This window comes from Thamnophis sirtalis, unplaced genomic scaffold, assembly GCF_051295495.1.
Source record: "Thamnophis sirtalis isolate CommonGarterSnake01/CBP01778 unplaced genomic scaffold, rThaSir2_p1.2 scaffold_4, whole genome shotgun sequence".
In the NCBI taxonomy this organism is placed as follows: Eukaryota; Metazoa; Chordata; class Lepidosauria; order Squamata; family Natricidae; genus Thamnophis; species Thamnophis sirtalis.
The window spans coordinates 84102905-84174993 of NW_028261384.1; the positions used below are offsets into that span (position 1 = coordinate 84102905).

Below are 72089 nucleotides of genomic sequence, written 5' to 3' on the forward strand. Positions count from 1 at the left end.
CACTAAGGCAAAAGCTTGTTCACCCCAAGGATAAAACACCCAGAAACAAATTGAGCAATGTGGTAAATGCAATACAATGCAGTGAGCCATGTGCAGATCTGTTCATTGGGGAAACAAACATCCACTTCACAGATGCGTTGCACAACATAGGAGAAAAAACCCATCAGGACTAGATTCAGCAGTCCATCTGCATTTAAAACACAAAGATTGCTCATTTGAAGACAGCAAAATCCACATTTTGGACAGAGAGGACTACTGGTTTGAAAGAAGGTCAGAGGTCATTCTATCAAAATTGAACAGCTGTCTCTCAACAGAGGGTGAGGGATAAATCTCCAAATGGCCTCAAAGATTCTCTAAAAGAATATAAATGACTAGCTATCTGAAAGGAATATAAATCCTTCCTTTCCCCACCATCTAGTCAGAGCTGAAGAAGCTTCTTGGATAAGAAGTGAAACATCTTCAAAGAAAAACAAGGAACTCCAATTGCCTCTTGAAAATGGGACATTTGGGACATTTTTCCTAAGTGCAGGACTTTATTTTTTTCACCACTGAATTACACCTTGCTCAAGTCCGAGCAAGATCATTCTGAATTGTAAGTCTATCTTCCAAAGTGTTAGCAATTGTCTCTAGCTGTCTGCAAATTTGATGGGCTCCAATTGAGGACTACACACTTAGCCACTTGTGAATTCATCTAGTGGTGGTATTGTCTATTCCACACTTTTTTATCTTATCGAGAAATAGGCTGTGGTTGACTCTGTGAAATACCTTACTGAATTTCACACGAACTATGTCTACAATTATTTCCTTGATCCACTAATCATTGTATTAAATAAAGCAGTAAGATTTGTTTGACATGACCTGCATTTAACAAACTCATGCTGGTTGTCAACTTGTTCATTTCTAGGTGCTCACAAATCCTTTGCTTTATGACTTTTTCTGGAGTTTCCTGGGTATTGGTGTCAAGTTGTTTGATCTGTAGATTCCAGTTTTGTTCCTATTTCCAATGTTACTTTTTTTCAAGATTGGAACCCTTTCATCTCTTTTCCAATCCTCTGGGAGGAGCTCTGAAATATTACATTCAGTAGTTTCAGGATTATAACTTCCAATTTCTTCAGATCCCTGAGATGTAAACCACCAGGTCTCATCAATTTGAATTCATCGAATTCCTTACCTAGTTTGACCTGCACTTCTGTTCTGTCCCCCATACAGCATTTGATAGATAAGGTGATTTTTTTTCTTTTGCGTAAGGGCATATATTAAGAAGATATTAAGCAGTTCTTTGTTGCCTGTTACTTTCTTGCCATTTTCCCCTATTAGTGGACAAATCATTTCTTTGGTCACATTTACTTTGGCCATGTCATGCAGGAACATTTACTGGAGAAAGCAATGATGTTTGAAGAGTTAACTGTAAACGGAAACCAGGCCATCAAAGCATACAGTCACTGGGCACCATCAAACCTGACACAAATCAGAGCATAGAAAAACTCAAAGTAGTGCAAAGATGTGAGAGATGTGAGAGACCGGGCCCATAGGTTGCCAAGACTTGGACACAATGACTGGATAATATCATTTCCTTGATTTTCTTCTTGTTACTTATATATTAAACCTTTTTTATTGTCTATGGAGATTCTCAATCATCCAGGTCATGATTATCCAAAAGGTGCTTTTCAAAACGCAATTGAATTTTCTTCAAGAAAGTCCAGTTGCCTTTTGAAAAGCATCTTTGCCACAACCTTTTTCATTATTTTTGGCATTGATTGCAAGTTTTAGTTCATTCTTAGCCTTAAATTTTCCCAGGTCTATAACAGCAGATTTGGACTATTTATTGGTATTCTGTTTTAGTTATGTGCCCCTTTCCATTTTTTATAAAGTAAGTCTCTCAGTTTATTAGTGAGCTTTTTGTGCAGCCATGAAAGTTTTGTCTGGAATCTCTTTTTTCTCTGGAATATTTTATTTGGGCCTTTACTATCTTCTTTTTCAGAGTTTCCCAGGCATCTTGAACTATTTTTCCCTTTAGAATTTGCATCTACAGAATCCTACCTAATCTCTCTCAAGTTTGTTGAAATCAGTTCTTTAAAATCTAAAACACTACTCTGACTTTGTTCAGTTGTTGGTGCCTGCATTATGGTGAATTCTAGTATGGGCACTTTTCCCCAAAGTTCCTACAATTTCCACTCTCTTAACCATTTCATCCCAACTAGTTAGGATTAAGATTATAACTAACTCTCCAGTTCCCACCTTCTTTGGATGACAAAGTTGTTAGCTAGGCACATCAGAAATCTGTTTGATCTCCCACTTGTTGCTGAATTTGTTTTGTTTCCCAGTGCAGTCCCCACCCCTCCCCATCCCAGTGTTGTTGGTGCAGAGTTTGTTTCCCAGTGCAGTTAAAACTGGGAAACAAACTCTGCATTATTACAATTTTGTTTTCTGCACATCTTGGCTAGCTGATTAACAACAAGTTTGTCTATTTCCTCCACTTGGTTGGGTGGCTTGTAGAACACACCGTAGCAATGTCATTTTTAAATCCTTTAATATTCACCCAAATACTTTCAAGGCAACTTTCATCCTTAACATTGCTTATTTCTATAGAGGTGTAGCAATTCTTTATATATAATGCAACTCCTTTCTCTTTCTGAACTGAGTCTATTTCTTTTGAATAATTTATATCCTTCTATTAGTATATTCAGTCATGGGTTTCATTATAATAGCAGCAATATTGTACTTACCCTCACGGACTAGGACTGAAGTTCAGTTTGTTCCCCATACTCTAATCATTAGTGCATCCAAGCTCTTTATGGCTGACTATGACAAGTTTTGTTTTATCTGAGTGACCCTTTACCTGGACAATTAATTTTCCCAAGGGGCCACATGAGAAACTGGGATTATGTGGAAGTCTGCCACCATTGCCCCCCGATGATGCCCTGCCCCATCATCATTCCCACAAAGTAATGCTGCACTGCCACTCTGACTGGATGTGGCCCATAGGTCATGAAATGCCCAGGAATGTCCTATACCATGCCATCCTAAAGGACAAGCTAGTTTTTCAAGTAGTATTCCAGATCAATTTATGCTAATAGTACAAGGTCTTCAACTTATAATTGTAATGGAACCTGCCCACCATAGCCAACTAAATTGTTATGGTCATAAAAAGGATCACTTCTGTAACCAACCTGATTTTATGATCTTTTCATTAAGTGATCTTTATGATCATTGTTCACTATAGGGCAGTTTTGCTGAGTCCCTGACATATGGTCACACAACCATTGGGATTTGGAATTGGGTCGTAAGCCCTGGGGAGGGCTAAGCATCTAGTTGTGAATTATATCAGACTGAACTTTTTCGGCCTCAAATCAGTTCCTCAATTAAACACCTCTATATTTTCATTAGAGTTATTTAATCAGAATGCAACGAATTAAGGAAACTATCTACCAACAGATATGTATTGGAATTTGGGAATGACCAGCAGTTTAGACATTAATGGTTATGTTGCATTATTTTAAGGGGACATCACATTTACACTGTTATACAAGCTGTATTCTCACTACTTTACATTGTAGCCAAGTGTAATTTCTTCAGTGTTGTCACATGAAAAGATATACTTAAATATTTACAAAATGTGAGGGGGGTGTACTCAGTTCTGTGATACACTGTGTACATATACAAAAAAATAATAAAAATGGGAGAAGAAAATCAATAACCATTTCAACTGGCAATCTACTGAGCAATTGAAAGCAACATTCAAGATCCAACACTAGAGTCTCTGCATATGTGGTCTTCTCTTCTACCTATGGATAGCCACCAAATGGCCTCTGGAACATAGTTATTACAGACAACGAATGCAATACCAGGCAGCTCCTGTAATAAATTCTATTTAAAACTTAACACTTCTAAAATATAAAATTTTGAAATTCCATTGAACCAAAGAAAATTAACATGAACAATTCTGACAACATTCATGCCACATTTCTGGAAATAAAACTTCCTACATTTCAAGAGAAACTCACATAAAATATATATTTTTTAAAGTATGATTTTAATTTTGCGTAATGTTTTAAACTACTTTGTTTTTTAAAGAAACATCAGAATAGAATGTATAAACCATCAGAACGTACAAAACAGTCATGAAAAACATTTATACCCTAACTGCAAACAGTAGAACTAGAGGGCATCTGGGCAAAAAAGGGATTTCAAGAATTTTTCAGATTTTTAGGCAGATTTTGATCTTGAAGCTGATTCAAGAATTATGGGTTCAAGTTTACATTAGAGATTATTTTTCTGGAAATAAGATAATGTGGTTGTTTATATTAACGTACAAATCTTTCACATTTTCCGATTATATTAGCTCTCCCACATAATCATTAGACAGTAAAAGCAGAACCTACAGCAGAACTTATAAGCCATTTCCAGATTTTACTAGGCAAATTATATATTTATATATTTTAAGCAGAAGAAAACAGAGTGAAGAGAAACATCTTCAATATGGCCTTCCCTTGCTTGTTTTCTATTATGCAAAAATGTCCATATATTCCAAGCAGAAGTCCAGTAAAACTATAAAAACAAAAACTTAAGTACTTCTGTTTAACATTTGGCAGAATCTTGAGTTTTTTCAGAAATGCAAAAGAGATTAATCTTTTATATTTAGCCAGGCCCTTCATCTTTTCTCAACTTTGCATAAGCTTTATTACTGCAAAGCTTATTTACTGCAGGGCTTCACTCCTTCCATGCAGTAAGCTTACACCAATCAAATAATAAAATTATGCTGCTTTTTCTAAATTTGTCACTTCTGTTAGCCAGTTCCTTCTTTTTTTGTATTTATAATTCATTTGTTTCTAAGTTATCTGACATAGTGAAGACTAGTCTTCGCAACTCAAAAAGTTCCAAAGTTCTTACATGGAAATGAATTGTCCCATAAGCATACTTCCTAGTTGTCAAGATGTTCTGTAAAAAAAGCACAGAAGCATATATGAAGGCATTTGATAGCTCAGAATCATCACATGATAATCTCTGACATATATTAAGTTCTCAACATATATGACAGCAAGTAGAAGTATGAAGAAAGTCTTGGCTGATCTTCAAAAAAGCTAAGCTGGGCCTGACCGGTAGGAAACCCCTGGGCAAAATAGTAGCCCAAAAATTAAAAATAATAATAGCAAGCCTCATACTTGTCATATATCAGCCCCAGCCAGAAGATGGTAATGGCAAATTACCATCTTGTATTGTTGCCAAAAATACCCCCACATAGATCCAAAATTGATTTGAAAGAGACTCAAACTTTTATCCCCATTCAGATATTCTACATCTATGTCAACAATAAAAAGAAAATCTTTCAAGATCTCTGCAAGCAAAGTAAGCTTTAAGGCTTCTATTAGCATTGCATATTAGAATCCTTGTTTTGTTATATTAAGCTTGTGATTACAATAGTTTTAAGTTATGGGGGCCTGATTTATGGTAAATCTTTGTAATATTTTTAGCAATATACAAACTAAATAGGCTAACTTTACCATAAAGCTGCTGATTCATCCTTATTCATTGTTATCTTCAAAACATTTTGCACAATAAATATTTCTTTCTGCTTATCTGAAGACTTTTTATGTCTCACTGAGTTAAAATAAAATATTAAAACTGCTCAGAGCTATGAAAGCCTACTGCCCAAAGACAAAACTATAGGGGAGTTGAAATAAGCATGTAGTGTATTTTATAAGTATTACATTACATACTGTGATTTAAGAGGCTGGAAATCAAATAAACAAAATGAAATCAAGAATTCATGGACAATTTTATATTATAATCTTATTAAATCTTTTGTCTTAGATACAAAGGTGTTTTTTTTTTATTGAACAAACGTAAGGGAAACAAAAATACAGAGAACCCAGTTTTTGTGCAAGAAATTTAAAATACAATTTTGGGGGATGAGGAAATTTAAAGTGATAAAATGGTTGAGGAAAGTTAAGATCTTAAGATGTTAAGAACTTGAGGGGAAACAACTAGATAAGAGAAGAGAAAAAGGATAGGAGTGAGATAATTAAGATTAGTAACAGTCCCCACATTGCAAGTGAGAAATAAAAAGTTATGGGACTGAAAGGATAGAAAGTTACACCTAAGCAGAGTATTCAGACTTATCAATGGGACTTAAGCTAGTCATGAATTTACATATATTGATTTCAATATATCTACTTCAACTAAAATTAAATCTAACAAAAAAAAAATTCATACCTTTTCCTTTCAACTGTGTGAAGAGGATGACACATTCTTTATTCAAGAGATTACGTATATTGTATACATTCCCTACAATGAAGTAGTTTCCATTATAGAACAAATAATTTTTGTATTGACAAATACCATTCCACATGATCAAACACAACCACTGGCTGGTCCAACAGCAAAATTTTCATTTCTCTGTTGTGTCATACCATCTTTGATCTTCTGTAATGACATGTATCATCACTGACAAGGCCAAGAAAGGAAACACCTAAAGACCAATGAGCAGGCACATCCCCATGTACGTAAAGGCTACTTGTAAAGGCTACTTAGCACTTTTTGGGGTTGGCCACCACTCAGAAGCATATAGATCTACTGAATAGACCATCATTTTATATTTTTGGTGAATTGGGATATGCCTATCACTGAGCAATCCAATGATTTCTGCATTCTCCCTTGTGCGTTATGCTGCATTCTCCCTTGTGTGTATTGCTTCATTAATGCCACTATATTTTACAGATAGGATCCTAAGTAACAAGTTTATTTTCATCACTGCTGACTTGGATGGTGGAGGTGTTCAGGCTAGTTTCTAGATACTCAGTCCTGAGTTGCAAATCCAATTGACTAAGAAAGTCATTTCATATCTAGACATAGCATTGTAGGTCTTCCCTAATGCCAGTTGTGAGACGACATTGTCAGTGTAGAGAAAAACCCAAGGGGTACTGTGATACAAATTTTATGTGGTGGCATCCGTGACAAGAATGAACAGCAATTCTCATTCACATAGCATCTTTTTGCAACTCTTTAAAACAGTTGTGTTTTTTCTCAGCTACAAACTATGAATAAAAACCCTGCTTCATCCTAAATTGTTAGTGAAATTGGTCTTGAAGTACAATCAAATTACAATTTTTTTGCAAATTTTTTGTTTTGCATTTGGAACAAATTAATCTCAACTGTAATATTCTGATGTGTACTAACAAAACAATACTCGAAGCAATTTAAGATTATCTGTTAGACTGAAACTCAGAAAGTTTGAATGGTTTGACCTAAAGAACTTGTGATAAGAAACAACTGATGCATTATCCTACAAAACATTTACTGATTTAAAGAGATGCAAATATGGATTAATTACCTCCCATGTGAATCCAAACTATAGCAGACTCCTAAAATATTTTTTGGTATTTTTCTTGTAAATAAACAGACATATTGCCAATGGAACAAACTACATCAGTATCTACTCTAATGTCCTAAGGGTCAAAATAAAGGGGGGGGGGGTGGACAACCAAGCAGCTTTGTTTTTGTTCCCATTGCTTTATGTGATTAGAACACTCAAAACTTTTCCAAATGACAACTTTTAAGATGTGTTTTTCAGATAAAACACAGTCAATTCAAAACAATTCCAGGTAAGATTCCTTGTACATTTTAAAGAAATGACATGGCACTACATCTAATTCTAATCTGTTCCCATGCCATGTGTGAAAGACAGAGAATATACCGTATTTTTCGGAGTATAAGACGCACCAAGGTTTTGAAGAGGCAAATTTAAAAAAAACAGTAGGTAGGTAGATAGAGGGGGAGAGAGAGAAATACAGTAGGTAGGTAAGGAGAGATAGGTAGGTAGATAAAGGGATAGAGAGAAATACAGTAGGTAGGTAGGTAGAGAGAGAGGGTGTAGGTAGAGGGATAGAGAGAGAAATAGGAGAGAAATACAGTAGATAGGTAGGGAGAGAGAGAGAAATACAGTAGATAGGTAGGGAGAGAGAAATACAGTAAATAGGTAGGGAGAGAGAAATACATTAGATAGGTGGGGGAGGAGAGAGGAGAGAGAGGGGGGAGGGAGAGAGACAGAGAAATACAGTAGGTAGGTAAGCAGGGAGCGAGAGAGAGAGTAAATAGGTAGGTAGATGTTTCCAAGTGTATTTATCCATATACTGGAGAAGGAAATCACTGATAATCTGCAGTACCTAAGACTTGTTTCTGCTGGCACAGCACTTGATCGATCTAATTCTCATCAATCACTCTAACTAAAGAGCTTTCCAAAAGGAAAAAAAGGTTTTGCAGTCTGCAAACCTCCCAAAAACGGCCCGTTTTTCATGAAAACAGGCCTATTATTTTGCCAAAAAAAATTGCATGCATAGTCTTATGGAGGCTTATAGAGTGCTGCTGGGGGCTGGGCAAAAGGGCCTGCTTTTTTGCTCACTTCTGCCCTCCCCAGCCCCCAAGAGATGAAAGCCTCCATAAGGGTATGCATGGCCCTTTTTCTGAAGGGGCGGGGCTTCGGGAGGCAAAGAAAATGCTGTATTTGATGTATAAGATGCACTCAGATTTTCAGCCTTTTTTTTTTGACGGAAAAAAGGTGCGTCTTATACTCTGAAAAATATGGTATACATATGCTCTAGGAAGCAAGCATTCATCTTTCTTTTGGTTCAAGACCCAGAAGGAAAAAACAGTTACTTATTTGTGGTTTCTTATGAACAGAAGCCATCATTCTTAATCACACAAATATGCATAACACAAGTATTACAGGAAGTCTTTGACCTACAATATTCGAGTCCAAAATTTCCTAAATTTTACTTTTTTTGCCACAGCTGTTAGTAAATCACTCCAGTTGTTACGTTAGTCAGTTGTAAGTAAATCTGGCTTCCCTGTTGACATTGCTTGTCAAAAGGGCACAAAAGATGATCACATGATTCCAAGACACTGCAACTGTAATAAATACATGCCAGTTACCAAGTGTCAGAATTTTGATCATGTGACCATGAGGATTCTGTAATGAAAAACAGTCATACGTCACCTTTTTCAGTGCCATAACTCCAAACAGTCACTAAATGAATAATTGTAAGTCAAGGACTACCTGTATGATGCTACTACTGCTGCTAAAAAATAAAAGTATTTCCTTTTTATTAGATTTTTGCATTTCTTTTACCCTTTCTAATAGAAAAAATATCAGTACATTTACCTGGTGGAATAAAAAAATAGTTTCCAGCAGTCAAACGATAGCTTTGATCATCCAGCATTAGAAGAAGTTTGCCACAACTAATGTGAAAAATCTGAGAGAGGGGAAACCATAATTTTAATTGCAGATTTTATTTCCTGGAAACATGATGATAAATTATTTACTTTAATCTTAAAATCAACAAGACTCTTGAATCTTATGTTGTCTACATAAAAATAAGACCTACAACACTGCATTTTGGTTGTACTCCAGACCCAAGTTCTATTTGTCAGGTGCAGGAATAGGCTCACAGAATCCTCTACCTAATAATATTAAGAGATAGTAATGAATATCTGCTTTGGTGATTCACGTCATTTCATTAATTATTGAAACATTGTATCCAGGTGTTTTGCATTTCACTCCAGTTGCCCTGGAAATTAGGACTGCTAAATTCTATGTAATTGCCATCATAGTCCTAAATATTTCCATTCATTTTTAGAAAGAATCAAACAGCTATTCCTTAAAAAAATAACAAGAACAACCTATCACCAGAGTATAAAGGATATCAGAACAGATATATTTAGAAAGAATATAAAGGATATCAGAACAGATATATTTAGAAAGAAAATGTGCATCTCATGAGTCTGTGAATTGTCTTATAAAACAAAACTCAATATATTATATCTTTCTCAACAGCAGAACAGGGCCCATGTTTTCCGTAATTCCTGATAGGAAGAATAGTCGTTTATTTGGGGAATTATTAATTGATCTCAAGTTTAGATGATCAAATTTGCAACTGTGCACCCTAAACAAAGTAGAATTTGATAATGGCAGAAATCATTATTTCCTATCTGATCTATCTATTAACAGAGATGTTCTCTTGGAAGCAGAATTAAGACTGATGAAGATGTTCCTTCCACTATAGCAAATATAAGCCTTGCTTCTAACCAGAAGTGGAATTAGGAGCCCTGGTAGCACGGTGGTTAGAATGCAGTACTACAGGCTAACTTTGCCCACTGCCAGCAGTTCAATCCTGACCGGCTCAAGATTGACTCAGTTTCCATCTTTCAAACTGAAATTTGTATATTTGCCCTCTCAGTTGCATTCCAATAATTAATAGTGGAAAGCAAACCTAGGTTCCTAACAGCTTTATCAGAGATCATTATATTATAATAGAAAAAATATATTTTAAAGGAAGAAATAAACTGCCACTGTTTCAAGGTGGTAAATCTATAGGTAATGAATTATTAATACTAAACACTTACAAAGATGAAAAAGATACAAAGTCAATACACCATTCAATACAAATGTTAGTGACAATAAATTGCTCATATTCTTCTCCCCAATCATAGTCATTTGTTTTTCAATTTTTTAAATATAAATGAAATGGAGGAAAAAGTTATCTTTATTGTGTTCTAAGACCTCTCCTCTATGCAAATAATCTACACAGTGTGAGAGAGAAAACACAGAGAAGCAGACAAAGGCATTTTTATACAAAACAATGTCTTTTTTTGGTCCATGAAATGGAACAGAATGGGTGGCATGGCATGGCATGGCATAGCATAACATAGAACAAAATAGAGCAGAATGAACAGAATAGAAAGGGATCTTGGAGGTCTTATAGTCCAACCCCTGTCCTCAAGCAGGATATCGATACCATTCCAGACAAATAGCTGTCCAATATCTTCTTAAAAACCTCCAGTATTGAAGCATCCATAATTTCTGAAGTCAAGCCATTCTACTGATTGGTTGTTCTATCAGGAAATTTTTCTTTAGTTATAGGTTGGATCCCTCCTTGATTAGTTTCCATCCATTGTTTTTTGTCCTATTTCTGGGTGCTTTGGAGCAGGGGTCACCAACCTTTCAGACCTCAGGGTCCACTAAATTCATAATTTTAAATCCCGTGGACCACTAATACGAATTTTTTAAAAGATAAATAGCATTTAGTGCAATATAAAAATGCAAATAATTTTTCTGCAGACCATCAAAATTTTCTTGCGGACCACTAGTTGCTGACTGCTGCTTTGGAGAATAGCTGAATCCTTTTCTTTGTGGCAGCCCTTTAGATGTTGGAAGACTACTATCATGTCACCCTAATCCTTCTTTCATTAGATAGACATATCATTTCTGCAACCATTCATGTCTTCTAATAATCTTTATTGTTCTTTCTCTGCACATCTCAACATTATTTTATTTATTTGTAACGCCTTTATTATTGTTACAAATAACGTAAGGTGGTGAACCTATCTTACACACATTCCTCCTATTTTTTTCACAACAAATCTGTGAGGTGAGTTTGGCTGAGATATAGTACATAAGTTACAATTTATATTACAAGCTACTAAATATGAAAATTACATTTTTTCAAAGCATTTTAATTATCAACTGTTAATATCAACAAGACAAAATGTCCAATATTAATTATCTGTTAAAATGTTTGATACCTGTTTTTATTTATAATCTCAGTCAGAGAATATTTTACACATGAACATTTAAAATTAAGCTAAAATAATAGCTGAACTCAGGAAGCCTATATCATAAAAGGTATTTTCAGCCCAAACTGTGCATTTTATCAATACACCATAAACACATCTATTTTTTTTCTCTTGAGATTGTTTAAATCAGTGGTTCCCAAACTTTTTCAGTCCATCGCCCCCTTGGTGCTACAAACTGATCCTCAGTGCTCCCCACCCAGTGGTGGAATTCAATTTTTTTACTACTGGTTCTGTGGTTGTGGCTTGGTGGGTGTGGCTTGGTGGGCGTGGCTGGGGTCATGTGACTGGGCGCTTTGCACAACAGAAGGAAGATAGTAACAGTAAAATTCAAAACTGTAACAATTAATTGCACATTTATTCAAAATCCAATTTAAAAACCGTTTTAGTTAATGTTAGTTCAACAAAATTGTTGAACATGATCCAGTGATACCAGGTTTTCAGAGTCTGATAGTCAATTATCAAGAACCTTAGTAACTAGTAACTTAGTAAACTCAGTAAAATTTAGTAACTACTTCACTGTTCAGTAAATTCTTAATGTGATGGATGGGCTTGATGAAGCGATACCAGTTTCCCAATGTCTGGTTTTAAGTCACTTAACAGGAGTCTTAAACCACCACGTTCAGTAATCTGGAGTCAATTTCTTTGCTTGAAGAGAAGTTGGATGACCACACTGAAACCACGTTCCACCAAATATGATGTTGGAAATGCAACAAGGAGCTTCTTAACCATTGCCATAGTGCAGGATAGCGATCAGAATTTTTTTTCTGTAACCAAAATTCTTGGTACAATTTCTTATACTTTGGCTTCAGCTTAATGTCATTTTGCAGCTCTATGAGTTGTTCTTCCACTACCCCATCTTCCTTAGTATCTGAAAATGGATATATCACCCAATCTGGAATTTCCATCAAAAGAAGATCCTGATATAGCTAGAATAGAAGCAAAGGAAGACTCGCCGGGCAGAGATCTGTTGGGCTGTGTGGTTGAGATAAGCCAGGGAGCTAGGGAGCAGCAGCAGGCGAAGTACGAAAAGGAGTGGGAGGGGCAGGAGGTGAGGGGTGGAGCCAGTCAGTGGTGCATTTTACCGGTTCTCCGAACTGCCCATAATTTGTCCTACCGTTCAGGAGAACTGGTCAGAACCGGCTGAATTTCACCCGTGCCGGAAGTGCTCAGCTGACTGGTGGCCAACAGAGCCCAGGCAGAATTGCACCCTGCGAGGGGGCCACCTCCAGCACTCCTCTGCCACCTCCTTTGCCTCTTAGCGCCCCCCTGCTGCCCCCTTGCCTCTTAGCGCCCCCCTAAGTCATCCCAACGTCCACTTTGGAAACTACTGGTTTAAAGCATCCCTCCTGAATATAAGAAAGAAAACATATTCATGCATAAAGACACCAAACAAATTAAGAACATATAATTCTGCTGTGTCTACATGAAGGATCAAAATTATTAAACCACAGCAGTGGGGAAAAATAAGTGTTGTTAATATAAGATTGGAAGAAGAATAGTTAATCTCTACTCTGTAAGGAAGAATGATAATTGGCTAAAATACAAAGTAATTTTAAGTATTAATTTTGCAAATACAAATTAGAAAGAAAAGAAATAAAATACTTACTAATGTGTCTGTGTGGGAATACTGATATCCCTTTTCTTTTAATGGATTTAATATTAATTTTCCAGAAGCAAAGGAAGGTGTACTGAAGTATTTATAAATGGACAATATTTCATTACTAAAGCAAAATGCAGGTGAACTACCATTATGCACACATTCTATGAAAACAGAAAAAAAACAATATTCACAGAAGGAAATATTACATAAAATATACTGCATCCTTGCATTTTCATTCATAGGCAAGAATATGTTTACTTTTCTTAAAATAATGATAAAGAAGCCATATGCCTAGGCAATATCAAAACATAGAGTATATGGAAAGTTGAGAATATTTTATACATAAAAATAGGTTAAGATTCTGCTTTGGTCTGCTATGTAGAAAATTATACTGTGTAGTGTTTGTATCATTTTTGAGTGTAGTGCAATAATAACTGCACAAAACTTTGCAATGCTTATCAAAGTTTCTCTTGTTGACTTCTCTGCTAAAGGACAGGGTATTATTTAAGTTGGCATGAGAAAAACGAGTAGAACTTTGTGCCAAAGTAAGAAGGCAATAGAAGAGGACACATATATACTGTGTTTCCCTGAAAATAAGACCAGGTCTTATTTTCCTTTGACCTCCGAAATAAGTGCCAGGGCTTATTTTGGGGGGGGGTGTCTTAATTCCACTCCCCCCCACCCTTTTCCAACCAAAAACAGAACTTTGGCTCCGGCCTCTAATGCCACAAAAGACATTGCTGGTGCTCTCTGAGCATGCTCGAAACCAGCGAGCAGACGCAGTTGGAGCCACAGTTGCAGCTTCTTCCTGCTTTAGCTTTGCCTTCAGTCGGGAGCGGGGTAGTTCATGGCAAAATGGTGGGTGAATTCGTTTGCGAGGTATTCCTAAAGCCTCAGCAGGAGAGGCAGGTTGCTTGGGTAGTAGGCTGAGAAAGTGGGGTTAATACATGAGGTGTTGGGTACGGGTCAAGCTTGGCATTTCACTTTCCTGCCCTTTGCAAACTTTTAGTTGCGCGTAAGGAAAGCAGAAGCAGCAGAGGAACAGATCAGGGTAGATCAAAAAAACTGTCCAACAAACAACTCTCCAACCAAGGAACTGAGGGCACTCTCTTATTTAACTGTTACATAAGAACTTGTCCTTAGTTCTTTGGTTGGAGTTGTTTGTTGGACAGTTCCTTTGATCTGCCCTGGTCTCTACACACTTCCTCTGACCTGCTCGGTAATCAGCTGAAAGTAATACTGAATAGTTACCTAAAAGGCCCAAACTGGTATTATTTACAGACTTGGATTCCATGGGTTAAATACATCACATTTGTTTTGTATTGTCCCTGGGATATGTTGGTTGAAGTTTCATAATTTCACAAATATGCAAGCTGATGTTTTCATCGCTTTCGGCTTTTGTAGCTGTCATTCTTATCTGATCATTTCAGATACTGATGCCAAAAAGAAAATCTTGAGATATTTAAATGACTTGACATTTGAATTTTGATATAAAATGATTTATTTTCTACTACTGTACTATCAATTTTCCAAGATGATAGCATGAAACAGCATTCTGGAGAACACATTTCATTTTATTTTAGCATGGTTGATGTGAAAACCATTATCTCTATCATAATGGCCCAAATCTTCTCACACATTAAAATAATACAAAAAGGCCAAATCTTCTCTCAGATTTGAGCCGAGGTGGCGCAGTGGTTAGGGTGCAGTACTGCAGGCAACTTCAGCTGACTGTTATCTGCAGTTCAGCGGTTCAAATCTCACCAGCTCAAAGTTGACTCAGCCTTCCATTCTTCTGAGGTGGGTGAAATGAGGACCCAGACTGTGGGGGCGATATGCTGACTCTGTAAACCACTTAGAGGGCTTTCAGCCCTATGAAGTGGTATATAAGGCTAACTGCTATTGCTATTGCTATATGTTTAATGATATAAAAAATAGCACATCACATAAACTGAGGATCAAGACAGCTTTATTGGCTATTGAAGTTGGCTATAATTCAGGTCAGGACAGGCTTTCAACCAGGGATGTTAGTATACAACACAGTTTTATCCCTTACTGAATGGGAATAGGGCAGTAAGAACATGGTGGGAATCAAAATTGGATGGGATTATTTTCACAGAATATCAAGATTAAATAATGAAATCAGCCATTTGCTGTGATCATATCCAACACATTCCTCCTCCTACTTCCTCCACAGTAACTCTGTCAAGTGAGTTGAGCTGAGTGAGTGACTGGCCCAAGGTCACCCAGCTGCCTTTCATAGCCAAGGCAGGACTTGATCTCATGATCTCCTGCTTTTTTCTAGCCTTAATCACTTGATCAAACTGGTTTTGATTATTGACTAAGCAAAACACACTTAGGAAATTGAAAATGACATAAAGATTGTCATTAAATATATATTTTGGTTAGATACTAGAGAACTGACAATGGTTGACAGTTAAATTGCCTTCTGAAAGTTCAGTTTGCAATGGTGTTATCTTGTGTCTAGCAGTCTACCAATTTTAGATAAAACTGTCTAGCACAGAGCTTGCTAAAGATGCTTTTCACAGAGTAATTGGGTACATTTTTACAGATTTGGGGACTTTTTAAAATATTCACACTCTAATAGATTTCTTTTTACTTGACGGTTGTTATTTAAAATGTGTTATTTGGCTACAGCCAAAATTTACCTATTTCTATTGACCTTCAAGATCAGTTAAATAATTTTTTTTTCTTTTTTTCACTGAGAGACAATCTCCAAAGCCCAGACTGAGATGCCTTTGTGGAAAGTGTACAAATAGTATTGGAAATGATCAATGCATGTGCTGATGAAGCCAAGGGATCCAACTAAAACACATGAAATATGAGTATCCACATAAGAAAATGATTGTAGCTTGTGAATGACTTGTATTAAAATAAAACACAATTTCTGATATTTGTACAATCTGCTCCCTAGCAGACATTGAATCATATAGTGACTAACTGCCCTCTGAGAACTTACATAGGGGAAAATATAGATTTTCTCCAATTAACAACTAGCACATTTAATTAATAAATGCCCTAGATATTAATATATAGAACATTTTTTATGAATCAACTGATTTTTAAACATATCTAGGAACATAATATATAATTTCTTGAATCTCTTATATCTTACAAAATTAACCATACAACATCATATGTGCATCATATTATTATGTGTTTTTTAATGCATCTTTACTGCTGCTATCTATGTATTTCATAACATACACTAAATAAATATATTTATCATAAGAATTTTTAAAGCTGTGTCATATCACTCACCCAGAAGAATTTGTTGATTAGATGCTTTATTAAAAACAACAGCTGGCTGAAAAACACTTTCTGTGAAAATTGAGTTATTGTGCAAATTCTCTGCAAAGCAAAAAAAACCCAGAGGATTAGGCTAAGGGGCAGACATAGTAACATGTAGTCCCTAAATGGGACTAGAATTTCCATTTCTAAGTGATGTAATTGTGGGATACAATGTCATTTGATCACATAGCAACGCAATATCATCAATCCCCTTTGTGTTTGTTAAATGAGGATGATGGATTGTTAAGTAAGGGTCTTACCTGGCCATGATTTGTGACTTCCTACTGTTCCTACTTAAGGCTCTTAAGACCTGGCTATTCCGGATGTTGAACTCATGTTTCAGTTCCAGCCCCGATTAGACTGGGTGTAGGTTGTGGTCTTTTTAACTATGTTTTTTGTGTTTTTTTTAAAACTTCTATTTTAATTGTATTGTTGTAAGCTGCCCCGAGTCCTCCGGGATTGGGCGGCCTATAAATTTATTAAACATTCAAACATTTCTAAAAAGCAAAGTCAATGGGGAAATTGAGAGGAAGTTATTTATAAGTCCAAATCACAAATCTTTTAACTGTTAAGCAAGGACTATGTTGATTTTCTATTAAATACTTCTATTATTACACAGGTCTGCGACTAAAAAGCTGTTTGATTATTTTCATCTAATTTCCATGTATTTTGGTATGCTGAAAACAAATAAAATATTGAAAAAAAACTTCTAGACGTCATGATTTGCCACATGCAAAATTGTCTTCAAATTTATCATTTTTTTAATTTTTGGTTGTTTTTTTAATATTATGGGTTTTTAATTAAATTTAAAGTCCAAATTACTATTAATTAATTCACATAAGTGCATTTAAAATATAAAATGCCAAAAAAACCTTAAAGGGTTTGTCCAAGTTATGTAAAAAAAAAAATGGCACTGTAAAACTGATGGTCAGCAATATATACATAAGCTAAGCAAGTTTTAAGTCTGTGCTTCTAATGGTAGAAGGGGTTAATCTTTCCTGAAGAATCCAGTGGGAGGGAGACATAGGGCAGATAGCAGCATCTTCGGTCAGTGCAGGGGACGTGGCCAGCACTGTGACGTCTCGTGTACAGACACAGAGCTGCTCTCTCCTGCATGCCGCACTTGTGCACGAATCATCATCAGGTTCTTGGTTCTAGGCTGTTCACTTTTTCATCGCAATTCATGTTAGGTCGTCATTCTTCAACTGTTATGTTATGGCTCCGCAAAAGCATATTAATTCACCAGACAGTTTCTGTTTCATCTGTGGTGAATATACAGTGTTGAAGCAACAGCAGAATATTACAGAATTTGTGAAATAAGTATACTTTGCATACTTTGGACTAAAAATTGGAGATCAAGATAAAGTTTGGCCGCCTCATAAACTGTGCAAACAGTGTGTTGAGGATCTCAAAAACTGGTTCAAGGGTAAGAAAAAATCTTTCCGTTATGGGATTCCTATGGTATGGCGAGAGCAAAAGAACCATGGTGATGACTGTTACTTTTGTTCATGTGATGTGAAAGGATTTAATTCCAAATGGAAACATTCCATTTCATAGCCCAATTTTCACTCAGCAATTCGTCCCATCCCCCATGGCACAGATATACCAGTACCCAAGCTCCCTGCTACTTTGGAAGAGATACCTAGCTCCAATGAAGATGAAGTCATACCTGAACCAGATGACAAATCAAGTTCTGACTTTGAAGATGATACAAGACCAAAATTGTATTATCAGGAGGATATGAATGATTTGGTAAGAGTCTTGAATCTTCCCAAAGATGCCGCTGAGTTACTCGGATCAAGGCTGAAAAGCAGGAATTTATTGTTGCAAGGAGTGTCATCTTCACAGTTCACACATCGTGAAAAGGAGTTCATTCCTTACTTCGCTCAGGAAGACAAGTTGGTTTATTGCATCGATGTTGAAGTCTGATGGGTCAATTTAAAATCCAATATGATTCAGAGCAATGGTGTCTTTTTATAGTTTCTTCAAAAAGAAGTCTTAAAGCAGTTTTACTCCACAATGGTTTTTACGCTTCCATACCTGTAGATCATTCCGTACACTTGAAGGAAACCTACGAGAACTTGGAATTGGTTCTTCGTAAACTTAAATATGAAGACCGTGGTTGGCAAGTGTGTGAGGACTTGAAGATCTTGTGCATGCTGCTCGGGCAACAAGCTGGGTATACCAAATACCCTTGTTTTCTGTGTCTATGGGACAGTCGAGACCGACAAAATCACTGGACCAAGAAGAGTTGGCAGCCGAGGGTGCTAACAGTTGGTGAAAAAAAATTCCTCCGAGAAACTTTGGTACCTTCCCATAAAGTTCTTCTACTACCTCTCCGCATAAAATTGGGACTGATGAAGCAATTCGTAAAATCACTTCCAAGAGATGGAGAATGTTTCAAATACTTGGTCACCAAGTTTCCATGCCTGTCAGAGGCAAAATTGAAGGAAGATGTGTTCATCGGACCAGACATTAGAAGGCTTATAGTTGATCAAGAGTTTGTCAATACCATGACAGAGACATTCCAAATGCTACTCACAAGCGTAAATGCACCAAGAGGAGCCTCACAAGGAAGAAGAATCGAGTTTAGTGTGTGTAGGTGAGCTCATTTCAGTTCAAAAAAAGATTTTCATGAAAATTTTGTAATAAAACTTCAATTTTATAAGTCTATTTCCATTTATTTTGAGGTATTGCCTTATTTAACATAGTTACCTAAATTGTCAGGAAACGTGATGCCTTATGACAAAATGGAGGTCATTTTCGGATTCAGCGCACCAAAAAACATAAAGATTATGTGGAATAACCAAAACAGCTCTCCCCAAAAATTTTTTTTGCAGACCTGTGATTATTAACAGGCCTAGAATTTGCTCAGATTTAAACAAAAATCAAAAAGATAAATATGTTTATAAATTGTGTTTTTTGAATAAAACATATCAATTATTCTGTCTCTACACTAATTCTTTCTTGATACCTGCCAAACTATATATTCACTTGATTTTTTATACTTAAAATAATAATTTATAATGGGCTGAGGAATGCAGTATTATTCTCCAGCTTCATCTTATTCCTATAAACTTTTTTTTTACAAAATAAAATGGGTGGATTCAGCCCAGCATTCTGTTTGAAAGTTTGTTTACAAGTCTGGAAAAGTATGACATCCAGAGACCATATCATTTAACAACAGAAATATCAGAAGTACCTATTTTATTAACCAAGGACCTACTTACAATTTTGTGCCAGTTTTCAACAACTAAAGTCAGTAGGGAAGATGACAGGAAGTTGCAAGTCCTGGGCAGCTCACAAACAGGCTAGCAGGCACAAGCATAATGGGACTTTAGAGGCTACTTCAGGAGGGTGAATGAGAGGCAGGTTTAGTGCAAGTGTGGAGGGTTTGGGCTGGCTGCTGCAGTTGTAGGAGGGCATATGAGGGGCAGGTGCAGCATGAGCACAAAAGGGCTTGGAATAGCTGCTGCGAGATGGGAGAAGGCACACAAGAGCAAATTCATGGAGGGGGGCATATGTGATGCAAGTGAGCTTAGAGAAGCTGCTGCAGGGTGCGGAGGATGGGCAAGGACCATAGTGGTGCAGTTTGCAGTGACTACTATAGGATGCAGGAGGCTGTGACAGAAGCAAATGTGGTATGAGGACAGTAGGGCTTAGGGTGCCTGCTATAGAGCAGAGAGCATGTGATGCTAATCAGATGTCTATAAGATGCTGCAACTATTCTATAAGTGAGCTGGTTACCAGATTAGACACAACTTTGGAAATGCTGGGAATGGCTACTCATAATTGAGAAAGATAACGTTGTGATGATCATACCGGTTTCTGACACAGATTTCATACCAATTTTCGCTTTGCATTTCCTAGATTCTCTTTCTTCAGGTGATATTATTCCACTAATTACAAAGTCTCCTGAAACAATATAAAAATTAATTATGATCTATATAATACCAATTATAAATTGTTTTACTCAAGATTGAATGGAATTCTGGAATAACTGGATTACCTATAGCAAATTGGTACCAATTCTATTACTTAATGATTATTTTGTTTCCATCTATAATTTCATAATGATACTCTCAAATGTAAACACTAACATTTTGTGAGATTATTTCCTAAAAATAAAACAATTCCATTATGGGGAGGCAACATAAGGGAAATATAGGTTATCCATGTCACCAGTAACTTGGCTGTTACTGAAAGTATATACATACATACCACATATGTTTGGTGTTACAACGTTCCTGCATAGTGTAATTTAAAAAGGAAAGGAACGTTGGTCCTACCTAAACGTTCTTCTCAGCGTGGCGCAGAACAGTCCAGGAGTGGGTTGTTCAATCCTTATTTGCCCAAGAGACTGAATCAGAATTGAAGCCACACCTCCAGCTTCCCCTGCTGACTTCCAATTCCAATGAGGCGCAGCTCCAACTGGAGAAACAAAAAAGAGCAGGCCCTGCCCGCAGCATTAATAGCCCCAGGGACCTGATTAAACAACAAACAAGGACAGGACCTGGACCGTCCTGCGCCATGCTGAAAAGAACGTTCAGGTAGGACCAACATTCCTTCTCCAGCTGATGGCGCAGGAGGGTCCAGGAATGGGACATACCAAAGGGGCAGTCCCTAGGGCAGGAACTCATTGATCCGTGGTACCCGAGGAAGCATGAACTCCCCGAAGCACCCGACGACCAAACGATGCCTTGGCAGATGCAGAAGCATCCAATCTATAATGCTTAATAAAAGGTGAAGGGGAAACCCACATCGTAGCTCTGCAAATATCCCCAATCAGAGCCTGAGTGCTCCACGTGGCCGTTGTGGCCGCACTTCTAGTTGAATGAGCCATTATCCCCTGTGGCACTGGCTTTCCTCTCGCCTCATAGGCTTGGGCAATACAAGCCCATAACCACCGCCCAATGGTAGAAGGGGACACTCGTGACCCAATGGCAGAAGGCTGGAAAGAAGTAAATAGCACCCCTGTCTTCCTGGAGGGGGCAGTCCTCTATATAAATACGGAGAGCTCTTCACACGTCCAGCTTGTGCCACGATTTTTCCTTCCTATGAGTGGGGTTAGGCCAAAATCCAGGAGAATTAACTCCTGAGCCTTGTGAAAATAGGAATTTATCTTGGGGATAAAGGCGGGATCAAGCCTCAGCACAACCGTGTTAGGCTGGAAAATTCAAAGGTCCTCCCTGACAGAGAGAACACCCAGCTCAGAGATTCTCCTTGCAGATGTGACAGCGACCACCTTTAGGGTAAGGAACTGCAAGGAAACAGTCCTCAGTGGTTCAAAGGGGGGGATCCACAAGGGCCAGGGGGACCATGGACAAATCCCAAGATAGGAATCTGTGAACTACCAGGGGCAGAGTTTAGCTGCACCTCTTAGAAACCTTTTCACCACCGGATGATGGCCAAGGCTCTCCCAACCGTCCAGGACCAGGACAGTTGACAGGGACGAGACTTGTCTCCAAAGCGTGTTATGGGCCAACCTCCTCTCCAAACCATCCTGGAGGAATTCCAGGATATTAGGGAGCAAGGGACATTTAGGGTACACATGTGCCTTATGGCACTAATCACAAAACATGGACCATGTGGCATTGTAAATCCTGGTCATGGCTGGGTGTCCCATGATAGTTCGTATCACCCACAAAGAGAATCATGCCTCCCTCAAGATTTCCCTTTCAAATACCAGGCAGTTAACTGGAGCCACTGAGGCTCCGGATGGACCAGGATCCCCTGGCAAAGCTGAGATTCCACCCAGAGGGCTCTGGAGTGAGTCCCTGTCTGCTTACATGCGCCTTCGTAGCCACATTGTCTGTCAGATGTAGGACTTGTCTTTGCTCTACAAGGGCCTGAAAATGTCAAAGGGCCAGATGAGCTGCCCGCAGCTCTAGCCAGTTTATGTTATGTGTAAAATCCAAAGGGGACCAGCGACCCTGGGCCAGCTATGTCCCCAGCAACGTCTCCCAGCCATAAAGGCTCACATCCGTGGTCAGAGTGAGCCATTCCAGCTCCCTAAACACACACCCCTTAGCTAGTGCTGGGGAAACCCACGACCTTAGGGAGAGCCTCACATTGGGGGGAGGGGGTACTCGAACCTGAAAAGAAGAGGTGCTGTGCTTGCTCCTTTGGTACAGGAATAGGAACCACTGGAGAGTTCGAGCATGGAGCCTCGCCAGGGAACAAGATCTATACAAGATATCATCTTTCCTAGCAACTGAGACAAGGTGACGATGGGCACACGCCATTCCTTCTGCACCTGGTTGACTAGCTTCACTAGACTAGCCCTGCAATCCTGGGACAGGAAGACCATGCCAGAAGAGGAATCTATGACCACTCACAAATGCAACACCATGGTAGAAGGTCGCATATGGCTCTTCTGGAAATTTATGGAGAACCCATACCTCTGCAGTGTTTCCACCGTCAGGCCAAGATCTTGAAGGGACCGCTCTGGCGACTCTGCCTGAAGGAGGATATTGTCTAAATAGCAATGAAGTCTGATGGGAACCGTTCTGAGGTGAGCTGCTGGGGCCGCCAGGACCCTCGTGAAAGTCCTGGGAGCCAAAGCAAGTCCAAAATGAGAAGTCCTATACTGGTTATGGTTACCAGCATAGGAAAACCTAAGGAACTTCCTGTGCTCAGGGACAATTGATATATGAAGGTAAGCCTCCGTCAAATCAATGGAAGCTAAGTAGTCACCTTCCCTGATACCTTCCAGAATAAAATGAAGGGAGGCCATCTTAAACCATTTGTATACTAGGTAGCGGTTCAAGCTTTTAAGGTCAAGAATCGGCCTCCATCCCCCAGACGACTTCAGAACCACAAAGAGGTTAGAATAAAACCCCTTCCCCCGGTCCTCCTGTGGAACCAATTCTACCGCCTGCATCTCCACCAGATGATCAATCGCCTGGCGCCTGAGCATACACTTGGAGGAGGTAAACGTACGAAAAGAATTAAGAGGGATGGAAAGTAATTCCAGTCGCAGGCCAAATTTTACAGTATTAAGGACCAGAGATCCAATGTAATACTCTCCCATCGGTCAGCAAACAACACCAACCGACCACTAATAGGGGCCATCCAAACCCGTTCATTTATTCCAGCGGAAGGGGCATCTGCCCCCTCCGAAAGGGCCACTTACTCTGGGGCTGACATTGTGACCTATCCCTGTAGGAAGACATATCCTGCCCCCTGTCCTGACGTGGCTGAAAACTTATAGGTTGATAATGATAGTCCATGACAGTACCCCTACGGGGTGCCCTGCATGTATATGGTGTGCACTTGTGTTCCTGCTTCTTAGTTGTGGCAGGCAAAACCTTATGTTTGTTCTTATCCTCAATAAGGATTGGGTCCAGAACCTCGCCAAACAGCTTATTCCCCGCCTATGGGCCAGCCATCAGCTTCCACTTCGCTTTGGCATCCCCCTGCCAATTTTGGAGCCACAACATCCATCTAGCTGAAACAGAGGAAGAAAGAGCCCTGGAGACAAACTTAGTGGCGTTCAAGATCGCATCCACCAAAAACTGGGTTGCAGCAATGACCTTGCTGATGTCCTGAAGCAGCCACACATCATGCGCCGGAACACACTCCTGCATTTGTTCAAGCCACATCAGTGTGGTGCGATTGAAGGAGGATGCAGAAGAAGGGGCCTTAATCGCCCACGTTGCCGCCAGGAAGGTCTTACGCAACTCTAGTTCAGTCCTCTTATCTTCTGCCTTTTGGTTGTCCACCACATCACTCGCCACCATCCACCTCTGGAATCTGTAATGCCTGGGAGAAATTAGGCTCCATATTATAGAAGCATCTATCATTCCCATCTGGGGTGGAGAAAGTACCTGGCTTGGCCCACTGCTTCTGAATCACATCCAGAAACAGTTTTGGTGCAGGGATCTCCTCCTTCTACACCAGGGATTCTACAAAGAAACACTTTTTCTTTTGCGCTGCCTTGGAAGTCGAAGCCTCAGCCATGGACTCCTTCTCCTTCTGTTTGTCAGCCTCCTTCTCGACAACTGCAGTGCTCCTGGCTTTAAATAGCAAGGAATGGAACAAATTAGGAGGAAACAAACCAGCAAAGGCAGGAATATTCGGTGCCAAACTTTCATCATCCGAAAGCTCTGTCTTCTTTTGCTCCTCCTCTTCCTGGAGCGAAACCTCGCTCCTCAGAGAAGGAGAAACTTCCTTCTGTGCCCTGTCTGGGCAAGCGACCAGATCCTGGATACGTCTGCGCTTGGCCTCCATCAGTTCTGCCTCTGCCTGGTCAGAGGAGCGACCCTGGAGGGCAATGCCCTGTGCAGTGGCTTGATGAATAAGAGATTGAATGTTATCAGGTAAGTCCTCAAATTCACCAATCGCATGACTAGGCCCAGGCCTGGGTGCCAGTTGGTGCCTGTGACCTGGTTCAGGAACATGTGCAATGAATGGAAACGGATAGCACTCTTCTTCCTCGTCCTCAACCTCCGAAAGTGGAAGTGAGATGGAACTAGCGATCTAGATATCCTTGGAGGAGAAGGGGAGGAAGAAAATGGAGCTGCCCTTAGGAGCAGGGGGGGGGGGATCTCACAGAAGACAAAGGGGCCTTATCTCCGCCTCCCTGCCTGGACTTCTCCCCATCCCCTGTATTTCCTTGCCTGGAGGGAACTTGTTTCATCAGAGGAGGAGGATCCTGAGGGGAACCCTTCCTCTTCTTGGAGCTCTTTGATGGAGCTGCAGAAGCTACCCCAGAGGGACTCTCACCGGGGGAATCAGCCATGACAATGTAGCAATACTCTGTCCAAATGCCTCACTCTGCCCAGTTTGGTAACCAGCACGGCAATCTGCGACTGTTCTCACCGGAGCCTGCAGTCACAATGAGCCTTGTGGCACTGAAAAGGGGGAAACAAAATGGCCATCGACCATGTGATCCAGTGGAGGTCCAAACAAAATGGACGCTGCCTCATGGTCACTAACAAAATGGCCACCACCATGAGGACCTTACCAAGATGCCACCACCCAGGAGCTCTCCCAAAATAGCTGCCCCCAGGGCCCCATACTCATGAGGGAGTAGCTTCCAGGAAAACAAATGGTGTCAGCAAGCAAACAATGCTGAGAACAACCGGATCAGCCACACGGCCTTCAGCAAGTCCAGCCAGTGCTGATCACGCCCTCCTGTTGGCCCTCCTGTTGTTCTGGACTGTTTGCAGCCACGCAGAAGCGCCGGTGCTCCACAAGCATGCCCCTCGCACCAGTAGCTTCTACATCCACCTACTGCAGCCTCTAAGAACCAGTAGCAAGGCAGGGAAACCTCCCTGGCCCGCGCACAAGCCAGCAATTGGTAATCAAGCCGGACAGAACCGCAATAGCATTCCGATAGCTGGCACAGCCAGCTGCTTGCCTCAAGGACCCTGGAAACCTTCAGCAGGACCTAGCACAAACACTTCACCACTCTAACAGTAACCAGGTCAGATAGTAATATTAAAAGGGAAAAAAATACCTTAAAGCAAACTAACTCTAACAAAAAACCAATTTTCACTCACAGCAATAAATTTTACATCTTATCGGGCAAGATTGAATTGGAATTGGAAGTCAGTAGGGGAAGCTGGAAGCGTGGCTTCAATTCTGAATCAGTCTCTTGGGCAAATAAGGATTGAACAACCCACTCCTGCGCCATCAGCTGGAGAATGATTCCATTTCTTAATTGGGATAGAATCTGGACTAGAAATCTTTGTGCTTTAAGCAAAAGGTATCATGGCATTTCTTGGTTATTCAGACAATTCTGGATTCTAAATTTTTGTATTAAAAATACAAAACATAATCCAAGTCCTTCTAATCCATATTTTATCAGTTTGGTGTAGTGGTTAAGGCGTAGAAACCAGGGGACCAGGGATTTAGAAATATATGAGTTTCAGAAGAATGTTGTGTGTGTATGTAAGTATAGCTTTTAGATTATTTTAATTTGCATTTCAAAAAAAAATTTTTTATCACAAACAATAACTTCTTTATTCAAGGCCTTGAATTATATACCTGATGTGCACATCTTATAATCAATACGTTCTCCTCGCCAATATTCCAATGGTTTGATACGTATTCTTTTGGACCGCCGAACGATGGGTATGCTTGTAGGCAATACTACTAGAAAGGAAATATACAAAAATATGAATGTGTGTGTGTATACATATATACCAGTGGTGAGTTTCAAATTTTTTTACTATGAGTTATGTGGGCATGGCTTATTTTGTGGGCATGGCTTGGCAATCGTGTGACTAGATGTGAGTCGCTTGTCGGTCATGTGACTGGGTGGGCATGGCCAATTTAGCTGTCCATTTTGCCAATTTAGCAGTCCATTAAACAACACACAGCAGTGCCCTTTTCTATTCTTTTTAAGACCGCATGAAGTTTTTGCCCTAAGTTTTTTTTTTTACTAGGGGGGGGGGAAGTTGGCATTATCTCTCCAGCCGGAATGGCATCCACCATCTTGGCACCCTCCTGCCATGAGGTATTCATGCCTCCGGAATTCTGAGCCACACGGGCTCCACTTCAGGTCTCCTCGCACAGTAGTCTCTGGAGCACAAGTGGCAGCCGACGATCAGACCGGCTCCTATAGATGGCTGCACATGGTGCTTTTCAAAATGGCAGCCGCCAACTCAGCAGCCCAAAACTGCTCAAAAACGTTGTCGACAGTCCCCAATACAGCAAGAGATCGGTCTTGCAACAACTATGCCACTGGAATTGGGCACTCCCAGGAGGCCTAACTCACGCCGATTTTCCAGATTGCACCATGTGGAACCACCACTCCACATGGCTCCTCCAAAATGGCGGTCGCCGGCTCTGCCACCCAAAGAAAGTGCCGAGGGAATAGAAGGCCATCCCTGGTACAGCGGGAAATCGCGCCTTGGATCGGTCTGACTCTAGGCACTCTCCTAATGGAGGCCACCCACAACATCCGCAGGCCCGTTGTGGTTCATTCGGCTCCACGTGGCCTCTGCACCCCAAATCGACTGCCCAAGCGGCCCCACCATATGCTCCACTTCCCTGGTAGGAAGTTATAGCTTCCACACACACAATGGGAACCCAAGGGAAGAAGGAGGCAGGAAGTCCAGGAATGGGTAAGAGGAAATTTTGGAAGCAGTAGGAAATAAATCAGGAGCCAAGGAAAATAGGTCTCTCTATAGACGAGAATGAGTTGAAACTGCAGCCAAGCAGAGAGAGAGCAGAGAGGCATCGCTTCAATTAAAACTCAGTCTCTGGGCACATTAGGAAAAGATGATAATCATTCCTGGACCCTCCCACAAGCTACTCCGGAGAATATCTACCTTACATGTATGTTTCTTGTATTTATATCTCAGTGGGAAGCAACCAATCCCCCGCCCCCAAATAAAATATTACTCCCAGAAAGGCTTATTCCACATTCCTGCCAGATAAAAGATAATGAGATAATGAGCGTCTAGAAAGTCTGGCTCCATTCACAATCAGGGAATCATCCAAACCCTATTAGAAATACAAATCCCATATTGCACAAACCCCAAAACTTCAAAAACATAGAACCATATAAGAATTCTACCTTTTATCCAGTTTATTGTTCAGCTGACCCAGAAACAAACTGCTGAATGTCACTTTGCAAACCTCCTTCTAAGCAACTTATCAATTTAAAGCAGGTTTTAATTTAAAGTTTGCAGCAAACTTGTGGACTTCAACTCCCAGAATTCCACAGCCAGGCATGCTGAGTTCTGATTTTCCCTTCCTCCCTCCCTCCTCTCTCTCTCTCTCTGTCTCACTCTCACTCACTTTTACATTTTAAAACCTCTTTTCTCTTGCCTGAACCGGCAGGGGAAAATACTTTTGAAAAAAAAGTTTCTGACGAAGCTTCTGATGGGAGAACAGGTTCAGGGGTGTGGCCAGGCCACCATTACTATCGGTCTTAACCGGTACGCCAGATTTTCACTACCTCTTCTGGCATACCGTACCGTACCAGGAGGAACCCACCTCTGATGTACAGAAAATACAGCGCTACGGAGGCACAATGGTTAGAGTGCAGTACTGCAGGCTACTTCTGCTGATCATGGCTGCCAGAAGTTTGGCAGATGGAATCACCAGGCTCAAGGTTGACTAATCCTTACATCCTTGCGAGGTGGGTAAAATGAGGAGCCAGATTGTTGGGCGCAATATGCTGACTCTGTAAACTGCTTAGAAGGCTGTAATGCACTGTGAAGCAGTATATAAGTCTCAGTGCCAGTGCTAGGATCAGGACGCGCTAATTCTTCTGCATTAAAAACCCCAAATCACAAAAATATGGTTTAAATCATACAAATTACAAAATATTTATTACTTATGATATACTGACATATTTAATAGATTAATTATTTGTAAAATAGATAAGCATAAATCAAGTTATTTCAAAATAAGATTTTATAATATCAAGTATAGTTTTAAAACATAGCATAATGGTAGTTTATAAAACATTTATGCCTGTGTTAAGAAAAGGGAACAGATGGAAAATCAATCATAGGCTTACTAATACTCAAAGTCCTAAGTTCAGCATTCATATCTGAAGTGTTTAAAAAGTGCAACATCCCACAATTTTGCTTACAATTTGCTCAGGATCAGAACCAATAATGTGAGAATCCATGAAATTAAATTTGCTTGGTCTACACATAATAGTAAGCATAATGCACAGACACCCCCCAAATAAAACCACACAATCATAACAATTTATATGAACCACAATAGTATCCAACCCTACATAGAAAACAAAACAAAACATAAATATTTACTTTGACAAGTTACCTGAATCAGAATCATCCGTATTAAATTGATTCAATTCTCTTCTAAACATTTCATTACTATGAAGTGGTAGTAGTGGGTCACTAAAAAAAAAAAGTTTACATCAGATTAAATCATTATATTAGTAAATTATACTACCTGATGTAGGTATAAATCAGGGAACATAACATCTCCATGTATAATACTCTATTTATAGAGTGATAATTGTTTATCTTCCCAAGCTGTTTTTCTTTTAAAAGGGCAGTACAAAAATAAAATACAGAAATGGTATCAGCAAGCTTATGTCCTAAGAGGGCAGTGCAATACTGAAATCTATTTCTCTGACATCGCTTCATGGCTTTCCCTGAAAATTACTCCAGAATGTTCCATATGATTCTAAACCAATCTTTTTCAAATGTAACAACTCTTAAGATCTGGGATTTCAACTCTACAAATTCCACTGCCAGTGTGAAGCAGTTTCATCAGAGGAAATGTTTACTTGGATTATGTGGCACATTCACTATTTTTTCATCCTTAAATATGTTTTGTGTTACTATGAATCAGACATGGAGAATAATATTCAGAAATAAATACTTTCCATAGAAAATCAGCACATATTTACTGTACACGTAACAGTATCTCAGAGAAATATGTTTAATTCAGTCTGAATAAAATACAGTATTTTTCGGAGTACAAGATGGACCTTCCCCCCCCAAAAAGAATATGAAAATGTTGATGCATCTTATACATCAAATACAACCATTCTTTGGCTTCCAGAAGCCAGTGGGGTGCAACCAGGATGACTTCCACTCACTCTACTATTAACTTTCTGACCACCCTTGAGATGAGAGGTAGAGGGGGGAAAGGCATAAACTAGTTATTGTGGCCAGCATCCCTGCCCTCCGCCCTTGCTGTCCAAAATTGCGAGAAAAATCTCAGCAACTGAGTTTGCTGGGGTGGCAAAAAGATCCACTGAATCTCCGTGCTATGGTCTGAAACAGCTCTGGCTGCAGGCGCCACTCCGTGTGGTCAACCATGACCCTGCTCAGCCAATCCGCTTGCACATTAGCAGTGCCGGAAATGTGTTCTGCGCGGAGGGAGATTACGTGGTTCTCCGCCCAGAGCCCCAACCACTCTGCCTCATGCATCAAGGCCTAGGAGTAGGTGCCGCTCTGATAGTTCAAATGCACCTTGGTGGCTACATTATCCATCAATAGCAGAACCTAACAGCCAGAAACATGCTGTTGGAAGCGATGGAGGGCCAGGTGGGCAGCCCAGGGCTCTAGTGAATTGATGCTATTCTCCAGTTCATCACGTGACCAATGGCCCTGGGTAAATTGAATCTGGGCCCTCCAGCCGAACAGGCTGGCATCTGAGGTGACTGTGACTAGGTCGGGCTCCTTGAACAACGTCCCCTTCTTATAGCCGAGGAAGTCCACCAATGAAGTAAATGGATGACTTTGCGAGGTACCTGTATGGTCGAATTGGACTTGCTGATGTGGGTCCACTGATGCGGAAGCAGAAACCATTGGAGTGGCCGAGAATAAAACTAGCCCATGGCACTATCTCTATACAGGATATCATCTTCACCAGCAGACAATATCAAGGGCATGGCTGGGTGAGAACCAATGCCTCTATGCTGTTGAGGCTCCTGGGAGAGGAACACCGTGAAGAGGATGGTGTCTATCACTGCTCCCAGGTGCAGGAGCCAGTGGCTGGGAAGAAGATGGCTTTTCTCCACATTGACGGAAAAGCTGTGGTCCTTAAGTGACTGGATTGTGATGCAGAGATCCCGTAGCAACTGACAGTGGGATGACAATTGAATAAAGATATTGTTCTGGTAACATTGCATGCGGATGGGGGCCACCCTGAGCCGCACTGCAATCACTGCCAACAACTTGGTAAATGTCCTGGGAGCCAATGACAGGCCAAAGGGAAAGGCTCTGTACTGGAAATGATGGTTGGCAAAGCAAAACTGCATCAAGAGCATCCTCAGATTCCCGCCGTGAAATAGAACCGATGCCAACCGCCATTTAGACCTAATATAGGCCTGCCAGAGGTGAAACTAGGCCAGCCATCAAGAAGTTACATTGGCAACAAAGCCCCTAGAGGCAAATTTGGCAGCATTTAAGGTGGCATCAGCCGAGAATTCCATGGCTGCCACCATCTTATTAATGTCTTGGAGGAGCCTAGCGTCCTTCGGGGAAATCCTGGCCAACACCTGACGAAGCCACATTAGAGTGGCTCTATTGAAAAAGAATGTGGCCGTAGTAGCCTTAATAGCCCATGCGGAGGCTAGATAGGCCTTTCGGAGGAAGGTTTCCACTTTTCTATCCTCTACTTTTAATCCTTCATGACATCAGAAGGGATGAGAGCTGAAGACATAAGGGATGCTACAGGAGCATCGATCTAGGGCCACTGAAGGAGCTCCTCTAGCTCAGGCGCAACTGTATAAAAATGTTTGTCACTCCTGCTAGGGGAAACGACAGAGCCAGGCTGAGCCCATTGGCATTGGATCAGGAGAAAAGAGAAGGTGCGTCTGCGGCGGGAGGAGCCTCAGCAGGTATTAGAGGGGTGACAAGCACTTGGCGGCTCCTGAGGGGCCCTGGGTCTCTTTGGGAATCAGATTCCATGTGGAAGTGAGAATCACCACCGTCTGAATTATCCAAAATTCTGATACACAGACTAGGTGGGCGAGGCTACATTCAGAGTATAAGACACACCCAGGATTCAACCGGAAGTTCTCCAGCTGAACAGACAAGGGGTGTGTGAGCTTCATATGGACCCTTGTCTGACAAACCTATTCCAAGATCCTTTTTGGATCAGAACCCCTTTGTGGGGTGGGGGAGCGAAGAAGGGGCATCTCATCAGACCCAGAGGGAGGCAAAAGGTTCCTCACAGGTCAGAGATTTGCTCTCTGAATTGGAGTAGGGGTGGCAGCATGGCAACATGGCTGCACTAGAAGCTGGCTTCCAGCCAAAGCAACTGAACAGAAGTGTGCAGGAAATGAGATGAAAGACAGGTAAGAAGGTTAATTTAACCCACAGTCATAAATCAAAACTTGGAAAAGCCAAGAAATCTTGAGAGTACAAATAATATTAATAGACAGATCTGGATTTTGGCAAAAGGAAAGAAAGGGAAAATGGAGGGTTCAAACACTAGCCCCCAAAAAAGGTTATTTGTTTGAAACAATTCGGACAGAAAGGGAAAAAGCAGATAAGTGACAAACCCACTCAAATACAAACTCTAAATTTGGTTTTGGATTTGAAATAAACCAAATGTTCCGAGGGATTTACTTCATCTGAACCTCTTCCAACTAATATATCTTAAGCAACACCAATTAATGAGAGATGAACTGCAACAAGAGAGAAAAATCAAGAAAAAAGCACTATGTTCTCACTGATAACCTAATCTTGATTGTACAGGAAGTTTTAATTAACCAACTGCCATAAATCAGAATTTGGAAAAGCAGGAAACAAAGAGAAACATACCCAAATCTGGCTGTTTGCAACTTTGTTCCAATTAATATATATAACCAACCAGAGGTGTAAGGTAGCAAGGGAAAAATAATAACAAAATCAAGAACTGTGAAACTACAAAGTTTTCTTCTTCTTTTTCCTGCAAAAGATCAAGATGATTCCAGCTTCTCTTCCATTTTTATATTAATTGGATTAGATAAATTTAAGGTGGACCAGAACCTCAAAATAAGATCTGTATAACTAACTGTAATTTTGGAACTAGACATAACAATAAAAGACCAAGATTGCTCCCGTCGCTCTTCCCCATAGCAGCTGAAGTAGATAAATTTAAGGTGGACCAGAATTCTGAAAGAATTGTATAACTAACTGTACCTTTGGAACTGGACATCATGGAAAGCTGGGAATTTGAAGAACTATGTGAAATTATAAAAAATATGCATAAATCATTAAAATCAAGCCAAAATAGAATTCTGAATCCAGAGAAACAGGTATTTAAAGAAGAAGGGAAAGAAGAAAGGGAAAAGATAATGAAGGGATAGAAATGGTGGGAAATAAAAAGCAGACATAAAACTCGATTGGGCTTGGCAGTAGTATAGGGAAAATGGTAAAGAGGGAATGTGTCCCAACAAAACAGACTAAAAAGGAGATAAAAAAGCAGACAAAAGAGGTTTCGGAGGTTGACAGTGGCATAGGGAAAACTGAAGTAGGAAGTTATGCCCCAACAAAGAGAAATATAAAAGATCCTTTTGACGGTGGAGTGGAGAAAATTGAAGAGGGTGTCAAAACCAAGAAAAGGGAAAAGGCAGGAACAGAGAAGTGGGACAAAAGATTTACTGGGGAAAAATCAGACAACTAGAAATTGTTATATGGGAAAATATAAAGCTAAGATAAAGGATTTATTCCTAAATATGACAATAAAATGGAGTTTCTAACTGATTGAATATGATAAAGGAAAGGTAATTACATAAAGGTTAAAAATATGGAATATGGACAAATATGAAACTGATATGGGGAGATTATATAGCAGAGGTTTGTTATTCACTTTTTTACATGATAATTAAACTGAATTGCTAATTGATTGAATATGACAATAGAAGGACAATTAAGCATGGGTTAAAATACATAAACATGGACATGTATAGAATGTTAAGATGATGAACAAAGTGAGATGTGTACCATTTGTTATTCTATATAGTAGATTAAGGGAACTGTAATGAACATTGAACAATAAAGATTGCCATTTATAGACAATTAAGGGTAATCTAATCCAAGATAAGGAAAAATGGAGAGGGAACATGAAATATATTTACAATGAGAAGCTATTGAGATTTAAAGACAGAATTACAAATTGGGGGCATATAAGGATGTATAATTATATAAATATAATGATGAGAATAGCTGGGAATTGTAACCAGGTATACATCTCGGCCAAAAATAGGCTGGGTAAGAGGGGGTGGGGTTAAAGCACAATGACTATATATGTATACTTTTTTGTTCTCTTTTCTAATAAAAAGGAGGAAGATATATGTCAAAATTAAATATGTATATTGAAATGGAATTATAAACACCATCAACATAAAATGGAGCTCACTCATTAGGGGGGAAAGAGGAGGAGGGGGGAGGAATGGAAAGAGGAGGGGAAAGAGGAGGAGAGAAAGGAGGAATGGAAAGAGGAGAGAGGAGAACGAGAGAGGAAGGGGAAGTGGAGAAGAATGACAGAGGGAAGAAAGGAGGTAGAGTGGGGGGGAGAGGGAGAAGATGGAAGATGCAAATGGAAAAATAAAACTTTTTATTAAAAAAAAGACGCACCCAGATTTTCACACTCTTTTTGGGGGTAAAGGGTGTGTCTTATACTCAGAAAAATACGGTAAGGAGAAATTAATCAGTGGAACAACTTGCCTCCAAAAATTGTGGGTGCTCTCCAACATTGGAGGTTTTTAAGAGATTGAACAAGTATTTGTCTGAAATAGTATTGGGTTTCCTGTTTGACCAGAAGGTTGGATTAGAAGACTTCTGAGGTTCCTTCCAACTCTTATTATTTTTCCAAAACTTATTGTTTTTCAGGTAAATTTTATATATTCCTTTTTTGTTACCATTCTCCAATCATCTCTTATTTAATTTAGCTTATTTTAGCACTTTCTACAACTGTTGCAAAATACCTAAGGATTCCTAGGGATGAATACAAGCATATAAGTATTTTAAATAAGAGGGCAAATGGCTGTAATTGGTATATATACTCAGGGATTTAACAAAGCCCCATAGCAGTCTAAGAAGTCTGTACCTCAGAAGAGGTCTAGACAGTTGGGTTGAGTATTCATGTCTTTATTTGAGTATTCATGTCTTTGCTCAAAGCTGATTAATAGTCCCCATGTGCAAAATTGCATTGCATTAAAAAAAAGTAGTATTAAAACATACTTGTACAATCATAACTTACTGTGATAAAGATCTTTCATTGTTTTGTGGTGTTACTGAAATATTTGAATGTTTTTTTGCCACATGCTGCTCACAAGGATATTCTTGATATAATACATTATTCTGAGGCTTTGGTAAAGAAGTCTCTCTTATTTTTTGAGGTGTTGCTCTCTTCAACTGAATGTTTAGCTTAAAAGGATGAAGATTCTTCTTTTTATCTAAATGTTCCTCTCCATGAACATCTTCAAGGCTGTGCTTTGAAACCAATTGCCTGTTCCCCTTCCCCATAGGTCCAGCAGGGGCTCTTTTCTTTTTCTTTTGAGTCCCTGATTGCTTTTTGGATGGTAACTGCTTTTTAACCGGTGTATTATGGCATGACTCCTGAGCTACAGGAATAAAGCTTGATATAGAATCTGAATTGTCAGAATAAATATCTGTATTCTTAGATTGTGTGCAGTCCTTTAATGATAGAGTCAAGACTGTGCACTCCTCTTGTTTTTCATATTGCACTTTTGTCAGTGTGGTCAGCTTATTCCGTGATAAGCTTTGTTTTGTAATTTCTAGAGGTTGTATCTGGACTGATAACTTTTCATCTGCTTCTAGTAAAGGTATACGGCCTTTTGCTTGCTTTTTACTTTTTGGGTAACTTGTGTTATGTATTTCTCCTGAATTTTTATAGTTATTTTTAGAATGAATTTGTTTCCTTGTTTCTTGGGAGGTAACAAAAGGCATAACCAATTGTGATTTATTATTCTCCACATCTATTACTTGTTTAATTCTTGAAGCATTTTGAAATCCATCAAAACATCTTTCACCAACATTACATAATGTTGTATTTATTTCCTGTAATGGAATTGGCATAACTGTTTTCTTCAGCTCCCTTTTATTTATTTTTCTTTTATTATGCTGCTTAGCTTCCTGGCTTCCTTCAAAGGAAGCAGATGTTTTCCTTTTCGGTAGTTTTTGTTTCTTTCCAGAAATTGAAAACCAAGGTGCAGAAGACAAACATTCCTCTTCTGGCTTTAAAGTAGCTGAACTTCTAGGGAGGAAAGACAGGTAAGTGGATTCTTAAATATCACTAAGAGTCAGTTCAAAGAACTTCATTTTCAAAATAAACTTCAGATATTTTACAAAACTATTTTCTGATAAAAACTAGTGCTAGTAATCATTTCTCTGTTTTATTATGTCACACAAACTTTAAACATGTTGACTTTAACCCAACAAAGGCAAAGTCTTCAAAGCAAAATTCTAATATATGTGTGTATGTATCTGGCAGATCTAGACTTTTTAAAGACTAATCTTAGAAAAATAATCCTGAATATCTCTTACAGATCTACACAGAAAACTTTGTCTGGCTTCTTCAAAGTGCCAACAATCCCAAGCCTCTTATTAAGAAGTAAAATCATAACCAAGACTTTCACCTAGAAAGGAACTGCACACTGCACATTCTCTGTACTTTCCAGAGAACAAAATAATTGGTTTAAAACTGCAACAAACAAGTCAACTGATTTTACACAATTCTGCAGTTTTCTCAAATCAGCCACTTTAAATGTCACAGCAAAAATATGACTTAACTTGCTTTCAATTACAAATGCCAAAATTTTCTATACAAAGCTACTCTTTAAATAATGGCATTCTTATTTCATTGTACTGTCAGAACACTTTCATGGCTTATAATGATAGCATAGGTCCTGACCTTTTTAATTGTTTAGAGGCTGGTTCTTCAATACATAACTCCTCCATTTCTTTTCCTGAAGAAAAGCCCTTAGACTTGCTAAACCTTTGGAATAAATAAAATCTCTCTTCATTAAAGCACATTCTGAATGGGAAGATAATTAAACAATTCATTCAAGATTTTCTAAATGTTGTTTTAAATTTCCAACTCTTAAAGAAAAACTATGCACATAGTATTTTCTCAAATCCTTTGGGAAATGTACTAATTATCACCCACCTCCTATAACTTTGTAAGACACTGTGCGATAAAGGCAAGACCAGGGGTGAAATCCAGCAGGTTCTGGAGAACCGGTAGTGGAAATTTTGAGTAGTCTGGATAATCGGCAAATGCCACCTCTGACTGGCCCCAGAGTGGGGTGGGAATGGAGATTTTCCATTATCCTTCCCCTGGAGAGGGTGGGAATGGAGATTTTGCAGTTTCATTTCCCTGGAATGGGGTGGGAATGGAGATTTTGCAGTATCCTTCCCCTTCCACACCCACCAAGCCACACCACACCCGCCACGCCACGCCCACAGAACCGGTAGTAAAAAAAATTGAATTTCACCACTGGGCAAGACTCAAGCTCATCCCACATTAATTACTAAAACATAGGGGAAACCAATTAACCTTTCTCTCAGCAATTGATCATTTATCTACACTAACTTGGATAGGAATAAAATACTTTCATTAAATATTTAACAATTGTATAAAGTAATTTACTGTTTTGCACATGATTTCTCTCCTTCTTCTCCTTCTTCTCCTTCTTCTCCACTTTCTACTAGAATGGCTGGTGATCCTAACACCTCAAAATCATTTTCCTTAATTTCTTCTGATAGCTTGCCGCCTATTTTATTGATAAGACAGAGAAAATACATGCAATATTATCATTCTTTTTGAGATAAGAAAAACAATTGTCTCCTGCTATTACCTTAAATTACAACTGACAAATTTATTGGAACATTTTTCTTAGGATAGATTTATTTTCTTATGATTTAACTTATGTATGACTTTCTTGCAATACTTACACCTGGAGGTCTTCTAGTCCAACCCATTGTTCAAAGCAGGAGCCTTATACCATCCCACCGAAATGATCATCCAGTTTATTCTTGAAAACTTCCAGTGATAGAGCACCCACAATTTCTGAAGGCAAGGTATTCTATTGATTAATTGCCCTCACTAATAGAAAATTTCTCCTTACTTCTAGGTTGGACCTCATTTTAACAAGCTTCCACTATTGCATCTTGTCCTAATTTCCCCATGTTATTTCTTGTCCTGCTCTCATGTGCTCTAGAGAATAAGTCAATCCACTCTTTTTGGTGATAGATGCTTAAGTACTGGAAGACAGCTACCATATCCCTCTTAATGATTTTCTTTGATAGCCTAGCTATATGGTACTTGTCTACTTATCGTTAAGCCCAGGGATACATGCTCTGCCCTTTTGGAGATCTCCTGGAGGCAGCCATTATGTCCTGGCATCCACAATTCTTTAACACAGTCTGCAAAGTGTTAATGTAGCAAAACAGAACAGTTTGTCCCACTCCCATGTATCAGTGACCCAGGAGCAGCCACCATTTTGACCCAGAGGCAGGCATAGAAAAATGGCAGCTGCTTCCAGCACATAGTCCAGGGATGAATCCCAGGCTTCCATTACAGTCATGCAGCCCAGGGATGCATATCCTGCTCTCCTTCGCCAACATGAGGTTCAGAGATCTTCAAAAGGTATGGAAGAGACTGTAATGTCTGGTGGGATTGGAGCAATGGTGGGTTGCAGGTGGTAGGCCCCGGTATGGGTTTACCGGAGCCTGCCCAGAACACGGGGTACTGTTACGGTACAGTGCTCTGGAAGGCCCACCCGCCCTTCCAAACTCCTTACCTGTGCTTTAAGCCTTTGATGCTTCCGCGCACAGCGCATGCGGCACCTACGCAACACTCCTCCGAGCAGCTGCATTGTCATGGAGGCTTGCGGAGGCATCGCAGGCAGGTACAACACATGCATGCGCCATATGCGCATGCGCATGTCACACACACGTCCATGTGGGTGACACCGGGCCCGTTCCAACCGTACCAGTTGGAATGGGATCTGGAACCTACCACTGGGTGGGAGTTAAGCCTAAGGATTGCAGGGATCCAGTGGAAGCGGGAAAAAGCCTGTCGGATCTTGTAGGCGAAGGGAAAAGCATCCTGGATGACCCAAAAATTGGGGTAGGGAGGCCTTTGGAAGGCAAGCCTGAGCTTGCACTAGGCTTCCAAGTTCTTCCCCAAACTCTGAGGTAGCCACTGTTCCACTTAATAACTTATATTTTTGATTTCCATCAATCTCCATATTGTGAGAACCAAGAAATATAGCCTATTGATCTATTAGATTCAATAAGTCCTATGGATGATAGAAGGCCCCAGAAGAGAGAGATATGAACTAAAGTTTTCAGCTAGGATGATTTCAAAATTTACCAGAAATATTTGTAATTCTGCTGAATTGTTGCTCTGAGAATTTTTTTTGCAAAATATGCACTTGTATGGAATTGTTTAAAACAGGAAGAATGGAACTGTTGGAAATGAGGAATTGAAAGTAATGTATACAGGTGTCCATGGATAGTGACAGTTAGTGAAGTTGTGAATCATGTATGTGGTTAGAACAGTATAATGGATAGGGTTCAAGATCAATTCAGGGCTCTTTGATTTATAGCAGTCCTTTTAGCATTTGCTATTTCTCATTGGCCTGCTGCATTAATATGTTAATGCAGTGTTATTGCTATTATATCTTTTATATCTATTCCTTTCTAATGTTCCAAATTATTAGAAACAATAAACCTCTGATCTTAAAGTAAGAATTATTCCTTGTGTTGTTGCCTTTGTTTTCTATTGGAATTTTCCTATGACAATATGAATTGATGGTATTCTTCCTATGTCAAGAGGACATTTAAATATGTTCTAAAATGTTTGCTATAATGCCTTTTCAGATTTGGTCTAAAATAATCTTCCCATCCCATCTTCAACTTGTCTGATACTCTAATCGGTTGCCCAGTAGAGATAAGGTCTTCTACGCCTTGTTTAGATTTAGATTTAGATTTAAAGTTTATTTATATGCCGCCCTTTTCCCTGGGGGGACTCAGGGCGGCTTACAACTTAAAAAAAAGGGGGGGGGAGACAAACTTTTAACATATAAGACAAATACATAATTAAAACACAACATTCATACTATTTGGGCGGGTTGTAGTCTTAACCCCAGGCCTGACGGGATAGCCAAGTTCTGAGGGCTGTGCGGAAGGTCTGGAGGGTGGTGAGGGTACGAATTTCCACGGGGAGATCGTTCCACAGGGTCGGAGCTGCCACCGAGAAGGCTCTCCTCCGCGTAGTTGCCAGTCGACATTGACCGGCAGATGGGACTCGGAGGAGGCCTAACCGGTGAGATCTAATAGGTCGTGTGGAGGTAATTGGCAGTAGGCAGTCTCTCAAGTATCCAGATCCACTACCATGGAGGGCTTTATGGGTGGCAAGTAGCATCTTGAAGCGCACCCGGAGATCGACAGGTAGCCAGTGCAGCTCGCGGAGGATAGGTGTTATGTGGGTGAAACGAGGTGCACCCACAATCGCTGGCGCGGCCGCATTCTGGACTAGCTGAAGTCGCCGAATACTCTTCAAGGGCAGCCCCATGTAGAGCACATTGCAGTATTCCAGCCTAGAGGTCACAAGGGCACGAGTGACTGTTGTGAGAGCCTCCCGGTTCAGGTAGGGGCGCAACTGTGGACCAGGCGAACCTGGGCAAATGCCCCCCTGGTCACAGCTGACAAGTGATGTTTGAAAGTCAGCTGTGGGTCCAGGAGGACTCCCAAGTTGCGGACCCTGTCTGAGGGGCGTAGTGTTTGACCCCCCAGCCTGAGAGATGGAATACTAGCCAAATTGGTGGGAGGGAAACACAACAGTCACTCGGTCTTATCTGGTTTAGAGTGGTAGCTGGATTTATTCAACACAATTAACCTTGTACCTGGGCTTAATAGAACACATTTGTTATGTTCACATATCTTGCTGCTATATCTAAACAAATAAAGCATATGATGGCTTAATAAGATGGTCTGATTCAATAAGTATGCTAAGATAGTAGGATACATAAACCACACTGAACAACAAACTACCTAACTGCATTTTTCCTAGAATAATGTGCAGTACATACATAGATAAATATTTTCTCATAATGAGAAATAGTATAGTTTGCCTATAGTGTGAAGAAAATGATTGATAAAGGGCTAATGGCAAGTTACTCTTAATTAAAATGAATGCTCCTCTCACATATAGTTTTGTAGTGCCAGAATTATGTTTAGTTGACTTGTGTTGAAAGTAGATTCAATTAAACAACTTATTTGCCAATAATGCATGTTAAACAATAGCAAGAGACAGAATTTTGTTTGTTTAATGAATTAAAAGTATTATCCAGCCTATTTGATGATAAAAGGAATGAAACAGGGATTAAAACCACCATTATTTCCACATTTTAAATCATATATATATGATTTAAGAAGTTGTGAATGCCCCAACACTGGAAGTCTTTAAGAAGATGTTGGATAGCCATTTGTCTGAAATGGTATAGGGTTTCCTGCCTAGGCAGAGGGTTGGACTAGAGGACCTCCAAGGTCCCTTCCAACTCTGCTATTGTATATTGTATATATATTGATATCTCTTTTATTTAAAAATGCAATTAGCATTAATTTTAAAAGTGTATGTTAAACATATATTCAAATAACAAGTAATTCAAAAATATCACCCACCTGAAATATTTTCCATTTTGTGTGGTGATCGTAAGGAAATAAAGGTATTGTCCTTTTCAAACTCCAACTTGGTCTGTTTTTTCTGATAATCAGAAAATCTCAAGAAGGTGGAACTCCAAGAATTAGACATCATAAAAGTAATACTAGCCTGTTACTTAAAGCTTCTGCAAAAGTACTTATGAAGCATATAAGGCTTAATTAACTATACCTGACCAATATTTAAGAGTTCCTTAAGACAAGATCTATTGCATTGTGATTTCACATCCTCTAATTAAATTAGCAACTAACCCATTAGAACATGGTAATGTTTTTCCACGTTTTTACAGGTAGTCCTCGACTCACAACAATTTGCTTAGTGACTGAGGAGGAGCCAACGTCACGACGGTACGGACGTGCAGTCTCGATGCTCGGAGACCACCACCAATACTTTCGCCGCTAGGTGGTCCAATCGGACCTAAACCGTCCCGAAGAGACAGTGAACAGGAACACTACGTCTTGCTGACCTCAGGGACCCAGCAAAGTCCCTGATTGATCCAAGAGGAGATTTTCAAGCTGGCGACAAAAGGCAGCCTAGGCTGATGAAGTTGGGATGGCTCCGGAATGAAAGGAAACGGAAAGAGAAAGTGTGTCCATCTGGTGAAGAATCCTTTCTGTTTTGAAAAAGACTGCCCCAAAAAACTTTTTTTATGCTAAATTAAATCCTTAAGCAGAAGAAGTAAGCGGCGAAATTGACTTGCATTGGATTGTTTTGGATAGTATGCTTTTTTTTTTCTTTTGTAATTACACTTTGTGGATTATGCTTGCAACTTTTTTTCCCCTCTCCTCTTCTTAAAGTGAACAGACCGGTTTTTTTCTTCTTCGACTTTTTCTTGCTTTACTTTTTAACTTAAGGATTAAAATCTCCTTCTCTACTCTAACAAAAGTTTGTATTTTTTCTATTAAACTCCATTCAATAACTTTGTTTCCCTTAAACCTGAGACAACATCAGAGAGTGAAAGGAAGCAATACTGCCACTCGGAGGCTAGAGTTTCTGAAACTACGCATTCATTCCTGTTTCTCCTTTCTCCTCTCTGTACTTCAAAGTTCCGTAATTAAAAGTGATTAGAGCCAAGTGCACGAACTTTGAGAGCCTTATCGGCACTGGGAGAGGGGGGGGAAGCGGAACCTCTTTCATGTATGTATGTATGTATGTATGTATGTATGTATGTATGTATGTATGTATGTATGTAAAGCTAGAGTGGCATAGAGTGGCAGTAATTTACAATCTGAAAATATGGATCAATTTTCAGAAGAGGAAACTTTAATTTTGCAAAAGATTTGGGATGGAATTCAAAATTTATTGGAGATAACTGGGAGAATTGAGAAGAAGATGGAGTTTATACTAGAAAAAAATGATGGCGATGGAGCCCCAAAAATTGAAGAGAAATAAATAAATAAATAATTGATAATGGTAATAAGGTATACATATGTGTTGGTTTGATGAGAAGAAAATGGATATAAACAGTAAAGGATTTTCTGTTAACCAATATTAACTATAACAACTAATAATGGAATGATAATAAGGGATACAGTTATGTATGTATGTATGTATGTATGTATGTATGTACGTATGCATGCATGCATGCATGCATGTAGTGTAAATAGCTTGAAATAGATCTATACTAGTCTCCCTTTATTTATTTATCAGCTCAAATACCACACACAAACACACACACAAACACACGTTCGTACATACATACATACATACATACATACATACATACATACATACATACATACATATATATATATATATATATATACTTAAAGTCACAACCCGTCACAATTAGTGACGAGCCTAATGACAGAGAGTGGAAATGTGACCTTCCTCCCACACTTGGGCATACCAGGGGTTGTGACTTTAAGTATATACCTCCCACCCTGGCTGGCTGATAAAAGGAGTCGTTCTCTGTAGCTCAAATGGTTAACTCCCTGCCTGGGAGGCAATAGAGCACAGGTTCGAATCCCAGTAAGGATATGGCTAGCTGATGAGAGCTAAATAGCTTGAAATAGATCTATACTAGTCTTCCTTTATTTATTTATCAGCACAAATAAAAACACACACACACATATACATATATATATATACATATACATATACATATACATATACATATACATATACATATACATATACATATACATATACATATATATATATATATATATATATATATATATATATATATATATATATATATGTACTACCATAACAAAAGAAACCTGGACATAAATTGTAAACAGTGACTTGGGGGAAAAAAGGCTTAGAAACTTTGTCAACTAATCTTTATTCAGAATATGTTATAAAGGCTTAAGGTTATTGGATGATTTTCGTAATAACTAATGAAATGCCATCAGGTGGTTGTGTTTTTAACTATGGATTATTTTAGGCAAAAGGACACTAAAACAACTTCAGTCAAATGAGAACTATGCTATGTTGATAGTAAGAATCATTAAGAATCTGATATGAATATAAATAATGACTGTGGAAGAGATGCACGAAAGCTAATTGTAACCAATTGACACACTTTCTACAAGATGTAATATAAGATGATAATTTTTTGTGTGTGTTGTTTGTTTAATAAAAATAAAAATTTCTGGCAAAACAAACAAACAATTCACTTAGTGACTGTTGCAAGTTATAATAGAGCCGAGGTGGCGCAGTGGTTAGGGTGCAGTACTGCAGGCAACTTCAGCTGACTGTTATCTGCAGTTCAGCGGTTCTAATCTCACCGGCTCAAGGTTGACTCAGCCTTCCATCCTTCCGAGGTGGGTGAAATGAGGACCCAGACTGTGGGGGCGATATGCTGACTCTGTAAACCGCTTAGAGAGGGCTGAAAGCCCTATGAAGTGGTATATAAGTCTAACTGCTATTGCTATTGCTAATAGCACTGAAAAAGTGACATGACCATTTTTCACACTTATAACTGTTATACTATCGCTGTGGTCATGTGATCCAAATCTAGACAAACTGACAAGGAAAATTCTTGAAATATGTTACAGAAGCTAATGGAAGGCAGGAGAAATCTTTCTAAATAATTTTAAAGCAGCAGTAAGCCCAACATAATAAATAAAAGCAGTGAAATATAAATAAAGACATAAATTCTAATCCAATCTGGGTTGGTCACCAGGATCAAAAATTTAGTTTACCAAGTTTAGTTTACTTTCAGATTCATGCTGGAGCCCATCCCCATGAAACATCTCCCTACCAGAATGTATGTTTTGGGCTATTCTATGCATCATATTTATGTGATATCTTCCTACTGGGTGATTGTGTATTGATGGCAAGTGATTGGCTGTTGTTTTCTTGTGCCGTTCTTGTCTCTAAAGTGCCTAATAAGCTGGTGATAAATCTGCATTCTTTTTAACAAGCCCGTTTCCCAGGCTTCAATCATTTCTCTATCTTTGTATCTGTACAGTCAACAGTCTTAATAGCTTTGAAATTGAATGTAAGTTCGTTTATTGCAATGTGAGGCTACCATTGAGTTTGAGTCTCGTCATCTGACTGCTCACTTATGTTCTTGCAATCTGGTGGTTAGCTTGTTCCGAATGTTCTATATAATCACAAGGACAATCATACAGAGGATATGATAAATTCAAATATGTTTTGCACAACTGCTCTGGTCCACATATTAAAAAGTGAAATGCTTTATTAATAAGTAAAAAAAACTTACTTCTTTGCAACAGAAGTTGCAATGGTATGGAACTTGATTCAAATTAAAGCTTGAGTTACGTGGCAATTTGGAACATTCTATAAATTGTTTGATACAGGCTACAATGGAAAAAAAAGTAGTTTAAAAAAAGGGTACATAGTGCTATATATATTGTTCTCTTTTAGACAGCCAGGTAAAATTTATTCCACTAAAAGTATCCTCAACCATGTTCTCTTAAGACTCAGAAGTGAAAACTTTCAACAAAGTAAGATTTCCCAAGAATCAAATGAGGTTTGAGTTAGTTTGGGATAGTAGTTAACGCTCAGGCTAGAAATCATAAAAACATGACTTCTAATCCTGACTTAGACCCAAAGCCAGCTGAATGACTTTGAAGTCACTCACTCTTTCTCAGCCCTAGAAAGGAGACAATGGCAAAAAAGTTCTGAAAAGTTTTGCCAAGAAAACTGCAGGGACAATTGCCAGAATTCAAAAACAGACTCAAAGACCCAAACAAAAAAGAGCTCACTGCCAAATTTTGAACAAAGCTTTACAAATGCAACTTCCCACCAATTTTAATGGCTTTGATCTAAAGAAGTTCTAAGTCAACTTCATATAAAAATTGGACAATCTGGTTCTTCAAATCTAGTTTTGTAAAAGCTCAAACTTCGCAGAGATTAAGTTGGCAGCAATTCTCTTCATATACTTCTATAAAATAGTATTTTTGCTGTCATATTGGCTTGATAGCTTTCTGAGAAGACTAAATTGTTGTTCTTAATGGCAAGAAACAGCTAGCTATATTCCACTGTTCAGTTAACCAATTGGCCCACAGGAAAAAATACTAAACAGAGATTACCCAAGCAATTTCTCCTTATGGCTGTTCCTCTTTCTCATAAAGAAACACAATACAGAGTTCTCTGAAGGGGAGAGGAAATCAGGCCATGCAAGAATTTACCATATTTCCACTTTTAAAGGATATTAAGTTTATATATTTCTCTTATGAATTTCAAAATTTCCCTATTTTTTAAAAAAAGTTAGATGCTTGAAGAAAGACAAAGCTTGAAAATGCTGGTGAAGTCTTCAACCCTTAATATAAGCTTTTCAAGGCATCAGAAAATGTTGGACTTTGAATATTAAGACTTTGAAATTGTTTCTTAAAGAATAAATATATGCTTGCAGGAAAAAAAGAATTGTTTTTGAGATTAGAATCAGAATAAGATTTATAATGTCATTTAGAGACATTTGAGGAAGTAAGCAGGGATCTGCATCAATCATAGCTATTAGATGTTACAGATGTCACAAAGATGTTATACAACAAGGTAAGTAAGAAAATTTCTTTGAGGAATATTTAAAGTCTCTGAATAAGAATATGTAGCCAGATGTAAAGAGAAAACTGGACAAGGTTTCAAAAATTAAAAAGGAAATAAACATAACTATCCCAGGCAACATTTGACAATTTCTCTTTATTAGATATAGAAAAAAAAGACTTTTAAAACATTGAAGAAATCTGTAACAAGGAACAACAATCATCTGAATCGAGCAAAGACTGTCTTGTATAAAAGGAAAAAAGAGGACTTCATAGTTAATGTATTCAATCAGGAATATGGGATGTGTTGTAATTTTAGGTGGTTATTTTTGGATTTACAGTGCTTTAATTAGTAAAATGTGGAATGCAAGATTTCTTACTTTTATTATGGTGTAAAACTCTTCAAATCCAGAATATTATAAGGCAGAAGCTTGTCCACCCCAAGGATAAAACACCCAAAAACAAATTGAGCAATGTGGTAAATGCAATACAATGCAGTGAGCCATGTGCAGATCTGTTCATTAGAGAAACAAAACAACCATTTCACAGATGCATTGCACAATATAGGAGAACAAACCCATCAGGACTAGATGCAGCAGTCCATTTGCATTTAAAAGACAAAGCCCACTCTTTTGAAGACAGTGAAGTCCACATTTTGAACAGAGAGGACTGCTGGTTTGAAAGAAGGTTTAAAGAGGCCATCTATGTCAAAATTGAAAAATTGAACAGCCTCCTCTCAACAGGCATCATCCATCTTCAGTCTACAAGAGTCTTTCAACAGTTCCACACCCATTTGCACCACCTGGGTGATCCTGACAACACAAATATACCTCCAGGTGGCCTTAACAACATACTAAAACTATGCAAACGATCAGCTGTCTGCAAGGAGTATAAATTCTTCCATTCCTTATCATGCATCAAGCTGAAGAAGCTTGTTGGATGAGAAGTGAAACGTCTTCAAAGAAAAACCAGAAAGTCCAGTTGCCTCTTGAAAAAACACCTTTGGGAGAACCATGATCTGGATGACTGAGAATCTCCATAAAGTTTAGATATTTTTTAAAAGAAAATATTCCCTTTGTTATGTTAAGTGTTAGCCTTTTATTTATAGTAGGATACTGGGATTATTATATATTTGTGAAATGGGATGTTTATGGATTTGAGTATAGACGGCATATTCAAATAGAATAAATTGGAGCTTGTCTTTTATAATGGAGAAATGGTCCCTATTTGTCATGTTACATTGGGTTTTAATTAATGTTGAATGGATATTGAAACCATTTTATGCCTTTTAAATGTGATTTGCTATAGATTGTAGATGTGGAATGTTTTTATATATGTTAACATTTTAGAGCTTTCTTTTTTTTCTGATAACTGGATTGAAAACAGTGGTATTTACTTGATTTCTCTGTTAAAAAATGAGAGGGGGGGGGAGAGACAGCAAGAGGAGCGCCATCTCCCTCCACGTGTACCAATGAAAGGCAGTGGCAGCCCAGGTGCTTCCCTTCTGCCCTCTCTCTGACACTGGAAGTAATTTAACAACAAGTTTGTCCAGGGTCAGGTTGGCCATCGAGGGAGGCTCATCTTGCATGTGCAGCAGAGCTGGAGGGCACCCCTGCCACAACGGCCAACCTGACCCTGGGAGAACTGGTTGTTAAATTACTTGAATCCCACCACTGGTTAGGGTCATAGTTCAGATGATTTTCTCAATAATCTTTTCATTTCATTAAAATACTTTATATTCATTCATTGAACTTACTTTCAAAACAGTTGTGAGTACATTCCTCTATACTCTCTCCTTGTATATCAGTAGCATTTTGTTCACTGGAAAAAAATAAATTAGAATTGGTAAAGAATTTATAATCTGCAAAGTCTACCTTACTGGCAAAAATAAATCAAACTATAATACAGCATTGCTGCAAATCAAGCCATTCTGGATAAATGGCTGTCCAGTTTCTTCTTGAAAACCTCCAGTGACTGAGCACTTTCAACTCTGAGAAGTTAAGTGCTCTCAGTTTCTCCTTAGTTCCAGGTAGGACCTCACTTTGAGAGCTTTCACCTATTGCTTCTTGTCCTACCCTCAGGTGTTTTGGAGAATAAGTCAACCCCCACATGTCTATGACTTTCCCTCAAGAACTGGAAGACAGTGATCATGTCACTCTAACTCTTCAATTCATTAGGCTAGATATACTTAGTTTCCTTAAATCATACAATTTAGCCTCCAGATGTCTTAGCATTTTTGTGGCATTCTTCTCCTCACTCTTTCCAGGGCCTTAGCATCTTTTTTGTCTCTTCATGACCAGAACTGGATGCAGAATCCAAGTTTGGCTTCACTTGTGCAGTACAAAGTGGTATTATCATTTATGATTTTGATGCTAATCCTGTGATATAGCCTAGGACTGCATTGGCCTTTTTGACAGCTGCAGCAAACAACTGGATCAGACTTAAGTGGTAGTCTATTAGGACACCTAGAGCCTCTCAAAGTTATTACTGTTGAGCCAGGGACTACCTATTCTGTACCCATACATTTTTTTTCCTGTCAAAGTGCAGGAACTTATATTTCTCAACACTGAACTTCACCTTACTGGATAGACCCTGTTGCGTTAGTCTATCAAGATCATTATGAATAAGATAAACACACACAACTTGTAATAACCTTGGTAAATTGGTGTGTGTGTGTGTGTGTACACTTTTCTATATCTATAGAAAATCACTAGTTTGTTAATATTAATGGTGAATCTTCATTTCTACAGAAATAAAAAATATTTGTGGTGTGTGTGTGTATTTTGCCAAGCACCTAGTATGCCCAAATATGGGAGGGAGCGTATTGCTTCCCTTTTGCCATTCAGCCCCAGTCCAGGAGCCTTCCAGGTAGAAAAACCATTTTTGTGTTTCATTTTTGCTGATAATGCAACACAGTAAAAATGCTGGGGGGGGGGCGCACATACACACACACATGGAAATTCTTTCAACATTCGAGCTTTTCTGTGCACACAATCAAGTATATTTAATAAATCACAAATTTGGAGTGAAGCTTTAGTCATTTGAAATAGTTTTAAATAAAATTACAATCATACCTTGGAGATATTGCAGATTCAGTTCCAGACAACCGTAATAAAATGAATATCACAATAAATCACACAAATCACACATTTCTTTTGTTTCCCAGTGCCTATAAAAGTTATATTTATACTACATTATATGTGTAATTCTTTACTTATGAACACAATTGGGCCCAAAAGTTTTATTGCTAAGTGAGACAGTAGGTGAATTGTGCCCTAATTTATGATCTTTTCCCAACAATTTAAACCAATCATCAGTTATTAAATGAATCTGGCTTCTCCCATTGACTTTCCTTGTCAGAAACTGACTTATGTGACCTAGGACAGTACAACTGTCCCAAATACATGCCAGTTGTCAAGCATCTATATTTTGATCATATGACAATGGGGATGCTGCTATGGTAGTAAATAGAAAAGTGGGTATAAGTCAATCTTTTTCAGTGCCATTGTAACTTCAGTCACTAAACAAATGGTTATATGTTGAGGATTATCTATAGTCTATTAGTGTGCAATGGCATTATTTCTTTAAAAATAACATACATACATTAATTCAAAATACTTTATTGCTAATCATGATCTTATTAATAATAAAGAAAACATTTAAAATATTGTCAAACTTGAGAATTACCAAAATGTGACACAGAGACATGAAATGAGTACATGCTGTTGGAAAAATGTCACTAACATACTTGCTTGATGCAAACCTACAAACCTTGCAGCTACAAACCTTCAACTGGTTAATTAAAAAAAAACACCAAAATGTGACAGAGATCTACAGGGGGAAAAATGTGTGAAGCACAATAAAGCAAAATATAATAAAACAAGGCATCCTGTATATAAAGTTTGAACAAAAATTAGAATCTCCAAGAGGACAAGACAGAGATAATCAACAAGATTAAAATAGTAAATCCATTTGCATGTTGAGAATAATTTTATCTTTATTTTTTTTAACCACTGATATTTACAGTTAGTCTTCAACATGCAAATTGGTTGCTTAATGGCCATTTGAAGTTATGGCAATCTGAAAACTACTTATGGCCTAGTCCTGAAATGATGGTCACTAGAGCCCCCCCATATTAATTCACCTTTACATCCAACAACAGGGACGCACCAATGCCCCCACTCACTTTCCCACCCCTAATGTCTCTCTGCTGGCTTTAGACCTGATTCCCACCCTAGCAAGCCCATACTCCTTTTCGTTTTCTTTTGAACAGTTTTGCAGCCTTCCATGTGCTGGGATAAGTTGCTTTGTTGCTCAGCTGCATGGTACAATTCTGGAATTGCTCTGGGTAGGCAAGGGACAAATCACTCCATTTAGGCAACATGTGACTGTAATGGGTAGGCTTCTTTTTGATCGACTACTTTTATATGTCACATATAAATATTTTATAAGAATTTCAACAAATCTAACTTAAGGAAAGAGCTACCAAAATATTTTCAGCACGTCAATTGTCTCATTAGAGGCAAGAATACTCTAGACCAGTGATCGCGAACCCTTTTCACCTTGGGTGCCATAAGCACGAGCGTGCATGCTATAGAACGCACTTGCATGTCCTCCAATAACTTAATACCCCCTCACGCCGTGCCCCTTACGCATGCGCACATGACCTTGGGAGGGTTGAATAAGGTGACTATTTCTATCTGAAACTCACAAGTTTCCAATGCTGAGGAGGGAGAAGCTGTAGTTCCAAGAGGTCTGCATGCAACACACACACACACACACACACACACACACACACACACACACACACCTTTCAGTTTTAGCCAGCTCCCAGCAAAAAGAAAAAGGAAACAAAAACTCAGGGCAAGATCTCTTATAAAAAGCAGGAAGCCCTGGCCAGCTCTATTCTACAAAGAACCATCCAAAGTTTGGCTCTTTCCAACGAAAAAGTTGCCCAAGAGTTCTAAAATGAAACCTTGACTCTGCCAAATGTCCCTGGTTTGCAATGAGAGAAAGGGAGTGAGGGAGCGAGCTCAAGAGTCAGCAAATGGCAAAATCACCCCTACCTGTAACAATACCCTGGAACATTTGGAGAGAACATAGCAGCCACAAATTAGACACACATACACATACCCTTGCGTTTATCTTTCAGTTTTAGCCAGCCTAGCTAATCTTTATTTTCTCATACTCTTTTTAATTTTTAAAGTTTATTTAAACTGACAATTTGGGGAACAACTGGGCCGCTAACCACCTTAGCCAGGCCTGGGAGCCCGGCTTGTTTTTAACCAGAAGATCAACCATTTGTCAAGTCTGGATCCAAGAGACTTCGAAAGGCAGCTACTCATCGATTTGCTCATTGATCCAAAGAAAGGGGGGTGGAGGACACAAACAGAGCAAAACAAACCAAAAGGAATACAAAAATCAGAAATAGGAGAAGTGATCACTGAAGAGCAAAAGCGTCTCAAAAGAAAGGCGTCTCAGAAAGCCCCGATGCTAAGGCAAAGTGTGGCATCCTTCATAAGCTGAGCTCCAGAGATTCCAGGGAACCCACAGTCTATTTCAAAGACTGGGGTGGGGGATGAAGAGTGGGAAGAAAGGTGTTTTCTTGTTTGCTGTTCCAACAGACGCAGGACAAGAGATGCTCCCCCATCCCCCCAAAAAACCTTCCTCACCAGCAGGCCGAAGGTGCAGAGCCCACAGTGTTAGGCTTCTGGAGGGAATGGCTGGCTGGCTGTTCTGGGGGAGGGTGCTTATCTTTTGAAAGGGGAACGTTTGACGTCTGGGAAAGCAGAAAGGATAAGGGGAGCCAGAGGATGGGGGCTCATCCAGTGCAGACCACACCAAGCCGGAGCTCTCTGCAGTGACTTACTTCTCCAAGAGGGCCAAAGCTGTGCTGGGGTTGACACGCAACTTGCACGTTGTGCTGTTTTTCACCCTCCGGAGGCTTCAGGAAAGGCTCCACAGGCTGAAAAATGGCTAAAAATGAAAGCTAAAATCAGCTGGACAGCACGCGCATGAGTACTGAAGCTGACAGAGCAACGCCTTGCATGCCCTAAGAAATGGCTCCGCATGCCACAGGTTCGTCATCACAGCTCTGGACCATTGCTAAACAACGTTAAAATATACTTATCAGTCTTTACCACGAAAGCTATGGGCAGGGTGGTTTTGATTTAAATCAAATCAAGGTAGATTTGATTTAAATCAATACAGTATGAGGCTGTATATTCTGCAACATTGGGACTGTTGGTAAATCAACAGCAGGTCAGAGGAGTAGCAGAGATGACAGTTGCTTTTAAAAAATTATTATTTAAATTGAGTTGATTTAATCATGATCTCAATCACTAGTAAAAGGCTTGATTTAAATCAACTCAATTTAAATCATAATTTTTAAAAATCAACTGTCATCTTTGCTACTCCTCTGACCTGCTGTTGATTTACCAACAGTCCCAATGTTGCAGAATATACAGCTTCATGCTACATAACTAAACTCCATTTCATGCTGAATAAACTAAATTATGTATGTATCTTATATAGAAAAATATTTTTAGATAGATTTTTACTCCAAAAGCATTTTGTTAAAATAAATTTGATTTTTAAAAAATCTGATTTAAATTTTAAAAATTCAATTTAAAATTTAAAAATCATTGATTTTTATCCCTCTTGGCTGTGGGACACTCTGATCATTGCATGATTCACCTTGTACCTGCTTACAGACAAATACTTAAAGCCATGAAATCAACAATTAATTCAGTGACAACTTGGAGTGAGGAGGCAAAGCTAAAGCTACAAACTTGCTTTGACTGTACTAATTGGAATGTTTTTGAAGATACCTCTGCAGTCTTGGATGAACTCACAGACACTGTAACATCATATGTCAGTTTTTGTGAAGACCTATATGTGCCAACCAGAAACCTGCAAATATACAATAACAATAAACCTTGGTTCACAGCTAAACTTAAGCAGCTACACTGTACCAAAGAGGAAGCCCACAGAAAAGGCAATAGAATGCTGTATAATCAGGCCAGAAACATATTAAGAAGGGAGATCAGAGCAGCAAAGAGAAGCCACTCTGAAAAGCTAAGGAATCAGTTCTCGGTAAATAAACCAGCAAACATGTGGAAAACTCTTAAAAATATCACCGGTTACAGCAAACCTCCTTCCCATGCTGAAGGAAATCAACAACTGTCAGATGATCTGAATGTATTTTACTGTAGTTTTGAGAGAAAACTACTGCCACCCATCTTCACAATCCCCATCTCAGACACAACAACAGCCAAGCCTCCTACAACTGACCCCATCCCATTAGGCCCACTGCCTCTGGTGATTACAGAAAATGAGGTCTATTTCACAGACAAAAGCCAGGAAAAGCACCAGGCTCAGACAAGATAACTCCTTGCTTAAAAGCTTGTGCTGACCAACTAGCCCCTATCTTCACATGAATCTTTAATAAATCACTAGAAATGTGCTATGTTCCTTCTTGCTTCAAAGGTTCTACTATAATCCCAGTGCCGAAGAAATCCTCAATCAAGGAACTTCAGACCAGTTGAACTCACACAAAACCGTAGAAATGGTGGTAGATTTTAAGAGAAACCCTCCTATACTACCACCTCTAACAATATTAAACAACACAGTATCAATAGTAGACACCTACAAGTTTCTAGGTTCTATTATATCTCAACTTAAAATGGACATCTAACATCAAAAACATTATCAAAAAAGCACAAGAATCTTCTTTCTGCGCCAACTTAGAAAGCTCAAATTGCCCAAGGAGCTGCTGATTCAGTTCTACAAAGGAATTATCGAGTCTGTCATCTTCACCTCTATGACTGTATGGTTTGGCTCTGCAACCAAATAAGACAGACACAGACTTCAACGGGATAATTAACGGGATAACGGCAGAAAAAATAATTGCTACCAATCTGCCTTCCATTGAGGACCTATATACTGCATGAGTCAAAAACAGGGCTGTGAAAATATCTACAGATCCCTCACATCCTGGACATCATTTGTTTCAACTTCTACCCTCAAGACAACGCTACAGAGCACTGCACACCAGAACAACTAGACACAAGGACAGCTTTTTCCCCAAATACCACCACTCTGCTAAACAACTAATTTCCACCACACTGTCAAATTATTTACTAAGACTGATTTACTATTATTCTTCTCAGCCTTCCTATTACCTATCTCCTCCACTTATTACTATAACCATGTTACTTCTATCTTTACAAATAATATTGTTTTATTTGTTTCCTAGTATGATTTGATTGTTTATTAGTAAACTATGACTATCACTAAGTGTTGTATCTTATGTTTCTTGAATAATGTATTTTTTTTTCTTTTATGTACACTGAGAGCATATGCACTAAAGACAAATTCCTTGCGTGTCCAATCACACTTGGCCAATAATCTAATCTAATCTATCATTTGGAAGTCTAGAAGTTTATCGAATCTAGAAGTTTAGAAAAATCTGAATATTTCTTTTCATTTTATCAACATAAAATACTGCAATATAAGATACATTGTCTCATATATTTTAGGAAACCTCAATTTTATCTATTTCAATATAGTTTAAGAAATAAACATTAGTTACCTTTCTGCGTTGAAGAATCTTGGCCTATATGCTGTCTTTAAATGATTCTTTTAAAGAAAAAATATAATGCTTTTTGAAAAATAAATTAAAAGTTCAATTCAGCACAATAGGATTATAGATTAATCTAGATGACCACATATTATTTTCACATCAATTGTTGGGGAACTAGGAAGGAGCTTTCATTTTCTAGTGATAAGCTATTTGTACACAATTATTCGTAACCTATATTCTTCAAATACTTGCCATAAATTTATAATTTTCCATCACCAACAAATATTACTAAATATAATTGAGATTAGTTATTTTCCTTAGAAAGTGATTTAAGGATGATGAATTTTTTAAAAAAAATCTTGTTTAGTCTTTTGTTGCAAAAACAGTGAACTGTCCTATGCCATCTTACACTACAAAATCATACACTTGCTCATCCCAATATGCTATCTTCTATTAACTCTATCCCATTATCTTTTACATTGGACAAGCACACAGTACTCATCCTTAGGAAAATTGTTCTGAAATGAAATTATTCTAAATATAATAGCAACCTTACACTCTCATGAGACTCGAATTACATTGCTAAGCAATTATTTAATGTATTTTATTAAACAAAATTTTGTAGCCACCCAACTCACACATAAGTGACTCCAGGCAACTTACAGAAAATAATGTAAAATATCTCTTAATATAAAAATAAAGGTGTCACACCTGCTTTGTTGATAACCACTAACTATAAGCATTCTATTAAGTGCTTCCCCTTTCCTCTTTTCTGCAACAATAACGTATTGTGTAAAACTCTGCTCTTAAAATTATTTGCAATTGTTGAGGCAGATGTGATTCATCAAAGATTGTATCAATATAAACGTCGAGGGAAACTACCACATTACGCTTACCAGCCAATCCATAGCAATTTTCTTCAGGCTCGAAGGACGTTTTCTTGTCGTTTTGAAAACGGCGCGACGTATCCGAATGACGCGAGTGCACCACAGGGGAGTCCATTGGTCAGATCTTTACTACGTCATAAAAAATGGAGGTGGATGAAGAAAGCGAAATCACTCAGCATTTTTATAGATCTATGCATAACTTCTACTTAGACTCATACAGAGAAGATCAACTTGCGAGTGTAGGCTTGAGAGTCTTTTGGATCACCTATTAGAAAACGCCATGACTTTAAAAAGAGGCTCGTAGCGTTACTATTTTTTCCCCTCCAGTAAAACATGAGAAAATATTTTTATGTTTTAGTTTTCTATATCTATTATAGTACTAAAGATCGGAAAATTTCATGTTTATAGGGGGAGCTTAATTGATAGGGCGCAATTTAAGAATCCAACAGAGCTCTACAATTCAGAAAAAAACAAACTCTCGAGAAAGCTATTTGAAGAAAAAAGCCGCTGCTAGTTTGTAGAAATTGAATAAATCTTGAGGGATGGCTGCTAGCTTACACTACTTGCAAAATATCTAAGGAAATTCTCAGTCATCCAGCTCATGGCTCACTATATTGCACAAGCTCCTGGAGTATCTCAGTCACAAAACCTCAGAGCCCTATAAAGATTTATCCACTCACACGGCCATTTTGTCAGCCACTGCAGAAACATGCTGCTGTCACTGAAGTTTCTGGAAACCAAATAAATGGAGACCTTTTCTTCCCCATAGCCAGCCTCCATTTTATTGCTAGCATTTTTCTCCCAGCTTGGAACCAGATTGAATTTTTCTTTCTACAGCATGCAAATAAAATCGGAAACACAAGTGTGATATATGGCTTTGTGGTTTCAAAAATACTGGCTTGTTATCTCCTTTATCAAAGAAAAATCTGGCTTCATAGCAGTAACTGGGAGAGGGACCTTGGAGACCTTGATGGACAATCAATTAAATATGAGCCATCAGTGTGAGGCAGCAGCCAAAAAAGCCAATGCAATCCTAAATTGCATTAACAGAGATTCAATCATGATCAAGTAGGGTACTAATACCGCACTATAAAGCCTTAGTAAGATCACACCTAGACTACTACATATCTCTCCCCCCACCGTGTGTGTGTGTGTGTGTGTGTGTGTGTGTGTGTGTGTGTGTGTGTGTGTTGCCCTCTTGAACCGTTTCCAAAAACAGGTGAGGATTGGTGGGTTGTTTTTCTTTTTGCTGATGTTGTTCTTTCTTCTTCTTTGGGTGCTTTTTACCATATGATTTAAATCAAGAGTCATTCCAGGTTCCCAGATAAATGAAGCTCTTTTGTGTCCCCCTGCTGTGGCTCCCTGTTGGCTTGCCCCACCCCATGCCCTCTTGTTGGTGCTGTGTGCCCCTCGATTGCTCAGAGAGATGGGCAATTTCCTCTCAGCCCCGAGACACTGGCTCAGCCTAGCTGTGGCCAACACCACTGCTGTTGCCACTTCCATGGGCTGTCTACTGCTCTCACAGTGCATTGCACAGTACATATAGTGCACTTCACAATGGGGAAGACAACATCCCCTCCTCCTCCTCCTCCTCAAGCCCACTACGACACTGAGCATCAGCCACAGCCGGGTTGGGCCAGTATCTCACAACAGAGAGTAAGTCTCATGTCTCTCTGACCAACCAAGGTGCAGGTAGCACTAACAAGGGCCGGAGGAAGTGCCCACGAGATGAGACAAGTACAGGGGCGCTTCACTCCCACTCTGGAATATAGAGCGAATATCTATCCCCGCCGTCGCCCTTACCTTCTCAGGCCAGGTGAGGATGACTGGGAGGGGAGCATGACAGGTGAGGCCAACCAATAGTGGGTTCAGCTGACAGGGATGAAAGAGCCATCTGGGTTCCAGAGCCAGAATAGGTCAATGCCCCATTCTATTCTGTTCTATTTCTGAACAGACCTTTCAAAATTTCCCAAGAAGCTTGGGAAATTTTGAAAAGAGTGATTATAAAAGCCCAGTCTAGCACAATGCCAATGAAGAAGAAAATAGCAACTTTCAAAAGAAACCAGCATGGCTGCATAAAGAACTCTCTGACAAATTGAAAGACAAAAAGGACAAGTATAAAAAGTGGAAAGGGGGCCACATAACAAAGGCAGAATCAGCAAATAGCCCGAGCCTGCAAAGATGAAGTGAGGAAAGCTAAGGCTTACAACAACAAAAGTAAAAAAAAAATTAAAAAAAGCTTCTTCCAACATGTTAAAAACAATAAAAAAGTCAAGGGTTAGGGTCCATTACATCTATCCAATTGGTCCATTGCTGGCAGAAAGTGGCAAGAAGGTAAGCAACAGAGAGTAAGCAGAACTACTTAACTCATTTTTTGCAGCTGTCTTTACACAAAGGGAAAAAAAACAGTCTAATTATCAAAAACAGAACCACAAAAACAGATTAGGAATACAAGTTGAAATAATGGTAAGTGAGAATCGGTCTACCCTAGACGAGTGTAATCCATCCTAGACTGGATGACTACATCCCAAAGTTCTGAAGGAACTGGCAGACAAGATCTCAGAACCATTGAACTATATCTTTCAAAGATCCTGGAGCACCGGGGAACTGCCAGAGGACTGGAAAAGAGCTGATGTAGTTGCTATCTTCAAAAAAGGGAAAAAAATATATCAGGAAACTACAGACCTCAATACCAGGGAAGATTCTGGAAAAGATAACCAAGCAATGAATCAGCTACTACCTAGAAGCAAACAAATTAATAACCAAAAGCCAATATGGATTTATCAAAAACAGATCATGCCAGACTAAGCTTATTGCATTCTTTGACAAAATTAGTGGACTGGAGGAATGCTGTTGATATAATTTACTTGAACTTCAGTAAGGCATTTGATAAACTACTACTAGATTAAAAAAATATATGGGTTAGACAGCATCACCACCAGATGTTTTTGTAACTGGCTGACCAATCACATTCAAGGTGTAGTCCTCAATGGAACTGCATCTACATGGAGGGAAGTATACAGTGGGGTACTGTTTTAAGCCCAGTACTCTTCAACATCTGCATCAATGATTTGGACAAGGGGATAGATGGGCAACTCATCAAATTTGCAGATGACACCAAGTAGTAGGAATACCAACACTCCAGAAGATAGGTTTAAGATAGAGAAGGATCATAAAATACATTGGGCTCTGTCTAACAAAATGAAATTCAATGGTGAAAAAAGTAAGGTTCTACATTTAGGCAAGAAAAACAAAATGCACAGGTACAGTATATGTAGTACCTTGCTCAAAATTAGTAATTGTGAGAGCAATCTTAGAGTCCTAGTGGACAGCCATTTAAATATGAGCCAGCAGTGTGCAGTACCTGCCAAAAAAGCCAACACAGTTCTAGGCTGCATAAACAGAGGGTTAGAATGAAGATCGCATGAAGTGTTAATACCACTTTATAATACCTTAGTAAGGTCACACTTGGAATACTGCATCAAGTTTTGGTCGCTGTGGTGTAAAAAAGATATGGAGCCGCTAGAAAGAGTGATTAACAGAGAAGATCAACAAGATAATTAGGGGATTGGGGGCTAAAACATATGAAGAATGGTTGCAGGAACTGGGTATGTCTAGTTTGATGAAACGGATTAGGAGAGACATGATAGCAGTGTTCCAGTATCTCAGGGACTGCCAAAAACAAGAGGGAGTGAAGCTGTTCTCCAAAGCACCTGAAGGATTTTCTGGGATGAGTTCGAATTTGTCACCCCTGAGGAAGTGGACAAGGCCATGGGAGCGATGAGTGCCTCCACCTGTTTATTGGACCTGGGCCCCTCATGGCTGGTTTCGACCAGCAGAGAGGTGACACGAGGCTGGCTCCAGACGATTACTAACGCATCTTTGCAGGAGGGGTCTTTCCCGCAACCATTAAAGGAAGCAGTGGTAAGACCCCTCCTCAAGAAGCCTTCCCTGGACACAGCTATTTTGAAAAACTATCGTCCTGTCTCCAACCTTCCTTTTCTGGTGAAGGTTGTTGAGAAGGTGGTGGCGCTTCAACTACAACGGACCTTGAATGAAACGGATTATCTAAACTCCTTTCAGTCCGGTTTCAGGCCTGGGTATAGCACGGAAACCGCTTTGGTCGCCCTGACTGATGATCTCTGTGTGTTGGTTATTACCTTTAAAGCCCTACATGGCTTAGGGCTAGCGTACCTTTGTGACCGCCCACTGCCACATACCCCCCAGCGGCCAGTAAGATTCCACAGATTGGGCCTCCTTCAGATGCCGTCAGCCAGACAGTGTCAGCTGGCGGGCCCCCGGAGGAGAGCCTTCTCTGTGGCTGCTCCGACTCTTTGGAATCAGCTACCCCCAGAGATCCGGACCATACCCACTCTCATGGCCTTCAGGAAAGCTGTAAAAACCTGGCTGTTCCGGCAGGCCTGGGGCTGTTGACCTCATTGTTGAGGTCCAGCCCCAATTAGAATGAATGTATGTGTTGTTGTGATTTTAAACTGTCTTTTTCTCTCTCTGTTTTTTTTTTTGTAAGCCGCCCGGAGTCCTTCGGGATTGGGCGGCATATAAATTTTGATAATAATAATTAAAAAAAAATTAAGGTAGGACAAAAAGCAATTGTTGAAAACTAATCAAGGAGAGAAGTAACCTAGAACTAAGGAGAAATTTCCTGACATTTAGAATAATTAATCAGTGGAACAACTTGCCTCCAGAAGTTGTGAATGCTCCATCACTGGAAGTTTTAAAAGATATTGGATAACTATTTGTCTGAAGTGGTGTAGAATTTCCTGCCTAAGCAGGGGATTGGACTAGAAGATCTCCAAGGTCCCTTCCAATTCTGTTATTTTGTTATGCTTTTCACTGTTGACTTTCATGGTTAAGAAAAACATGGACCTAGCTGTTAAATTGCCACACCTTTATATGTTGATTGGCTCCTGCGCTTGGATTCTTGGCTTTATGCCCTGCTGCCTTTTCAGTGTTTAAAAATTCTTTTCCCAACTATCATATGGTTGACAATGTATTCCCCACTTATGGAAAAAAATGTATTTCTCTGCTGTTGCTAATTAGTGACCAGACCTCCTTCCCCACAATCCATCTCCACCTATCTGAGATCTAAGCACCTTAGGTAATTCAAAATGCTTTTTTTATTGGCTCCCTGGCTTTCTGATACACTATAGCTCTATCTTTATGAATTAATAATACATCGTATTTTGTGGATGGAGATGACATTTTTCTCACCAGCAATAGAAGTGGCTCTTAAACAGAAAGGCGAGACAATATTATTTTCTCATGGAATTTCTTCCTTCTTCTTAGGAAAGTTTTCTAATGTGTTGTTTTCTAATAAGGGGTTTCAAAATAATTTGTACAAGGGTGAGAAACAAGAAAATGCAAGAGTATGCAAGGAGTAAGAATCATGTATTCTGCAGATTAGAAGTTGTTCTACCTACATCTTCCACATTCCCGAGGCAGAAGCGAAGTATCAAATGTTTCCTCTCTATTTAGAATGTTGAGTTTATTCCAGTCCGTTTTTTATTCCAAGCTGAAAGAGAAGCGGCAGGCATAGAAAAAGCATGGGGCAAGTGGCAAATTGGAAAGGCAAACTAAAGGGTTTTTGTTTTTTTTAAAGTCCTTTGTTCCTAGCTTGTTGATATATCTGTGAGGATGTCTCTCTCTCTCTCTCTCTCACACACACACACACACACACACGTTTGACAGAAATATCTAAATTGGAGTTATAACTTTCTCTTTATTGTGTAGAGTAAGCTAAAAGGATGTATGCAGATATAGATGATTTTGTGTTCCTAATGCATCCTTACCTTGGGTGATCAATTTCAGTCTCCTGTTAATTGTTTTTCATCTCTCAGAGATTGATTTGCTATACAGTATTTTATTCGGGATCCAGTTTTATGAACAGGCAACATTATCTTCATGAATAAATCAGTTTCCTTAAGGTTGGTTGGCACCTCTCTTAGCAGTTAAAGGGAGACAGAAAGCTTGTCCGTTATTTTAATGGGGATTTTTCTGCTTGCCTCCTGGTCTTTAAGAAATGTTTCTATTTTTAAGAGATTCCTAGACTGGTGGGTTTTCTTTACAGGAATAAGCCAGCCTCAATTGAAAACACCCCATACTGAAGTTATTAAGAAAGCAACAAATCCATTTGTTTGATTTTTTTCCCCTCAGGATACAAATATGAGTTCAAATAAGATAGAACTGGTCCAAGAAACAAGGTAGCTCTTTTCTTTATTAATATTCATTTGCCCTTTACAGCTTTTAAGAAGTGTATTGGTTTCCTCAGACATTTTGGGAATAGTCCTCAATTTATGACAATTGAGCCAAAAACGTCCACTGCTAAACAAGAGAATTATTAAGTGGGTTCTGTCCCATTTTAAGACTTTTCTCCTAATTGTTAAATGAATCTTTGCAGTTATTAAGTGAAGCAGTTGTTAAACGAATCTGGCTTCATCCATTGATTTTGTTTGTCCAAAGCCAGTTGGCAAGGTTATAAATGGTGATTACATGATAGCGCAGGTATTATAAATACATGCCAGTTGCCAAGCACCCAAATTTTGATCATGTGATCATGCGGGTGCTGAAATGGCCACAAATGTAAAAAACATTCATGAGTTACTTTTTTCAGTGCTGTTGTAACTTTGAATGATCACTAAATAAAAGTTGAGGACTACTTGTAAGATTGGGGCTGTATAATTACATCATGTGAGGTAATGATGGAGATTTGAAATTGGAAACACTTGCAATATTACCATCTTGTGTAACATTTTTGGACTTGCTCATGTTGTTTAACTCTTACCAAGCAAGATGCTTTCAGTGCCTGCCCTAGCATTATGCAGTGAGACATTCACCTTAGGTAACAGATGCTAGTAAGAAGTAGCTGTGGAAGCATTTTAATTTCTCTGCTATCTTAGCCATGGTGGAGAGCATTGCCAGTGTTAATTTGTATGGACACATGGTATTTTTCTTTGCTCTAGATAGCAAAATATTTTGGAGCAGTGCTGCTATAGAAGTACATTTCAAAAGAACTACAAACATACATCAAGAGGTACTCAATAGTGCTATGCTAAAGACCTCCATGACTTTATGATCAATAGATATTTACAGAAATCATAGTCTTCTGGTAATGAGAGTTCAAGTCTAAGTAGGATGCAGGAAACAAATGATTCTGTTACTACTACTATTTCAATGTAAACAGTACTATGATGGAACACTAAACACCAGGCCCCTGATGAGAGTGGATGATTTTTATCTATTTCAATAAAATTACATGCCTGGTTCTCACTGTAAACCATCAATTATATTATATTACAAATATAATGTAATCATATTTCAACATGTCCCCAAATACTGACAAAGTTATGCACATTTTGATGTTATCTTTTCAAATTATTTAATATGAAAGACAAAAAGCAGTTTTTGTAACTGCTTATGCTATACATTTTATTTTGTATACACAAATAAAAATAATTCTTCAAAATGTATTGAAATCAATTCAGAAATAATGCAAACTATGGAAGGATAATATAATATACATATTTTTCTTTTAAATTGATAGCCCTATTTGAGATTATCTGTGTGAGCAAAATAACCTTCAAGATTGATTAAGTAGCTGCACCACAGGTATGGAGATTTTTGTGTTGATGATGGCCCTTTTTTGTATTTTTCTATAAAGTAATATCTGCAAGAAAGACTTGCAAGGAAAGAGTCTTCAATTTAAAGCTGGCTGATGTATGACATCAAATGCAGTTTTGCATGTGCAAATACAGTCTTGTTGCTACTTCTGATCGCTAATTAGTACCCCCCCCAAAAAAAATAGAAAGAGAGCACAAGACATTATCACATCCAGATTGTTAAATAAAAACCCATATTAAATTGTTTCATATGTTGCTTACTATATTTCATGCATGAAATCTTGTTTTGCTGCATCCTAATTTTTAAATCTTTCTGAGTACATAGTAATTTTCTTTCTCCAAAATTATTTCAAAAATACTAAAAAACATCAAGTATTTATTTGGCAAAATACAATTTAAAAGCTGAAGAGTTTTGTATGTTAAGAGTAACTCCCAAATGTTGGAGTAAGTTTGTTATGGATTTAGCTCACAGAATAATTAATGTTTGGTGTGTTAAGTGTCTATTGAAATAAGGAACAAGTTGCTATCATAATCTACACAATGACGATAAAGGCAGTGGTAGAACAATATATAATGGGCAACAATTTATTCAGACTACATACATAAAACAAAAATGAATTATGCTTCTGTAACACTACTTTTTTATACAAAGCCATACCTGTTTTTTATTATGTGTGCTCTCCAGATGTGATGATTTCAATTCCCTGAATTTCCTACATAATATGACTATTGCAGATGTTTTCAGGGGTTGAAATGCACATTCTGGAAGCTACCGTGGTTGCAGAGTACTGAACTTAATTTTTCTTGTCCTCTGCTAATAAACTTAATGTTTAACTTTACATGTCTAAACTGCTTGCAATCAGACTCATTATAGCTGAAACATGCTTATATCCAAATACTTTACAGAATCACCACATTAAAAAGTGGCCAAAGGAGATAATCACTTACATTTCTAGTATGTTTAAGCCTATTGATTTTCATCTTAAGCATTGCAAGTTCCATGTTAAGTGATAGCAACAATATAAAACTTTCAAACCTAGGGGACTTACGTAAAAATAATAAACTCCTTGGCCAGAGATTTCAATAAAACAGTTCAACAACTGGATATATTAAATCTGAATCACTCCTAATTATATAACAGTGGGTTGCTGCTTGTGTGTCCAACCACAAAAAATGGTTTAGCAAGGCTTTTTTTTTTTGCACTAAAAGCGTACTTTTCTATCAATTATCCCATTAAGTGTTTTTCCTAACCAAGGTCAGTAGTTCAATAATAATAATACATGAAGAGTTAGACTGTAGGAAATAAATCAATGAATAGGTGGTATGCATCTATGTGTCCCTTTTATTATTATGAAAAAGTGAGCCCCACTCTCTTTGTTTAGGATTGGATGAGGTTTAAAACAAGTGCCAAATAATGGGTAATGTGACTATCAATTCAAATTTCAGTTCTCTAAAATATAATATATTTCCATTAAAAGCATGTTAATTCTCTTTTCAATTAGGATCAAATCAGTTTTCTTTATACATAGTTCTTTACAACAATATGTAAAGGACATATCAAAATCAAATATTTAGGAAATAAATACAAATATCTGCAATTTTTCACATAATATTCCTTTGGATGTTCTACTTCTGGTCTAAGTATACAGTAAACCAACATTACCACTTTTTTCCTATCTATAACTTATCCTATTTTATATAAAAATTGCATTTTATACAACAAAAACAGGATCAATATGCAATGGAACATTATAGGATAGATGGGTTCAGGATTATGATACAGTGGCGAAAAACAGCAGAAAAAAAATCATTTGGAACGTGGTGCAGTTTCTCCAGTCTTGATTGCCACCTCACATAATGCTCAGCTCATGTTTTCAGTGCAGATTTTGTATTTGCCTTCAGATCTTTTTGAAAATAGTAATAAGTTATTTTTTCCACAAAATAACAGCAATATTTTCCAGCAAGCTTCAAATTTTCTTACAATGTTACAAGTTATTTGCTGTAGGACTTCTTAGAAGAACTTTCTTCCACTGTTCAATTCTGAATTAAGGCTTTGTATATAATACCATTTATAAAAAGGAGATGGTGCCACACTCAATTCATATGACCTACTAAGTTGTAAACAGTAGATTTCTCAGTTATTTTCTTGGGCAAAATAATATCTAACTGGGGGTCCTGGCAAGTCTTCTTCACCATCTATTTCAGGAGCAAATGATACTGTGAGGTCCACATATTTCTTATTCACCACTGGCTTCACAAGCTTTTGCATCCTATGAGATATGATTGAAAAGTTAAAAAGTAACAAATACATTACAAGCAAGTTTTTTAAGAATGAGACGACTAATTCAAGACATAAATTCTACAGATTAATATGGACATTTTAATGAAAAAATCAGAATCAATCTGAAATGTCTTAATAAAAACATGCTATGATTGTACAATAGTTAGGGGGCATTCTTACTCTTTTCTATCAACATTTGTTTACTGACTTCTCTGAGGTAGGGATTCTAACTTTCCAGAATAATTTTGTTTTTTGATAAGAAAAGGTAGTTTCAAATAGTCATCAACTTACAACCATTAGTTTAGTGACAATTCAAAGTTACAATGGCACTGAAGGAAGTAACCTATGACCGTTTCTCACATTTATGACTGTTCCAGAATCTCAATGGTCATGCGATCAAAATTTGGACACATAGCAACTAGCATGTATTTATAACAGTCGCACTGTCCCGGGGGTCATGTGATCACAAGCAAAGTCAATGAGAAAGATTCACTTAACAACTATGTTACTAATTTAACAATTCAGTGATTCCATTTGCTATGTATTTCATCTTCTGATAAAATGATATGATTTAGGATGTGTGAGATAAACAAAAAAGATAACTTCAAGCTCTACCTTCTAGTCCTTTAATGTCCCTTCCCCTCATTTCCTTTGCCAGGCCCTTGTATGTACTAATTCTTTTTTCATATTTTCTCTTTCTCCCAAAGATTCTTAGCATCTTACACAGATTATTAAACAACATTCAAGTATAACATCCACAAGAACATTTTTTTTAAATTCCAAAAACAAAACCACAAACTATAAAATAGAAAGTAAAAACATAAAAAACTACAAGGTTAAAATCTAAGTAGCTTGAATAAATAGGAAAGTGTTTTCTATCTAGGATCTGATCCATAATTTTGCATTTATTTATATTTCGTGTTTTCAAGAACACCCATACCTATGATTACTTCTTTCCTACTTTTAAAGAAAAAATTCCAAATGGATTATTCCCAGTGAGCAAGGATTACACAAATCAAAAAGATGTACAGGTAGACCTTGACTTACAACAGTTCATTTAGGGACTAATTGAAGTTATAATGGCTCTCAAAAAATTGACATGACCATTTTGCACATGACACTTGGTAACTAACTGATGTTTATGATAGTTGCAGTGTCCCAAAGCCATGTGATTTTGTGATCTTCTGACAAGCAAAATCAGTGGGGAGGCCAAATTAACTTAACTGTGTTACTAACTTAACTGTGGCAAGAAAAGTTGTACAATGGAACAAAACTCAATTAACAAATGTCCCACTTAGCAACAAAAAAATTGGGCTCAATTATGATAACATAATTATCCCTGGAGAGCCAGGGATAGGGGTCATTCCTCTATCCTAGTGCTCCTTGACCTCTCAGCGGCCTTTGATACCATCGACCATGGTATCTTTCTGCGACGGGTGCGGGAGGTGGGAGTGGGAGGCACCGTTCTTCGGTGGTTCTCCTCTTACCTCTTGGACAGGTCGCAGTCGGTGTTGGTCGGAGGAGAGAGGTCGACCCCTAGGCCCCTCAACTATGGGGTGCCGCAGGGTTCGGTCCTGTCCTCCCTCCTATTTAACATCTACATGAAGCCACTGGGTGAGATCCTGCGCTGGCACGGGATTAAGTATCACCAATATGCGGACGATACACAGTTGTATCTGTCCGCCCCGTGCCAACTCAGTGAAGCGGTAGAAGTGATGTGCCAGTGCCTGGAGGCTGTTAGGGTCTGGATGGGAACGAACAAGCTTGCACTCAATCCCGACAAGACCGAGTGGCTATTGATGCTCCCTCCCAAAGATGGTCCAGCTATTCCATCTCTCAGGCTGGGGGGTGAAATTATATGCCCCTCAGAGAGGGTTCGCAATTTGGGAGTCCTCCTGGACCCGCAGCTGACTTTAGAACACATTTGTCGGCTGTGACCAGGGGGGCCTTTGCCCAGGTTCGCCGGGTGCACCAATTGCGACCCTACCTGGACCGGGAGGCCCTTCGGATATCACTCATGCCCTCGTGACCTCAAGACTGGATTATTGTAACACGCTCTACATGGGGCTGCCCTTGAAGAATGTTCGAAGACTTCAGCTTGTCCAGAATGCAGCCACGTGAGCGATTGTGGGTGCACCTCGGTGCACCCATGTCACACCTATCCTCCGCGAGCCGCACTGGCTGCCCATTGGTCTCCGGACACGCTTCAAGGTGCTAGTCGTTACTTTTAAAGCCCTACATGGTATCGGACCTGGGTACTTGAGAGACCGCCTCCTGCCGATTACCTCCCAAAGACCGGTTAGATCCCACAGACTAGGTCTCCTCCAAATTCCATCTCCCGGCCAATGCCGGCTGGCAACTCCCCAGGGGAGGGCCTTCTTTGTGGCTGCTCCAGCCCTCTGGAACGATCTCCCCGTCGAGATCCGGACCCTTACCACCCTTCCGGCTTTCCTCAAAGCTACTAAGACCTGGTTGTTCTGGCAGGCCTGGGGCTGTTGAATCTTCCAGCCTCATCCGAGGCATGAATGTTGCTGTTTTTTTAAATTGTCTGTCTTTTTACTTTTATTTTGTACCCCCTCCCCCCAGATTGTTAGCCACTCTGAGTCTCTCGGGAATAGGGCGGCATACAAATTGAATAAACCTTAACTTGACTAACCTATATTTTGCTATATAGCAGTCAAATGCTCTATCGCTGAGCTATACCCCCACAATAGCAGAAAAGCACCTGCCCTATTTCAGAAATAAATATATCTTCAAAAACATAATTATCAATTCAGCCTTATACAAAACAGAATTCCTTTCTCCATTCACATATTAAAAATAGTATAAAAGAACATTTGAGTGTCTATGCAATGTCACATTATTTTTTGGTTACAAAATAAGATGCTGACAAAATACAGTCCTGTGGTAGAACAATAATTTTATATCTCCCAGTAATACTAAACCCATGTTCTTTGCTTAACAATGTTCATTCATTCCACTAAACAGTCTTATCATAAAAAGCTAAAAGTATACAATAATAATTCAATAATACAATAGCAGAGTTGGAAGGGACCTTGGAGGTCTTCTAGTCCAACCCCCTGCCTAGGCAGAAAACCCTATACCATTTCAGACAGATGGCTATCCAACATCTTTTGAAAGACTTCCAGTGTTGGGGCATTCACAGGCAAACTGTTCCACTGATTAATTGTTCTGTCAGGAAATTTCTCCTCAGTTCTTCTAAGTTGCTTCTCTTCTTGATTAGTTTCCACCCATTGCTTCTTGTTCTGCCCTCAGGTGCTTTGGAGAATAGTTTGACTCCCTCTTCTTTGTGGCAGCCCCTGAGATATTGGAACACTGCTATCATGTCTCCCCTAGTCCTTCTTTTCATTAAACTAGACATACCCAGTTCCTGCAACCGTTCTTCATATGAATGGTATGCAGTATTTGTTTTTATAGTGGTAGGAGATATCCTCAAAAGGGATAATTAAAGGTGACTGAGATTTTTAGAATAGTTGCCCTGACAGCAATTTGGGAAAATGTAGAAGTTGCCAACTGAAGATAACTTGCCAAAAGTGGAGCTGACATTCACAGATCATCATTGGACCCTCTCTTTATAAGGAACTAATATGAGATCTCCATATGTGCTTCAGATGGCTGTTCCAATGAAGAGACTGCAGGATAGCTTGGTATCCAAAGTTGATTTACAATTGACAGGTTATTAAATTTGTTTATATTTGTTGTGAATAAAGTTGAAAATTGGGTATTTACATATTTGTTTTCTTTTTCTTTACTATATTATTTTACCTTTATTTTTTCTTTCATTTCCTTGCATTTTCACTTCTGCCTATTTTAATTTGTTTAATTTGAATTAGTTTTAATTATTATAATCCAAATTGTTAATTAAAAATTACATACAAACAATAGTAAAGTCAATTAACGCTGAATCTTTCTCATTCTGATCCAGAAAAAAAAAATCCTCCTTGTGATTGTAAGTTGAGGACGACCTGTAAAGAATCAACCAAATGAACTCAAAGCAGACAGTATTAAACAGTTGTATGAGAATTCAACGGAGGTACCTTGCGCAACAAAATTAAAAACAAAATCATCCTCACCCTGCTCCTAATCATGCTTTACTGATTTAATGGAAATGAAAAGCACTGCATTTCCATGTGACTTCAGTATCTTTAGAAACTTAAACATATGTAGTGATTAAGTCTAACAAATAAACTTTATATAAATTAGGTTTGGATATCTGCTAACTTTACAGATAATGAAATAGCATTCTCACCATAATGAATGTACTGAACTTCTGGAAAACATAAATCATGTACCAGTTATGAATTATCCCACAATTCTTGAAAAAATAATCACAGAATCTAAAAATAGTCTGCAATTTTTTTCTTCTCACAAAGAACATAGTAGTTAAGCTCCAGAACTTCTTCAGATGTTTTTTTCTTCTAAGGTAACTTTTTCACCACCCATTCAACAGAAGACTGGGCGGGACTTACTGATGGAAGCAGCTAAACATAGCTGCTCCCGAATTACCAGTCGCGTTATCTGTTTAGATGATCATCTATCAGACATCTGACAGACACCTTACTCTTCGGGCAAGAAGGGAAGGAGAGAAGTTTTGTCGAGCAAATGCCTTTCTGATCTTTGCAGCTTCTGTGTCTGCGAAGAGAAGGGGGGCCAGCTGAAGGCAGAACTGTCCCGTGCTAGAAATCTCCAGCTGCTTTGCAGCACAAAGTAAGCGTCCCTCCCACTTAGAACAAGATTGAATTACTTGATTTCAAAACGAGCAGAAATAGTATGCGAGAGCATTAATTGTTTATTTAAATCCTAGCTTCTTTTTTACAAGATCCTCATCCGTTATTTTATCTATTTAAAGAGGCATTTAAAATGGCGACGAGCCAGTTGAATTGCTGAGTAACAATGTTTATCTAGTTATACGGAGTTTCAAAACTTCAAAGGAAGGGAGTGAATTATTATTTTGCCTCACAGTCGGCCAACAGATCTTTACTAATTAGTTTCACTTTTAAAAGACTCTTTGCTAATATAAAGACATTCAAAACGATGATGAATATGCTGAACTGTTTCGTTACAATGCTTATTTTTTGAAACCTTCTGCAAAGTTCTACGAAGGACGAAGGAAGTCTTAAAAAAAAACTCAAAATAAAGGGGTGTTTAAGTACCTCTTTCCACAACTGTATAGCGAGCCAGTAGAGTTTTCCTAATTGCTTGAAGATAAAACTTGGAATGGCCTCAAAACCAAATCCTAATCTGAAACCCCTTCCTTCAGCCCCCAGAAGCACATCACCAATACTTGGTACAAAGTCGCAGCCACTGCCCTCTATGCCCCCTATTGGAGAGTTACTAATGACATAACTTTTCCTGAGAACTGAGTGAAGCTCATAACATGCTGACAATTAAAGTGAAAACAAACTGAAAGATTTTAAAGAGGAGATAAAAGGGGAGATAAAAGAGGAGATAAAAGAACTTAAAGAGGATTTGTATGATAAAATTGACGCCAGGGTTGCTAAAATTAAAGATGATATGCTGGGGCTTGTAACTGTACTGACAGAACATGTTTCAGGAGTTGAAGATAGTTTAGAGGATCTTAATCAAGCTAATACTAATTTGACATCGAAAACAGAGGTGATGCAACAAAAAGTTGAAAATGCTAAAAAAGAAATTATTATGATACAGTACAGACAAATGGAACTCGCATTAAGAGTAAGGGGGTTGCGTGAAGAAAAACAGGAAAACCTGAAACAGATTCTTTCAGAAGCTTTGATAATCTGGTGGGAAGACGGGCTTGACTGGCAAATCGATAAAGTTTATCGTGTTAACTCTTGGGTGGCAAAGCAGAAGCAGCTTCCTTGAGACATTGTTATATATTTCACTACAAGAGAGCTCAGAAACACGATATTACAAGAGTATTATAAAACTAAGCTCCAGATTGGGGGTCAAGATCTGTTTTGAAAGAGATATCACCTCAAATGCTAAGAGCCAGGAGAGATTATGCCTTTTTAGTTGAAGAACTTAGAAATCGTCAGATACAGTACAGATGGGATGCGCCATTTGGCATC

The 72089-nt window shown here is 38.8% G+C and overlaps 3 protein-coding genes across 8 annotated transcripts in view; all 3 read right to left on the minus strand.

Annotated features, from left to right (window-relative positions):
• Positions 1-4087: 4087 nt before the first annotated feature.
• CENPC (centromere protein C) lies at positions 4088-36169 on the minus strand. Its single transcript, XM_087713225.1, has 9 exons — positions 35183-36169; positions 29294-29373; positions 26534-26641; positions 20363-20455; positions 16511-16600; positions 13235-13389; positions 9158-9248; positions 6214-6285; positions 4088-4938 (listed from the first exon to the last, which is right to left on the minus strand). Exons 1-9 carry the CDS (start codon positions 36019-36021, stop codon positions 4922-4924), a joined length of 1545 nt encoding a protein of 514 aa, XP_087569351.1. The 5' UTR covers positions 36022-36169; the 3' UTR covers positions 4088-4921.
• Positions 36170-37590: 1421 nt separating this feature from the next.
• Positions 37591-56215, minus strand: LOC106539352 (uncharacterized). The gene is made up of 6 exons (XM_087714415.1): positions 56096-56215; positions 55223-55269; positions 48386-48450; positions 45348-45445; positions 41635-41716; positions 37591-37718 (listed from the first exon to the last, which is right to left on the minus strand). Exons 1-6 carry the CDS (start codon positions 56213-56215, stop codon positions 37591-37593), a joined length of 540 nt encoding a protein of 179 aa, XP_087570541.1.
• Positions 56216-64308: 8093 nt separating this feature from the next.
• UBA6 (ubiquitin like modifier activating enzyme 6) overlaps positions 64309-72089 on the minus strand; it is a 110382-nt gene continuing 102601 nt past the window's right edge. For all 6 annotated transcript variants that reach the window (XM_087713231.1, XM_087713227.1, XM_087713230.1 and 3 more), the window contains one exon: positions 64309-66007. In XM_087713231.1, the coding sequence (XP_087569357.1) occupies positions 65872-66007 (136 nt within the window). In that variant the 3' untranslated portion in view covers positions 64309-65871. The remainder of the gene's footprint in view (positions 66008-72089) is intronic.

Bases quoted from the DNA above. Each gene is read 5' to 3' on its own strand.
- CENPC (XM_087713225.1), bottom strand. From the start codon at position 36,021: ATGCCAATTCCATTACAGGAAATAAATACAACATTATGTAATGTTGGT. The intron at 26,642-29,293 runs GTAACTTGTCAA...TTTCCTTTCTAG, and splicing joins TACGGATGATTCTGATTCAG to TAGTATTGCCTACAAGCATA. The intron at 9,249-13,234 runs GTAAGTATTTTA...CCCCTCTCTCAG, and splicing joins ATTCCCACACAGACACATTA to ATTTTTCACATTAGTTGTGG.
- LOC106539352 (XM_087714415.1), bottom strand. From the start codon at position 56,215: ATGGACTCCCCTGTGGTGCACTCGCGTCATTCGGATACGTCGCGCCGT. The intron at 48,451-55,222 runs GTAACTAATGTT...ATTTTTTTCCAG, and splicing joins AGATTCTTCAACGCAGAAAG to TGAACAAAATGCTACTGATA. The intron at 41,717-45,347 runs GTAAGTTTTTTT...TCTGATTATCAG, and splicing joins GCAACTTCTGTTGCAAAGAA to AAAAAACAGACCAAGTTGGA.